Source organism: Antechinus flavipes, chromosome 4, assembly GCF_016432865.1.
Source record: "Antechinus flavipes isolate AdamAnt ecotype Samford, QLD, Australia chromosome 4, AdamAnt_v2, whole genome shotgun sequence".
NCBI classification, from domain to species: Eukaryota; Metazoa; Chordata; class Mammalia; order Dasyuromorphia; family Dasyuridae; genus Antechinus; species Antechinus flavipes.
In genome coordinates, this window is record NC_067401.1 from 399,975,431 (window position 1) to 400,047,519 (window position 72,089).

The window sequence follows — 72,089 nt, forward strand, 5'->3', positions numbered from 1 at the left end:
AGTTATCCTTGAATCCAATCTCAGTCCTTTCTTCCCTGTTATTATGAAGACATCAGGAAAATTTGAAAACAAGGGGGGAAAGTCCTTCTTTAGTCTTTACTCTGGACTGAATCATATTCTTAACAATGAGGTATATCTTTTGGGAGTACCATGGTTCTGTTTTATGCTTTACCTTATGTTAATGATCAGAGAATCATCATGCAAAGCCATTTCTACAAATCCAGCTTGCATAATATTTATATATTCATAGGAAATACCTTGTTGGAAGAAAGCCTTTAAAATAGCATGTTCCTATAAATCAAATGTTCTTTTATAATCAACCAAACATGAATGCAGTGGGATTTTGTGCTCTTCACATCTCTCAACTAGTTGTATTATATGATGAGAAAGCTGTGATATGTGCCGAATATCCCTTGTGAGAATCTGCCTGCCCCATACAAATACCTTCAATTTATGTGTAGATTATTTTCCTGAAAGGGCTTTGGCAAGCCCTCACAACAGAGATGCTAATCCTCCCTGAACACCTTTCCCATATTCAGACTGGAGAAGTTAACGATCTGGGAACACGATAGCTGTGTTTTTGATTTATTTTTTTTTCTCCTGACTTCTCTTCTTTCCTTTGAATAGCCAATAGTGTTCCTCCTAATTTTTTGTATTCTTTTTTTGTTTTTAAGCCCTTAGTTATTCAGCGCCTATTCTCCCTTCCCCTCTGACATCTTAAAAAATTCCATTCTCATACTTACCCTTACTTCTAGTGCCTGCTTGATTATTTCCTATTTATCCAATGCATAGTTTATACTTTATTGTTTGAGTGTTGTATCCTTCATTAGATTGTGAGCCCCATGGGAATAAGGACTGTCTTTCGCCTTTATGTGTATCTGCAGGGCTTAGTATCATACTAATAAATGGTCTTTGACTGATAGTTTATCTAATCCACCTTTGGTGTCCATCTTTCATCCAAGTCTCACCTATGGCTCTAAGAAACTATAATATGTGCAGTGGATCTAGCTTGGTTAAATCATTTTGTCAGATGGATCAAGCTATGTTGAGGGTAATAGATCTTAAATCAATAAAGTAGGTAGATTTCTATACCAACCATATGAAGACTTCCTCAGATGGAATGAATGGATGAGAATGGTTTATTGCAATAGCCAAAAACAGCTGAAGTAGTCCCTATGAGACACTTGGAGCTTCACCAGACATCAAAAATACCACAGTCATCCACTACATCTGGGGCTATGTCCAATTCACTGACTTTTGTTTTTCAGCTGGAAGAGAGAGTGAGTTTGATGACTTTGTGTAATAGTCTCAGTTAAATCCATTTCACATTCAAGTCAAGACATCAGCCTGTGATGTCACTGATCTGCATTGAAAATGGAAAATGGAAGATTATGTTGATATAAATTTATATACATAGGGAAGTAAGCATATAGATCAGTAGTTGTTAGGTTCTTCTGGTCACTTTTTAAATTTGATGTTAACAGATATTAAAATTTTTTTCTCTTGTTTTTGCTATTTTTTCTTCCTTCAAATATCTTATGAATAAATTATCCTAATTGTTTTACCTTCATTACAAATCTCTTCTATATATACTTATATTACTTCATTTTATTCTTCCAGTGGACCAATTAGGCATGTATTATTAATTATTATTACAATTATTCTATTATTATTAATTTTTAAATATTCTGGATCGAGTGCTAGGTCTGAAGTCAGGAAGACTTATCTTTCTGACCTCAGTCTCTTAATAGCTATGTGACTCTGGGCAAGTCACCTAATCCTGTTTGCTTATTTTCTATCTATGTAAATGAATTGTAAAAAGAAATGGCAAACCACTCCAATATTTATAACGAGAAAATTCTAAATAGAATTCACAAAAGGTTGGACACAAATGAAAATGACTGAATAGCAATAAAGATGATTTATTACCTTATTTTGTCTTACTCATACTAAAAATTTTAATTTTGCTTTTAAATTTTTCATAGCCTATGGTATTCAAATTATTATGGGATTTTCTTCTTGTTGCATATAATTGTCATTGGTTGTCTGGATTCTTTCTTCATGTTTACAAACATTTTTTTTTCTCACTGATACTGATATCAGTTACTCCAGAGATGACTGTTAGGAACAAATACTTTATCAATTGTAAAATAATGAAATTGGACTAGATTATTTAAAAGATCCATGCTAGCTGGAAAATACCATAATTTTTTGCGCAAAATAAATTTAGTGAAAATAGATCTGTGAAGTGAAGTACAAATGGTGGGAATTAGATAGGATGAAAATTATAGTATTTTTTAAAAATTTAGATCAGCCCACATTTAAAGAGCTTTTATTATTATTTTTAAAGGATGTCATATAGCCACAGATGATACAAAGTGAAGGTACAATGAAAAAAAATTCAAGTATAATATAATAAGAAAATTGGAGAATAAAGGGAAAATTTAATTCCCCTTGAAAATAAAATGACACCAGTTAGATAAAATCATGAATAATCTATTTAATTTACTTTCAAATGTTTTTCATGTATCATTGTTGCTCAGTGAAGTTTTCTAAAAATAATTTTTTTGTACATCTTGTATCAGTGTCTTTGTCGGTCAGTAAGCATGGCTTCTAAAATCCTTCATAATCAATCACCCAATTACCATTGTTATTTTAGTACTACTTTTCATACAGTTTCCATTTTAGTGAGACTGAACTGCCAATTCCCTCTTCTCCCCCATCCCTATTTACATGAGATTCTATTTCCTCACTCCACAATTGCATTGGTAAAGCAGTAAAGTTATTCCACTTGTTCTCATGTAATGCTGTGCTGAGGATATGGGCAAGGTATACTGGCAGAGATTGCGGCAGAGATTGGAGCAGTCAGAAAAATTGCTGAGAGCATCCCAGAGCTCAAGTAAAGGTGTTGGGTTGAATGTTCTGCCAGAGTACTATCCTGGTTAGGGGGTGGGGGGGAGTGCTTAGTGAGAAAGTTTGGGATTAGCCCTCTCTCTTATTAATTAATAAGTTTTTTGTTTTTGTTTTACTTTGTTAAGCTTCTTGGTATCTTGGTCTTAGAAGGCAGCTTTATATATATGTTTTTTTCCTGTGGCCCAATAATGGCTCATTTGGGGGGAGCTTTTGAGAACGGTTGATGGGTAGAGAAAATTTCTTTTTCTGCATTTTGTTTGTGTGAATCAAAATCTCATAATAAATCATTATTATGAATATTCAGGCATTGTTGTTTGTCTTTTCTCCCTTGCATTTGCACTTGGTAGGGTCTTCATAAATATCTGTGGAATTGAATTACATCTAGATCAAAGACTATAATCTATAGCAAGTTCCAAAGCAAAAATTGGCCATGATAAAATGTTTATCATGTCACTACTTCAAAATTTCATAAAGGTTTAGCTTTTTTAGGATTTGAAATGGTGCCTTGTAGTGGAAGTAGACACTCATTTAAAAAAAAATTAAAGAATTACCATTTATTCCATATTTTTCAGTAAAATCAATAGACAAACTAGTCTATGGTGTGTATTAGGTATATTCCTGTAAAATTGTATAAAAATCAAACTGTAAACTGAATATTGTTTTCACATTTCACTTTCATTTATATGATATTTTTCTGAGATAAATATCTTTATTTCTGGTTAACGTTCAAGTGATAGTATCTTACTATTTTGGTTTCCATGGAAACGTACCCCCAAAGCCTGTTAAACAATTTTCTCTGTAAATAAAAAATTCAATATACAAGGGATAACTTCTATTTATGTTTGCTCATCTAGAGATGCCTGTATTATACTTGAAAAAGGAAAAAAAAAAGTATCTGAATTCAAATTTTGTTTGTGTTCATCCAAGCAAGAAGTTATCTTTGATGTACCTGCTATGTTAAAAGTACCATGATTATCTCTGTAGATAAAAAAAGACTAACACAAAACACTTTGTTTCCTCAGAAATTGGGGAGGGATAGGGCGTGGGGTGTTTAAAGTTGATGTATTGCAGTGTACAATAGGGTTACAGCACACATGCATTTAAATAATTACAAAATATAAGGAAACAGTGGGGAAGGTTAAGTTTAGCCAATCACATATTTGTAGATAAGCCAATTAAAAGTATTGACAAAATAATTCATTGGGGAGTAATAACTGGAAACATAGTAAATTGCTTCAGTTAGGAGGTAATACTTCAAAGTTTTGAAGAAAGCTAGGGATTCTATGATGGATCTGAGGGGAAAAACCCTACACTAAACTGCATTTTCCAGAGGAGAACAATGAGGCACAAATAATAGTACCTAATGAAATCTGGCCTTAGATACTTAACGCTTCCAAGCTGACGCTGGACTTAACCCCAATTGCCCAGCAAAACAAACAAACAAATATATATATATATATATATATATATATATATATATATATATATATATATATATATATATATATGTTAATAGTACCCTGAAGTCTTCTGCTTACTAGGATTAATTTTCTTTTTATGGGACGGTGCATGAGATCCTCAAAGATAATTTTTATAGGCTATCCAACTACTCAGTAATTCTTCTCATGATTTAGTAATGCATGATCTTTTAAAGTAATAACAAGTCACTAATTGTTCTTCTAGGAACTTCTTTCCTACAAAATGAAAAGAAATTCTAGAATTGTTTGCCCCATAAAGTGCTTTGAGGAGCAAATGAAAGACTACATGGAAAGCATTATGTAAATTTCAGTTTTAATTTTTCATATGAATAAGAATACATGATTTATTTGATTTAACCTTAGTTTGCATTTTTCATATATGAAATTTTAAAGCTAGAACTATCCATAGATATGAATTCAAAAATTGACTTTATGATGAAAACTGGAGAAATGAAAGCATTCTGTTTAAATTTTCCCCAATATCGAAATACAAATGTATATGAAATATGTATAATATATGTAGTGTATATAAATATACATATACATGTATGCATATAAGTAAAGATATAGATGATAAATAGATGATAGATAAATAGGTAGAAGACAGATAGATAGATCGATAGATGTCGTATTTCTGTAGTGATGTGTTTGATTTCATTCTTCCAGCTACATCTCTTCATTAAGCATCTGGGGTAACTCTGTGAAACTGAGATGTGCTTTTCACTAATTCTGTCAGTTTGTCCTGAGTCAGGCCTATTTCTCCCTACCATTGATTGGTTCACTGATAGCTAATGTAACATCATTAGATTTTATTTAAAAATGCTTAAAAGATAAAATAAGAGAAAATTACAAACATTTTTTTTTAATTTTCAGGGATAAATGTTCTAAGGTCATATCCATCTTAATCTCTGAGAAAAACGGGCCACTATAATGCAATTTATACATAACATTTTCTTCATGGTTTACTGCAAAATGCAGTATGTCCAAAAGAGTATGTAAGTCCATTTGACTTTATTACTGCTTAACACTTTCAGGCTGAGTTTTGCACAGACTTACACACTAGACTTCTGATAGTTCACTCTTCTGACCTTTGTAAGCTGTGATTATCTGTGATTTCTGTCACATAAAAGAAAGATAAGAAAAGGAAAAAAAAAAAAGAGAGAGAGAGACCCATATTCACAGATAGATCTCAGATGAGGACAGCCCAAGGTTTTGCTTCTTAAAGCATTGTCTCTACTTGTCATCTAGGGGAGGGCATGGGGGAAGGAGAGAAATTGGAAGACAAAGTTTTGCAGAAGCTAATATTGAAGAATTGTCCACGCGTCTGTTTGAAAAATAAAAATTAAAATTAAAAAATCCCTTTCATAAAACTATAGATTACAAGGAGACAACCTAAGAGAAAAAGGACATTTGATAATTAGTGTCTTTTTCATATCTTCCTAAAACACTACAAAAAGTACTATTAGTATTATTATCGTCTTTATCTTTATTAGAATTTATGTCTTTTAAATGTTTTAGATGATTTAAATGTTTTAAATGATTTTAGAGTAATTCGGGTATCAAATTCCAAACATAAGTTCATAGCAAATATTGTTCAGTTTTTTTCAATATGTACATAGATAAGAAAAATGATATGCACAAAAATAAAAACAAAGTATTGAAAATGGGCATAAATAAATGAGAGAATTAGTAAAGGCTTCATGTTGCAATTGATCCTTGAACTGAACCATGAAATGAGATAGAGACTTCAATAGATAAAGGTAAAGAGGGACAGTATTCTAGATGTGGTGCATGGAGATACTGTAGAAAAATATTAAAAGATGGAATGTTGTGTATGGGGAATTTGAAGTAAGCCAATTTGGCTAGAACATTAAGTAAGGGGAAGTAATTAGATTCAATTTGGAAGTATGAATTGAAGACAGATTGTAACCAACTTTAAATTTCAAACTGAGTAGTTTGTAGTTTATTCTAGAGCCACTGAAACTTTCTAAGGAGAGAAGTAAAATGGCAGCTGTTTACAGGATGGATTGGCAAGGGAAGAAACTGGATGCTGGGATGGAAATTACAGAGCTATTCAAGTTGCCAAATGTACTTTCTGTCTTTTTCTCCTACCTCCTCAATCCCCCAAGTGATAATAATTGGCTTACATTATGCAGAGATGACAAGCTAAATTTTGCTATATTTCTGAAGATCAATTTTTGCCCTCATCATAATGTAATAATATTTTCATACTTAAGCAAAATATCATAAAGTATTTTACATAAGCATTATCTTTACTTTTGGTAAAATGACAAATCTATAAAAAGAGTTTTTTAAAAACACATTACAAAATTCAAATAACCCTCATCATCAATTTAAGTCAGTAGTACTAAGCATTTATGAGATGAGTTACAGAAAATTATTAAAAATATTTCACTAGATGTTCCCCTTTCAATATGTTTTACATATGTAGTTCATTTATCATATCTGGTTGATGACATGAAGGTCCTGATTTACTTAAGGGGATATGACACTCCTTGAAACTAGAGCTCCCAGACAGAGTCCTTGTAACTCCAAAACACTAATAGTATTCCAAAATACTAACACAATATATCCAATTTACAAACATGCTGTCTACTATTATTAGAAGGAAGGTTTATTAGAACAAGAGAGCAGTGTTAAAAAGTGTATATTCTGCAATAGGAAATCATACTATCATAAAGACAAACAGTGCTCTACAGATTTTCTATATTCTATAAAAGTACATATTGTATTACACAGAGTATTGAATTTGAAATCAAAAATCCTAGATTCAAATTCTGTCTCTGCAAACTGTTTTTTTAGTAAAACTTTTGGAAACTCTTTTAACTGCCCTGCATCTCACTTTCCTCATCTGTAAAATGAATAGTTTAGACAATATGAATTCTTCTATTTTAAAATCTACAATTGCATGCTCTTCAGCTTTTTTTTTTTTTTTTTTTTTTTTTGCCAGAGGATCTTTTTAACTAGGTCCTTTAAGAATTCCACAAAATCTAATTCTCTGTCTCTACTTGGGTATGGTGTGTTGACTTTTTCATTTGGCATGGCAGCCATGATAACTTTGTCTATTTACTGATGTCCCCTAATTAATGTTATTTGCTGTTCTGTGCTGGCATGGTCATAAATACTGTCCTCTGCTAGTATCTTCAAGAACAGTTAAATTTATTTTAGTCATCCAGACTGTTACTAGCAACTGTATCTATAAATAATAAGAAAATTTCTCTTCTGATTCCCGATATTCATAACCCTTTTGTCTCTGTATAAAAAAGACCCATCCATGAGCAGTGTCATTGTATCTCTTCAGAGAGCATCTCTTTGTTTCCCACAATTCTCCCAAAATCTAGTTTCATTTATGTCTTGGACTCAAGGATACTAAAAAATTTGATTTTATTTAGAGATCCAGTGATAGAAAAATCATCTTACCCAATTGTTCTTTTCATCTCTTGAAATGGGGAACCTTATCCCATAGAACTAGCCCAAACTAGTTCAAGGGAAAAGTGGAAAACAAAAAGCATTATCATTAACTTATTATTTACTCTTTACCAGTGATGGGAATATTCAAATCACATAGGCTTAACTGTAATAATTAATGGTCATCAATTCCTACCCCAGGTAAAGGTACATTAAATTTGATTGAGGAGTAATGCTTTGTAAGCAGTAATGGAAGCTACTTAGTCAAATAAAAGTCAAAGAATGAATCATAAAGATGAAGAATTTATGGATATAAATACTATGGAAATCTACCAGTAGATATCCTAAATCAGCCTGGGAAAGAGTAAAGTCACAGTTCACAATTTTTGATCTGCTTAAGTGTAATAATTTTATTAAGTATCTCATTCTTCTGTGAAACACTCAGATATCCATAATCCCTTATTAGATTAAGTATTTACTTCTGTTTATGGCTAAACATTGCCTCAAAGAACAAGATAGCACCCATCTCAAATAGATTTTTTCCTCCTTAAATTCTTCACTCTACTCAAGATGACCTTTTTTGGATAATCTATGTATATTTGCATTTTACTATGATTGGAAAAACTAGTTCTATTCCATTTTACTTGGTACTTTTCAGAAAATCATAAATCAAAAATTAGAAAGGATTTTAGAGGGAACTAGACTCAGAGAGGTTAAGTAAGTTGGTCAATGTTATATATATATATTGAGAGATAACAGATGATAGACAGTTGAATGGATGAATGGATAACACATTTATTAAATGTTTTCCATGTTCCAAGACAATGTTAAACTTAGAAGATGCAAATATAAACAGGCAAGATAGCTGCTTCCCTTAAGAACCTTATATCCAAATTTGGGAAACATATATATTGGAAGAAGTAGAGGAAATAACTCAACGTCTGGGAGGTAGGGATTTGAAGATAGTGACCAAAGAGCAGACATTAGTATATGAAGAAGGGCAAGAAATCCTGTGGAGGTGTTGAACTGTGTGTGTGTGTGTGTGTGTGAGGGGGGCGGGGGGAGCCCAACTTTCACATTCACAGTAGACCTGGAATTTGGAATGATTCCAGAACTAGCACTCTTCCAATTATACCACTTTTATTTCTGTAGAGTCAGTTTAAAAATACATTTCCCTTGGAAATGTTCCCTGATTAAGCACATGTTGCAAAAACATTAATAGCTCTCTGTACCCAAATTACCTGTACTTTCAGTATTTCATGTTGCTTGAAGTATAGGCTATGCAATTCTGTCCTCCATTCCCATCCATATACTAAATCGTATTTAGCTAGCCCACTTTTTATTATGTTATGGATTTTCTTAGAATCACTGAGTACAACATAACCAATTTTGGGATGCGTACCTCAGTTGTAAGTTTCCTGCCCAGATCAACTGCATACCTTTAACTCATCTGAAATATCTGTTACACTGAGACAACACAAAACATTTATATTTTATTAATTAAATATTCAATTGGGATTAAAGCAATTAGGAAAGAAATACACTAAATGAATCTTCAAAGAGAAATGTAGACTTTTATGGAGTTAATAGGGTCACATGGAGAGAGCATTGATCCTACAAGCAAAGAATCTGGCATTCATAATTTTTTTATCTATGTGGACTGGTGTGATGACAGGCACTATTTTTCTCCTCTTCCTGCTCTTCCTCCTCTTCCTCCTCCTTTTCCTCCTGCTTCTACTCCTCCTCCTCCTCTTCCTCCTCTTCCTCCTCTTCCTCTTCCTCCTTCTCCTCCTCCTCCTCCTCCTCCTCTTCCTTTTCCTCCTCCACTTCTTCCTCCTCCTTCTCTTTCTCCTTCTCCTCCCTGCTCTTCTTGTTCTTCTTTTATTTCTTTAATTAATTGTATTCCCTGCACATAACAGGAACTTAGACCTGAATTCAAATATGGCTCATATATTTACTAGTTTTGACTCTGAGAAAATCAACTATTCTCTCTCGGCCTCATTTTCCAGGACTGAACTATGAAAAGTTATAACAGCCTCTATCTCACGTCTTGTAGTGAGGATCAAGTGAGATAATATTTGTAAAGCATGTAACACAATGCATGATAAATAGTTGATATAATAATATATATTCGCTTTTCTCCCACCCTTCATAGATCTATAATTATAACCTCCCTTAGTGAATAGATAGGAGAAACTCCCAGGGCACAGTTCAGGGAAAACTCTTACTCTTGGGTAAGAAGCAATCAACTTTCCCTCTCACAGCAGATCATCTCCATTTCTCAATTTCCTCTTTTTTTTTCCTTTAAAAATATCAAGCCAGCTTCGTGGATGACTACTTGCATTTCATCTTCTTAGTGAGTAATATCTATGGCACATGTCCTATGCAAAACTATTCTCAAGTGGACCACCTTCTTTCTACAACTATAATATTAATCAGAGACACACAGTTCTTTAGGACTTAGAGAAGAGGGAAAGGAATAAATATATATTAAACACCTATTCTGTGCCTGGCATTATGCTAAAATCTTAAAGAAATATCTGTTTTGTTCTCTTTACTCTAGAAAATAGGTTCTTTATGATACTTTTTGTATACTTCAGGAAAATGAGGCAAAAATCGGTTAGGTGACTTGCTCAGAATCATACAACTAATCTTTGATTACAGAGTTGACTTTAGCTCTTCTTAACTCTGGACCCATTGTTTCACCTACTTGACTATTGTTAATCACTCCCTTCACTCAGATATTATGGAACATAATAGAAATACATTTAAATTCATAGAAAATCTGATCATAGCAAAAACGCATGTTAAATTTTTGTCTATATTTACATATATAAATGTATGCACTCATATATAGATATACATTTTTTTGTTTCAAAAAGGTGTCATTTTGAGATCATGGTTTATATTATTTGATTTACTTCAACATGACTAAACACCTATTGTAGGCACTGGACTTATAAAGAAAAAAAATGTTGTCATCAGAAAATGTTGTGTCTAGGACATCCATATATTTTGAATTAATCGTCTAGACTTTTATTTAATCTGTACATTTGCTCATTTTAGTATCTGTTTCCCCTCCCCATCCCAACAAGTTCATTAAAGCAAAGGTAGATTTAACAAAAACTCCAACATATCTAGTATGTTGCCAAGTACACTTTGGTGACTCAGTGTTTATTGATGAAGAGTGAAGAGGTTGGTAGAATTTGAAGGCTTTTGTCACATAATATGACTAAGATTTGGGAAACATTATTCATCTTGATCCATTGCATATAGATGAGGGTATAAATGGCCATCATCAAGTTTCTACCAGGTGAATAAAGAACAGTAACTAAGGCTTACAAATGGAAAGATCAGTAAAAGAGAAAAGTAAAATCGTAAAACTTGTCTTTTCAAAAAGATCTTGGAAAGGCAAAAAGATAAATAGTACAACTTTTCAAAAGAGTCTAAGAGAGTTGACTTACTATTCAATCAGTGATGGAAAAACTCAGTATGTTCTATATTTGTAATAACAATAACTATACACATGCACACACATATATGTGTGTGTGTAATTGATAGTGCATGAACAGTAATTAGTTCTAGCATGTAATAAGTTAAAGTTGAAAAAGAAATAAAGGTGAAAAAATTATAGCATAAATTCCTTAATTTTTCTTTGCATTTAAAATACATGAAGCTGTGAAAGCTAATTATATGGCATAATACAAGGCACATTGAAAATTAAATATTTCTAAATAAAACATCTTTATGCTTTATTTAAGGAAATATAGATTATAATTATTATATAGTTTTAAAAAATGCTACTCATAGGCCAGCTCTAAGATTATAAGTTGCAAAGAATAACCAAACATGCAATTTAAAAGCAATTTATGCATCCCAGAATTCTTTTCATCGGTGAAATCACAGGTCCAGCCTCTATTCCCTTTCCCTACCCTTATTCAGACAGGAACTAAACGCAGGTCTTATTTACACAAAGACTCTCTCCCATTTCCACTTGCTTCGCCAAACATTATCATTTTTAAACATTTGATATAAAAATGTGGAATATATGCATATATATGAATAAATATACATTTTACAAACCATTGTTAATTTTTTTTTGCAAATCTTGTCCTCTTAGTCTTACTAAATGTATAATTATCATACTTCACATATATATCAAGAATAATTGTTTTTTGAAAGTTATATATTAAAAGGAAGGATTTTTAAATTATATATTTATGAACAAAATACTATATTATATCCCTTTGCTCTGAAAAGTATTCCAAATTATGCTTTTGAATTCATCCATATGACTAATTACTTTTTATTAAATTTATTAATATTAATAGTTAATAGTATAAGAGTCAATTTTAATAACTTGCCTTGATACATGAGTAAAATTAAGATTTTTTTTATAGCCAAATAGCAATATCTGATTTTTCAGCTGGGAATTCATTGAAGGTAAAGGAGCGTGATCTCCTTCGAAGGTTTGTTGTTCTCAAGGGTCTTCCATTTATTAAGTCCAAGTAGATGTCTGATCTCAGAAAGCGTGTATAACTGTCTTGCTCCATAAGTCGATAAACTCTACTTTGAGCAGCATCAAAACTGTGGATGGTGGGTTGGGAGATGCTCTTAAAAATTGTTTCTTTTGTGTGGAAGTCAAGGTTAACCTGCATCAAAGAGAAGAAATTAGTATAAAATAGAACTCCCATAGATCAATTATATAAAAACAACACCACCAACAAACAACAACAAAAAGCAAGGGTGGTTTCTCTCTTTCTTCTTTCTTTAGGTATCTCTTTTGTTCTACATATTCCTATCATAAAATTGGGACCTGTAAAACCTTACATACCAGCATAGCCTTTTCTCAATAGAAGTTCATCTTTCATAGTTATAACCTAACTCACCCAGCCTAAATCTTTATTAATTTACCTACAAATTAAATTGTTCAACAGGAAAAAAAATAAATCTAACCCTCAATTCTAAAGCAAAGGCATTTTTGCTTTAGTGAGTAAAAGAGCATTTTATCCAACTTTTTGCTTTCCTGTGGTTATGGAGCTGACCTTTAAGAGGAAACCCTGATAATGAACTTGAACTAAGGAAATATAACCATCAGTTTCTAAGAAAAGACAACTAGTGACACAGAGGATATGACATGTTTCAGCTACCTATCTTTCTGTGAGGTATAGTGGCCAAATAGTCCCACCAGGTGAAAGAAAATATAAATACACTTATCCTGTTAGGGTTTTCTGATCTCAACTGTATCTTTCCAGACTACTTTTACATTCATCCTAATTGTCTTTAAATTAAGATCTTATGATAGAAAGGACAATCATGTATGTGAGCAAACATGAGACAATAGAGCATTTCCAAATTATCAGTTTCACATGTAATCAGAATGCATTTTAACTGATACTGTATACCTCTTATCTATTTCAAGCTCAACATGCCCACAGAATAGTACTATTTTTCCCTCAAATCCACCACTCTTCTAAACTTTCCTATTCCTTTAGATGTCACATTCATCCTTGCAGCTATCCAACTTCTAACCTCCAAGGCATCCTTAATTCTTCACTCTTTCTCTGCCTACTTACCCAGTCTCTAAGTCTTATTGATGCTTCCTTGTCCCACATCTCTCAGAGTTGTCCTCTGTCTGATCACTCAACCAGTACTAGTTTAATTCATCATCACTTCTCAGCTATATTTTCAAGTAACTCATCTCCTTGCCTCATTTTCCAACTTATTCTCTATATAGCTGACATTGTATATTTCTAAAGCATAGATCTAATTTTCACTTCCTTGCTCAATAAGTTCTAGTGGTTCACAACTACCTCTTGTATCAAATACACATTCTTCTTTTAGGTGACTTAAAACTTTCACAATGTTAGTCCAATATATATTTTTCCCAGATTCATTATACTGTACACTATAAGTCCAGGCCATGTAGCTTTCTTGCCATTCTTCAAAAAATGACATATCTCTTAAGTTTCTGCTTTTGTACACTCTCCAAAATTGGGAATGAATTCCTATCTCACTTCTTCAACACTTGAAATTTCTAGTTTCCTTCCAGGTTCCACTCATAAGCCACTTCTTTTATGACACTTTTCCTGATTATCCCCAGCTGTTTATAATCCTCTTTTATTATATATTACATTTTACATATTGCCCTTATATTTATTTTAAATATATTTATTTATACTTTTAAAATACAACTTTTAAAACTCTCTGAATTTACCATTCATATGAAATTATGACAAATAATAAATGTTTTCTAGCTTACCTATATTTTTAAAGGGGATAGTGGGAAAAAAGTACCAATGACAAAGAACAAAAAAATCTCTTTTCTTTATGAAAGTCAGGATCAAAAGTTTTCTTTCCCCCACTCCAAAGTAAAGGTTCTTATAAATTTCTCTATAACAGAGAATATGAAGCATTTGGATCTTGGTCCTCCATTTTATTTTCTCCTATGCTAAAAATATGGGATAGATGACTATGTTAATTTGGTGAGAAGAATGGATGAAGGTGATCCCTGTTGAACTCTTTAATGCTTTTTACTATGAATATGGTCAGTGCAGGGAGGGTGGCAATTATAATAATAGCTGGCGTTATATCTACTTAAGGGTTTAAAAGCAACTTACAAATATATATGTGTATATATATATATTTCATTTGATCCTCACAACTTTGAAATATAAATGTTATTATCATTTCTCTCCCCTTTACATATGAAGAAAAAAGACAGACAAATTAAATCACTTGACCAAGATCACACAGTATAATTTAAGGGCAGATTTGAACTTAGATCTTCCTAACTTCAGGTTCAGTGTTTAATCTACCACTTCACCTGGTAAGCTTAAGTATGCCTTGTGTGGGGAGAACAGACACAACTATACTAAAAAGCTTTGGCCTTTTCCTTCATCACTATTTTCCACCCTAAACTTCTAATCTCTGACAGGTATGGTTTGAAATATATATAGAACATTATATGCCATTTTATAATATTACATACACAATAGATCCATCCATAAAAATAAATAAGACCTATGTCATTCCCTATGCTAGCTCTTCTAGAAGACATTTCTATATTGGGTGGAAAGCCAAATTCTTAATGTCTAGGACTTCATTAATTATCAATATACAGCTAAGCAGGATCAAAAAAATCAGTAGGTCCTATATCCTGAAAGAATATCAGTACATATTTGTCTATAATTATCACTGGGAGAACCTTGACTCTGAAAGTTTTGGTGGGAAATTTTAAAACTAAGAATGGGAAAATGTAGAATAAATTCTCAAGTTTTATGTATCCTGTCTAAACTATCTGTCCAATCTATTATCTGTTTTATCTCTCTCTCTATAGCTATATCCATCTAGCTCAATTTTTAGATTGATGTAGATGTTGATCCATCCATCCAACTTAAGTTGCTTTTAAACCCTTAAGTAGATATAACGCCAGCTATTATTATAATTGCCACCCTCCCTGCACTGACCATATTCATAGTAAAAAGCATTAAAGAGTTCAACAGGGATCACCTTCACCCATTCTTCTCACCAAATTAACATAGTCATCTATCCCATATGTATATATGTATATGAGTTTCAGGTTAGTTTAAACTCTAGTTATAAAGGAAGATGTATATATGCAATGCATATACATGTATTCGACCTCTTCACATAAATATATATCTATGGCATATTATCATATATTTAAATAGTAGTTTTATTTTAATGAGTTTAAGAAATTCAGAGTTGAAGAAACTCTTTATACTTAAATAGATCAATATCTAAGAGAGTTTACATGGCACAGAATGTTTAAGTATTTATAGACATGTAGATTATATTCATGAGGAAAAAGTTGAGCCTGGGTCTTCTTTTCCCTCAAGAGTGGACTCTGCCATTTTTCTCTTATATATTCACACATAACGAATGTGTGTTTATGTATATATATACATATATATGCATATATATATATATATATTTGGATAAGGACATATAGTATATTTAGTATGTATATATTTCCAAAGTACTTCCTGAAAATATTAACGTATAACCACTATTTATCTAGCATAATTCTGAACTTTTGAGTGTTGTGTATGATGGCCCTAGTCTTTATTTTTTTCTCTGATGCAATTTTTATTCAGTTCTTTCAGATTTTTATCACCTTTGTCCCTCTTTCAATTCTTTTCTGTTTCTCTTTTTTACTATACCTCCTGTGGAGCATCATTTTGTATGAATTTTTCATATATTGCTTGTGCTTTATGGAACAGTTGATGAGGTTCTTGACTTTTCTTGAAATCCTCACAGGCTGCCCAAAATTCAATGTTTTCTTCACTGAATTCAGTTTTAAGGAACCTGGTAAAAGCATCGAATCCATCTACCAATAGAGAAAAAAGAAATAAAAAAAGATGAAGGATATATCTTTGAAAGATTAAAACCACAAGGGTTATACTATTCGACATTAGAGAATGACCACAAATATTGGTAAGATAAATATTTTCTCCAGCCCATTGTGATCAGGAATGGTGTATTCAAAACAACTGTGATTTTTTCACACTAGAGCAAATCCAACAATTCTTTGATAAATTAAATAAAAAGTAAGCCTGCTGAATTTAAATGTAGTCTCTTATTCTTCTCAGTAGCAGTTCTTTAAGATACATTATGTGAAAAAAAATTTTCTTCAGAAAACAATAAAAAATTGATTATCCTAAGCAATGGGGAAAGAAATACAGTTTTTAAGAATGCCTTCTCATATTTTGCTTCAATAATTTCTTTGGGCAAGTTAACAAACTCCCAGAGCTCCAGTTGATTCATAATAGAATGAGGATAGTAATACTTCCTCTCCTTAATATGACTACCTTGAAGATTCATTTTTAAACACTTTTAAAATCAAATATGAATTCACATCCAGCCCTACACACTTACTAGGTGGCCTTTGGTACATTATACAACTTACTTCTATGTAAAATAAACAAAAGAATAACACTTCTTTCCCAAAGATGTTGTGAGGATAAAATGAAAGTGTTTTGTAAACCTTAATTTTATCCATACATATACAAGTTGTCACATTACTTTTAAAACAGTAAAAAGCCTCCCCAATCTGACTCTACTTTTCCAATTTTATTGTGTAGTATTTTTCTTCATTCATTCCATAGTTCAGCAAAACTAACCTTGTTGTTTGATAGCCACAAAATTCTCTTTCACAACTCTGTAACTTGAAGTGGCTACTTCCCCTCCTCCATATTTAGAATAAACTCAGTCCTGGTTTCTCAGATACCCTTCATTTCCTTCAAAACTCAACTAGAGTAATTTTCTATAGTATATTATTTTTTATTCTTCTAGCTTCTAGTACTCTTCTTTCCAAAAATATTTAATATTTATTTTGAATTCATTTTATGTAAATATAAAGGAAAAGAACTTTAAAAGCTTTAAGAACTTTGAAAGAGAATATGTCCAATAATGACTTTGGAAAAGTGGATGAAGACATGAGGTGATCTAGGTGCACCATTAATTATATATTTTCAGATAGTACCAATACAACATTTTTGTTGTATTGGTTTTTTTTTTTTGTTTGTTTGTTTGTTTTTGACTATACTTCTTTATGAGATGGCTTTGAGGGGAAGGAAGAGTAGAGATTTCTCACACTGATAGTAACAAGAAGGAAGAGGAAGAGAAAAGACTAAAAGAAAGAAAAAGAGGAAGCAAAGGAGGCAGAGAAGGAGGAAGAGAAAAAAAGGAGGAAGAGGAGAAGGACAAAAAGAGCCAGAAGAGGGAAAAAAAGCAACATTAAATATTTTAAAATACAATGAAAAAGTGAAAGGAAATTTAGAAAAGGGAACAAAGTGTTTTACTATCACATTAAATTCAATATATATATATATATATGTATATACACATATATACATATATATACACACATATACTTGAACAAGCTCAATAAAATGTATTCAATTGTATTTTTCTAACTTTTATATATGTAAATGTTCATATATTAATAACATGTTTCTATTTAATTGAAAATTAAAAATATTTTATATTCTTATTTATATATTTCTCAATAAAAAGCTAACTTTTTGAGGTTAAGGATTTGAATTTCTCTTTTTATACCAAATAGTGTAGTTCCATGGAGGATATAGTAGATGATTAATAAATGATTTTTGATCAATATAATCCTTGAAAGGTGAATTACTAAGGACTAGATGAGATTATGATTAGTTGTATGTACATAGTTACTTTTTTTGCTGCAGAACTATGTCTTTGGCTCTATTATCTTCAGCATTTTACCAGTGATTTGGAAGAAGGCATCCTAAGTTCATAATATATAATTGCACTCACATTCAGATATCAGAAGGAAGTCCTTCAGTGCTATCTCCTGATTATGTTTGTATGAAAAAAAAATCTGTATTCCCTTATCTGAGCTTTGCATATTTGTAGTTTCTGCTCCCATAATTAGCTATACTGAATATTTTAGATGAAACTTCTTTCTCATTATGGAAAATTAGATTAACCTTATGGGACTAAGTAGTAAGCTACTCAGTTCCTTGGGCTAGAGAAAAAAAATTTACCCAAATTATTTAGTTTCTGAACCACTCAACAAGAATTTAGAAGCAAAACAAACAAGCAACCATAACAAAAACAAAATTATCAATAAGTAACCAAAAAAAAGTGATTAGCATTTGATTCAATACTTCCTTTGTCTATTTTATGTTGAACACAAGATAGTGTGCTGGACTTAGAGTAAAGGAAACCTTACAAATCCCAACTCTGACATTTAATAATTAATCGTGCAATTCTGTGAAAGTCATGGGCCTGAATTTTATGGCCTCTAAGGGCTCTTATAGCTATAAATCTATTATTTTATGTTCAGTTTTTATTATTGGATTCTGGTGTTGAGTACTGTTTTTTTTTTTTTTTTAAAGAGAATGTGATCTCTCAATTGTTATTTTAGGTACGTTATGAATTGAAGTTTTCCCAACTCACCATAAAGCCATAAAACTCAAGACCTAAAGACATTTGTCATAGTTAGTCTCTCTTCTTGTGGTTTTAAACCATTATGATAGTACAAGAATTCCAGATGTGTCTTGTTGATTTTCACCTGCTTTATAATGACTGTGTCACCTTTACAAATCATTTAATCTGCCATGGCTCTACAGGTAGAATTTCCTCTCTTAGAAATTCTTTTTACTAGTGAAAACATAGGTCCTATCCTTAGCCCTATCTTACTAACAGTGACAAAAGGAGAAAATGCAATTTGAAAGCATATTTTTATTTTTATTTTTTCTGCGCTAGAATTCCTTTCATCAACTTCCATTTACTGGATGAACTTTAAATTCCAAGTCTACTTTACTTTTACTTTACTATTGTCAACTGGGTTTCAGTAATCCTTTCAAAACTTTAGGTGAATCTGGGGCCTTACCTGCTGACTTTAGTTAACAAATAAACTACACATCTTTTAACTACTGGTTTGAAGGTCTCTTTAAAAGATTTTTCTTTCTTGTATCTTTGGTTGCAAAAATAGTTGTTTTGTTGTTGTTGCTGTTGTTGTTGAACTCTGGAGTAAATCAGAGAATTAAGCCATATGATTTTGTTACATCACTGAATTGAAAGTGATAGTCACAACCAAACTGAGAGAACCAAGAAATCAGTTAAATTCATTTCTGAGACTAGATCTTTACCAGCCATCTAGTAAACATTCTTTTTTTTTTTTTCATGAAAACTTCATTTATTCTGATTTCTTCTTCCTAGATATACAAAGACCTTAACTGCAGAGGAACCTTCCTTATCAATAGTTTATATTCATATACATTTGTGCATCATAGTAATAGCTAGCATTTATGTAGCACCTACTACTTGCCCAGCACTTTGCTAAATATTTTACAAATAATTATTTCATTTAATCCTCACAACATCTCTGTGAAGTAGGTATTATTATGATCTCCCTTTTAAAGGTAAGAAAACTAAAGCAATTGGAGAAGTGATAAGCCCCAGGTCACACAACTAGTATTTAAGGTCATATTTAAGTGTCTGACTTCAGGTGTCCCATTCTATATATTGTGTCACTTAGCTAGTTGATATGTATATGGATATGGATGTCTGCATGTATAACTTATGTGAATATGTGCATATATATGCGCATGTATATGTATGTAAGATGCATGTATAGCATAAAGATACATATATAAATGTATATATTATTTATATGATACACAGTAATTTGTCATAAGCATTATAAAAGGCTGTATAAGAAACAAAATATAAAACTATGATGCAATAAATAATGGGTAGCAAACAAAGCTAATTCAAATATAAACTCAATAGGAGACAATATTGTCATATGACTGGACAAAATGACAATGAGAAGTAATGGCATTTAGAAAACTCCCCCAAGCCCTTCAGATAAGGATCCTACAAACCATTTGGAAGAATATGAGCAAGAAATTCATAAGATGAGGTATTGAGGAACTACTATTCATGACCATAGAGTGAATTCACAGACCAGTGAAATAGGTTCTGTGGGTTTTTTTTATCTTTTATTTTTTATCTTTTTATCTGCCAAGGGCATGCTTTGGATAGTTGTTACAGCACACAAAGACCATAGAAAATTATCAGTTTATAGAACTAAAGTAGTGAGCTTTTGGCTCATCATCTTCTGTGGGTTATTATGCTAATGATTTTACAATCATTATATATAAGACCCAGAGCCTGATGGTCCCCACCCTGTTCTAAAATAGCAAACATGTCCAAAATAAAGAAAATGATATTTTCACTATCCTCAAAACTAAATCAGACAGTATCCTTAGTATTCTGTTCTTCAAAAGATTATTTTTGGGGACTTTTAAATTATAGGACATTCAGAAAAGCATGAGCAAAATGGTGAAAGTTCTTGAAAACTTTTAATAAGCCCATTCAACAAAAATTAATCAAGTGTACATTATGCACAGAGAACACTATGCATAGGCAAAATTTAATTTCAGATCAAGCACTTGTATAGCCATCAACCTGTTATTTAGAAATATTTAATAGAGATTTTTATGGGACATTGCTGTTTAGAACTACTTTATATCTAGAATACTCTGGAATATGGTAAATGCATTAAACAAAACCTAGCTGCTCACTGAAATAGAGCTTCCTTCTAAATATTACTAAGCACTTTATAAATAAGTGGTCATTTATATTCGAGTTGAATGAAGAGCATTCCCTTTTTGGACCCATTTCTGCCTTTTAATTTTCTCTCCTGTTTTTGATGATTATTTCTCAAAGTAATATTTATTTAGTATTTTATATACCTGTATATATTTCTACATATATATTTATGTATATGTATGTAAAATGTAAGTATATACACATATATCAATATATAGGTGTATCCATATATATGCATATATATGTCTATATATATATATATGTATTTCCTAGTGAGTATTAAGCTCTGAGATCAAAGGATAATAACTTTTCAGTTAGACAGATAAGAATTCAAAGCAAGACACAAAATTATTTTCAAGTGAGTCTGATCTCTGATTTTGATTTTTTAAAATTGCAATTCAAGGGGACAAATGTCCTTAACCAGTAAGATGGGAAAGTCTTACGGAACTTTTCTCAGAGAACTACTAAAGAATTGTCCTTGTCCCTCTCTGTAGCTGTTAAAATCCATCCAGAAGTGAAATTCACACTTTTAAATTACCATGCTGATCTCTGCAGTGGATTTGAGTATACCTTATCCCCAGCTTAGGTCTAATATGAAAATAGGAAACTGTGAGACTATCTCCTGTTGTGCAGGGTTAATACATTGGAGAAGGCTGCAATATATTTTTAGGAAGGATGAAACTATGATTTTAAGTTAGCTTATTCATATAACACAATTATTAACCAGCTCTTAAGAAAGGTAAATTTTTCACCAAATGAACTAACAAATAAAAGCCAAAGGGATCTGTTCATCACTACTAAATGAAACTAACTCACTTTGTCAATAGGACAGCATCCAATTATAATACATGGAAAACACTGCCATATAAATGGTCTCTACGCTATTATGGCTTTCAGAAAATATTCTTTTACTCTAGAGAGAAATAACAGTTAGGAGGGACTACTTGTAATTATAGAAAGATCTTCAAATTTTATTTATAGGAAGCAAATAAAGATTAAAAACTGTCTCTTAGGCAGATTATCAATAAAAAAATATGCTCTCAATTGAAACAACTTTGATGGATGAGACAATACAAGTATTATTAATGCAATAGTGTGGGTGAGGGAGGGAATGCCAAAGTATAATTTCATTGGTGCCAGTAAGGAAAATCCCTGTACTAAATTCAGATCCACAGCTACTGTGCAGTGATTCATCATACAGAATAGTTTGAGCATGTTAATAATCAAATAACTTGACCTAGGCTCACACAATCAGCATGTATTAGAAGTAACATTAAATAGAACTCATGTCTTTTTGACTTCTGTTTCTCTACCCTATATGTCAAGCTTCACTAGTCCCTAATATCTAGACTAATGGTCTAGATTTTATATTTTATATAAATTATATAATTTTTTATATAAATGGTCAGTCTGTACTAATTGAATTGAATCATTTTTTGAGGCATTATATAAATACAACAAATCATATGAATTTTAAAAGTGTCACTTGAATAATCTTTTAACAATAAAATTGGCCGCTTAAAGAGAATTCTGTTATTTCAGATTGTAGTCATATTGGACTTTTTAAAAAATAAACTCAGCTGAGTAAGGTCCTTTAGGTATATAAGTCACCTCCCCTTCCCAAGATATCTACTCCCCACTGCCCCAAGTTGTGTTAGGCAAAGTTGGCTGGTGCATTGAGTTTTGTACTATGATGGAATCCTCATTACCCTGAGGCAGTAACTAAATGGTACTTTGGAGGTCTGCAAAAATTAATGCAGCTGCCAGAAGAGCTTGCCATAACCCAAAACTAGTTTTCATCTTGGGAAAAGCTCAATGTGTCATACAAACATAAAATACATACAATTTTATGTTCCTAAATTGAAATTTGGGCATCTGTTGTTTCAATTTCTGATGCCAAGGAAACAAGAGAGTCAGGAGACTTTGGTGTAGCTCAGTCCGGTCACTAATCACTAGATTACAGTGTTGTTTATTCTAAAATTTGAATCAAGACTTTTGGCCCTGCCATGAAGTAGAACAGCTCCTTCTGACCCAACAATCCCTTTGTGTACACCATTTATGGTTTCACCAACCTAAACTTTAATTTTTAATCTCACAGATAGATGTGCAGTATATTGTTTACCATGAAAAAGGCCAATTCAAGATCATTGTTTTCCTGGAACATTGAAGTTCTATATCTTAGAGAAAATAGGAAACTAGAAATGAGGAAATGCAATGTATAAAAGGCAGAAGGTTAAAAGTTTAAGAAACATTCATCTTCTGTAAGAGAGGAACATGAGCTTCCTTTCCTAAGCAATACCAGTTTTAAAGAAAGATGGGTGATAATTTCCAACATATCAAGTGATTTTTGTTTTCATTTTCCATTCTTATGTAAGAACAGCTTACACATTCTGCTCATGTTCTTTCTACATTGGTAGAAAAATCAGCTGTAGCTTATATACAATTCAAGAGAGGAAATAGAAGGAAAAAGAAAAGGGAATCTTCTACAATGAAAGGGAACTGAACAAGAACACTGAGCTTAAAATCTTGGTTTTCTCACTTAATGGTATTTTATTAAACTATTATTATTATTTGTAACTTTAGAGAAATCACTTAAATTTCCCGAAGTTATTTCTTCATTTGCAAAGAAAAGGATATGGAGTGGGGGAAGGATACTATTAATTGTACAACTTAATTGAAATCTTTGTAAAATTTAATTTTCTTCATAAAGTGCTACATAATTATGAGTTATTATTCTTTCAGCAAGTCAATAAAATGCCTTAGGTCTGTAGGTCAAATTCAGATAGAAAGCATACATAAAAATCCTAGAAGACCACATATTAACATTATTTATATTCTATTCTATTTTTATTTATTTTGTTAAATATTTCTCAATTATATTTTAATCTGGTTCAGTCTATACTCTAGAATGTTGTGAGTAATGTTTGACACTTCATTAGAATAGTTTTTTTTTTTTCCCCTGAGGCAACTGGGGTTAAATGACTTGTCCAGGGTCATACAGCTAGGAAATATTAAGTATCCTAGACCACATTTGAACTCAGGTCCTCCTGAATTCAAGGTTGGTGCTCTATCCCCTGTATGACCTAGCTGCCTCTAGAATAACTTTTTTAGATTACTTTCACCTTCACATAATGCAAATGTATGTAACACAGCTAAAGTCCTACTCTGATGGCTCTAACAAGGTTCTTAAGTGGTTTCCTCATAAAACACAATCTCTATAAATTCTATAATATGGAAATGACAATAACTCAGTTCAAGATGGAATAAAGCCTAAATTTACTTTCATTTATATCTACAATGAAGCTAATAATAATACGTGGATTGTCTACCTCAAAGATTTCTTTGGAAGAAAAACTGGTTTCAAAGGATAATGGGATCACTAAGCAAGACGGGAACTTCATTAAAAATCTTGTATATGTTCATATACTTCATTTTGCAAATAAGAAAACTGAGGTCTACTAAGATTAAATGCATTTCTAGCTGCCTTTTGAATATCCAGAACTGGATATTGCATGGAAATCTCAAAATCAACGTGTATTAAAACATAATTCATTTTCCTTCCCTCTCTGCCCCCCAGCCACATTCTCATATACCCTTTGTTTTTCAGAATTTCTCAATCAATAATAAACATTTCTTTTTTTTTTAACTTAAAATTGTTTATTTTAAATAGATTTTTATTGATATCTTTGACTCATATATAACTTAGATCCACCCTCCCAAAGTCATTTTCTTTTTTTTTTAATTTTTATTTAATAATTACTTTATATTGACAGAATCCATGCCAGGGTAATTTTTTTTTACAACATTATCCCTTGCACTCGTTTCTGTTCCGATTTTTTTTCCTCCCTCCCTCCACCCCCTCCCCTAGATGGCAAGCAGTCCTTTATATGTTGGATATGTTGCAGTATATCCTAGATACAATGTATGTTTGCAGAACTGAACAGTTCTCTTGTTGCATAGGGAGAATTGGATTCAGAAGGTATAAATAACCAGGGAAGATAAACAAAAATGCAGATAGTTTACATTCGTTTCCCAGTGTTCTTTCTTTGGGTGTAGCTGCTTTTGTTCGTCATTTATAAACATTTCTTATATAGTTGCTTTCACTGTTAAGGGTACTACCCCCTTCATAGTCATTTAGCCAATAGGTCAACAATCTTGGAATCATCAATAACTACTTACTCTTTCCCCATTCATTGCCAGTTCTGATTATTTCTACTTTTATAGCATTTTAAAATTCCTTTCATATAACTACAGTCTTAATTCAGGTTCACTTCTGGCCTGGATTATTACAATTGCTTTCCAACAGCTCAAGTTTAATTACCTCAAATCTCTCCCTACTTCAATCCATCCTTACTGAGCTTCCTGTGGAATTTTTTTTCTAAAGCTTATGTTTGATCTTGTCTTCTTTTTGCTCAATGAGCACCATGATGAAATAAAAATTCCTCTATTAGACATTTTCATCCTCCATAATTTGGGTCCTTCTTACCCTTCTTGCTCCCCTATATATTCCTCTCTGTGCCTTCTATGATCCAGCGACACAGATTTACTTCTATTTCTTTGAAAATGTTCTAAGTTCCATATCCAGGACTTTGCACAACCTGTCTCTCATTTTGGGAATGATTTCCCTCATCATTTCTGCCTCTTTGTTTTCCTAGTGTTCTTTTATGAAGCAGTTTAAATCTCACCTTCTGAAGGAAATCTTCCCTATCTTCCCTCTTCTCCTAATAGCTTCTTCTAGATTACCTTCACCTGTTCTATTTGTAGTTGAAAGATCCCTAACTATTTATATGCTACACACAAAATACACTCACAAACACTACACATTATTAGTTACAGGATGTAATCGTTGATTTTGCCTTTGTCTTCTCAGTGTTCCACATGGTGCCTGATAAATTCATGGTAGATGGTGGGTAAACTATATACAGTGCTGGAGCTGGAGTTAGGAACATTTGATATTGAGTTCACAAATGGCCTCAGACACTGTGTGACTCTGAATAAATTATTTAACCCTATTTGCCTTAGTTTTTCCACCTATAAGATGGGACTACAGAAAGAAATGGCAAATTACTTTGGTATCTTTGCCAAGAAAACTCCAAATATGGTCACTAAGAATCAGACATGACTGAAAAATGATTGAACTGCAACTGGTCAGAGCATACTTAATAAATGCCTATTGACTGTTAAATTTGTCTGAGTTTATAAAGGCAGAAAGTGATAGAAAGAAAATTTAAGACCAGGTTGCCTAATTTCAGAGCTAGGACTCTTAGAAATGAGCATGTTTTCACCTTGGGGGATGAAAGGGCTCCTGATGTCTCAACTTCCTTTATCAATGAACATTTTAAACGTGACCTACATTCAAATCCATTTCTGGCCTATACCATATGTTCCATGGAGTTGCCTAATTATATAGAGGTCAAATTGTTGTGGGTTTTTTTTTTCAGGTTCACAAGCTAATGATGTCAAAGGTGGAATATGAATCTATATTTTCTACTAGAATTTGAACCTATATTTTCTACTAGCTCTATATTTAGTCAATCATTTAACAAGAGTTTTTTAAGCACTTGCTATGTGCCAGCCAATATCTTAAAAACTGTGAAACAAAGGCAAAAACATGATCTCAAAGGGTTCATATTCCAGTGGGGGGAAAACAACATGCCAACACAAATATATCTATTATATATATATATACATATATGCATGTATATATGTATATATAAACAACACAGATAATCTTAGAAGGAAGGTACTAGCTTTTTCTCAGACAGAAATGGCACCAGGAAAAACATATTGCAGAATTTCTGAGGTGCTGACATTATAAACAAAATGAAATATTTAGGTTACATATTGAAGGTACATTAAAATTCCAATTTTGCATGATCCCATTTCAGTTCCTGATCATTAGCTTCTTTGCCAAAAAGAGGAAGGGAAAGGAAGTGATTTTCAGTTTGCTTTTAAAAATAAGTTTTGTAGGAGAATAAATTAAAACTAATTATAACAAAAAATACTATTTTACATTACGTAGACCTTTGTATATTGGATCTAAATTTTTCTGTCAGCCAAAAAATACTCAAATAAATTGATAACTTCAGCAGTTTGAATATTATAACAATGTAGATCTCAAGTCTTGCATGCTCAGTGCTAGTGACCTCCTTTTGAAATTACCTGTATTTTATCCTGTGTATATTTTGTATGTACATAGTTATTTGTATGTCGTCTCTTCACTAGATTGTGAACTTCTCGCAAACATAGATTTTTTATTCTTTGTTTGCATCCCCAGTGTTTAGCAAAATGCTTGTCATATAGTGAATATTCAATAAATATTTGTTGACCATTCAGTATGATTCTTACCTATGTCTTTCTGTTTATCTACCCAATGTGCTGGTGATGTTTAAATGATTTGTTCTTTTGATATTTAATTTTTATTTCAGTACAATTCTTGGACTGTTCACCAACCTTGGTCTCCTAATGTGAGCAACTGATTTTTTTTTAGTCATAAAGTTTCCTCATTACAACTTTTGCTCTCATTTCTCCTTTAAATCATTTTGAAATGACTCAGACAAGCTTTCTGCTGTCTTCTGAATGATACTTATTTGTAATTTGTTTTTGATATTTTCATGTCCCATGACATTTAAATACAATAGGATCATTTGAAAAAAGCTTTGGATATAGTTAGGAAGATTCAGATTCCAAGCCTACCCAAGGCATTTACTGGCTGTGTGAACTTGGGAAAGTTAGAATTTACAAAATGATAGACTTGGACTAGATCTTCCCTGATGTCTCTTCCAGTTCTAATTCCATGGTTTTTTGCTATTACTGATTCTAGTGGTGGTATTTTGTAAAATTTTGTAAAGATAAATAGTGTGAGTCTGAATCTTGACTCATTTACTAACCACAACTACTTGAGTCCCTTAAAATTTCTAGATCTCAGTTTCTTTGCCTATAAAATAAAGAGTAGACGTATAAAAAAGGAGGAAATAGGATTATATTAGGAATATATATATATAGTTTACTTCCTAGGGTTGTTATAAGGCAAGTACTATTGGTAAATAGATAGATGACAAATAGATATATGTACAGATATTGATATAAATTCATAGCTATAGGAAACCTGTAAGTGCTACATGTATATAAACTGCTGATAGTCATTTTTTATCCTCTAACTCTTTCTACTCAAAGAAATGATCAGATTTAGTGACCTATGTAAAAAGGGATTGCAAATCATCAATATTTTATTTTCAAACTGCTGACTTAGAATAGCTTGAAAACAAAGATTAATCTTGTTAACTTGTTCCCTTTCTAAATATTTTTAACATTTTCAGTACTTCCCTCTTTTCTTGTTATTATATAGACTTTCCTATATTTATATCATCCCCACCCCAATTTACCATCAGCCAGCATTTCCTTGCTCATCATTTTAAAACTCCTATCTTTCAGGTTCCATCCTTAGGTAATAATCTCTATTTCTTCTAAATTGAACTTTAAATCATTTTACCTTTTTAAATGAGGATTGAAGTGTGAGAATAGTTAATACACTGCAGATTTTGAAAACCCTTGCTTTATTTTTATTAACACAGTTTCACAAACTCCAATTAATTTCATTATATGATCTTATATGATTAAGATTACTCACTAAAATCCTGGTGCAGTTTTAGAAATTTCCTGCATTATCATTTTGGAAATCTATTTCACAAAGGGAATTGCCTCATTTTTCAAGGCAGAACAGTTTTTAATTATTATTACCTTTTTTCATATTGGTAGAGAAGGGATGACATCAATATTGTTATCAACATAATACACTTTCAAATGGAAGAGAACACCTTAAAAGTAATAAATCAATACTTCATTTCAACACTCAATAGTATTCTTTTTTATTATTACAGTAGATTAAAAACTCATAGTGCTCTAAATGACTCATCAAACTTAATTTAAATAACTGCTATATCTGTTTAATTACACACATACTTTGCATCATTTTCCATTATGGACTAATAGTTTTTACTTAGGAAATATATTACTAACCTTTATGGGAAAGCAGTTTATCAAAGGATTCACCCCATTTCACTGCTTCTTCAGGGGAGACACTGTTCAAGAAATGAAATACTTTTTGATGAAATGCATTAGTAGTCAAATTCTCCTGACATGCTGTTTGCTAGAGGGCCCTCTCTTGTTTCAGAAGGTGTGTGATTACTTTGTAATAGAAGCTCTCTTTCCACTGGAGTCTTCAAAAATTTTGTCTTAATTTCTTTTGATGCTTTTTTTTGGCAAAATAATGCAATCTTTTAAATAAAAAAAATTATATAATTTTTTTTCAAAAGTTGTTTCATTACTTGAATCTTTAAAGAGCAATTAAGCAATATTTTTGCTATGGCAAGTTGGGTAGTATTCTAACTCATTCGAAGTGGTTCCCCCATTATATTGATTCTTTATAAGTTTGATTTTTTTTTTATAATTACGTAAGGAGGAAGCTTGTCTAGTATACTCTCAAAAGAATGACAAATTATTACAGATATCTTTCTTTTCTTATTTTAAATTTAATATTATTTAAATATTTTGAATTTCTTACTAAAATATATCAAAAGATTATGAGGTATTAGAGAGTTAGGTGCATTATTTTTATCTAATAAACACGATAATAGTATAGTGGTTATAATTTTATGAAATAACACACTTCTTTTTTAGTTTTACTTTAAAAACTAAAGAATAGTAAGTTCTCTTCAGGAAAAGTCTCCATATTTTCATAAAAGTTTTAGTAAAATTTAAAGTTAGCAAGATATATATATATGTCATAACTATATGTCATAACTACCTAAGGCTACAAACCAAAACCAAAATGTTCAAGCACATGAAGATAGAAGATATATTTTTTAGTTATCTTACAAAGGTCAAAATTCAAATTACAATGTACTTTTAAAGATTTACATGTCAACTTTTAAAAATATATGTAATATTTCCAAAAAAACCCTTTATTTTCTTTCATTTTACTTTTTTGGTTGCACTTAAAAAATATATTTATTGCTTTTTGAAATGATCCTTTTCCACCTTATTCTTCTTCCTCCCAAAAAATTGTTCAATTTGCAAAATTAAAAAAAAAATCATAAATACTTAATTTTAAATCTTAAAAAAATAATGTATATTGAATATCAATTTAAGTTCAAAATCACCTTTAGAATAGATTTAAAAAGAAACATACTCACCTTGTCCCTTTGGCCAGATTTTCAGAACTACCACCAAGGTTGACATTTTCATGAAATTCAGGTTTCTGCAGGAGAAGGCTTAGTCTATTTCTCTTTTCTTTATTTCTGTAATAGAATATAAACTGCTTTGAAAATGAATAATAATTGTAAAACTTCATTTTCTATTTAATGATACACATAAGGATCATTTACTCCTCCATTTATGATATTTTTAATCCATATATAAAGATAAGTATTTCTCAGGTGATATAATTTTAAACACTGAAGACCATGCTCGTTTGCATTCTTGACAAAATTAAGGGAAATAAACTATAAAACAATGATAATAATAAAAATAACAAGTAGTAAAATCCACTTGACAAGGAAGAATAACATCTTTTCACTTGATAAATAATTAAGAGAGGAGACTATGACCCTATCCCCTATTAGTGTTTATACTGTAAATTTTATGGGATCATGTAAAGTTTTCTTCTGGAGCACTTCATGTGCCACTTAATTTTCCCATATTTTAAGAAAATTATTAGTATTTCCTTCACATAGGCATATTTTCATACTATTTTCTACCTCAATACCATAATTAGTATAATTAGCTTTACATTTCAAGGAATAATATTTCAACATATTCTAAATTCCTATTTACTAGTTATCCAAAAACATACTTTACCTGTTTTTTATGTCTTTGTTTAATGCTTCTTTCCCTATTGCATGAATCACCTTGTAGAAATTTTTTTCCTTTGAGTCTGACATACTTAGTTGAGAAAAGAAAACCAATGGTTTTTCCATTTTATTTCTACAAAGTTAAAAGACTTCTTATTTCGATCCTGAAACAGTTTGCTTGAAGCATCCGAATCCTTCATTGTTACACATGGAGATCATAAAACTTTTTTACCCTCCAATGTTCTAAAAAGAAGCAAAAGTAAGAGACAGTACTCAGTACTTCTCCTTTAAACATGAAGCACTAAGAAATTGAAATCCAATTTTGCTCTGGGTTGTTTAAGGAAATGATATTACGCATTTACAAAGTGGTTATTGGCCACTAAGATAAAAGAGTACAGTTACCACAGAGTAACTTCTGCTTGGTATTTTCACAATCAATATGAGCCTTTGAGCCCAAACTGACATAGTCATTTCCGACAGGAACTAATTTTTTTCATATAATACTGTTAATTTTTCAAGTATGAATTTATAGCACAATCTTGAATTAAGTGGTAAAAGATAAATTTTAGATTTTTAATATTTTTTCTGTTCTTAAACACATACATGTACTATGCTTACAAAGTGCCAAACTTGAAATCTTGGGATATTGAAGTATCATATATTATTTTTAATTTGAATATTGAAAAAAAGATGAAAAATTTAAAAGTAGCAAATTATATAATAGTTCTAAAAGGAATCTCAGGAAATATCTTATCTGACTCCTCAATTGCCAGGTGGGGAAATTGAAACTGCAAGAGAAAAAATACTGACCAAAGTCATATTTCTCAATAAAGCTGGTGCTCTTAGAAATAGAACCTGATACTATAAACTGATTTAAATAGGCGTTTGGGGGCAATTGATTTTTCTTCCCAAGAAGCTCCTCTCCAGATATTTTAATAAAATTTAAGCATAGTTAGTTGGTTAAACCTTATACAATTAAAAAAAATCTTGTTGTATGTCATGAATATCCAAGGAAAACCTCAATATTTAAAAAGACATCAGAAAATGATCCTTTGTGAAATTTCCTAGTTTATATCAATTTGATGAAAATTAATTAAAATATGACTTGTGTATAATTGAAAAAATAACGACTAATGCTGAAGATAAAGACACAATCGTATGAAAATAAATTATAAATTTGTATATTTCCTGGTGTGCTATTGGGCTGTTGTTGCTATTGTTCTGTTTTTTAGGGTTTTTTTGTGTTTTGTTTTTTTGGGGGGGGGGGGGGGCATGAAGTCATGTGAGCTAAAAGATCCAAACTATATAGATAAGAGAAAAGATTGGGACTTGGTAAAGTCCTGTTCTGTATCTGTCATTTTCCCAGCTGAAATAGAGTAGGGCACTAAAATGGACTCAAGAACATTTTTTTTTTTTGTAGCCTCTGCCATGAACACAAGAAAAAGGAGTGCCAAAACAAACAACCATTAATGAAAGAGAAGGATTCAGAACAAGATCTTCTCTGTATGTTTCACAGGTTTGTTTTGTTTAGTCAGTCAACCTTTAATCTTGGCAAAGCTTTTACAACCCTCCAACAGCACCCCATCTATGTCCCTGAATGAAGACTAGGAGATAAAACTGTAGCTTTAGTATTTCATTCGTGATCAGAACTGAAGATCCCTGAAAGATATTGCTCCCTTTTTAGGAATAAATTAGATCTGATTCACAAAAGTCTTTCCCAGTTGCACACAGGAAGTCATTAACTAAACAATTATAGCTAAAGCTTGAAGATGACTTTTTCCCCCAACCCTACTGCTCCCCAAATCAAAAATCTATGAGGTTAAAAGGTTTTTATGGAAGAGTCATCGTGATAACATTTATGCATTTCCTGTTCTTTGTCTAAAGAAAAGTGAGTGTTCTTGCAAAATGCTGTGTTTGCAATAGAGGAAACAAACATTATTTATCAAAAAAAGGAGTATTCATGGGTTCATTAGCAGTAATATTTTCTAATTAATTTATTAACATAATTTGTGAAGAAAGTTGACAAAATATTCAGTGGCAAAAACTATACCCTTCTATCCATCTCACCAAATAGAATTCCTTTTTTTTTTTTCCTTCTTCTTTTTAAAAAATTTCTTCTAAATCTATTACACACTTTTCTAGGAAGGTTCCATTCTGGCACCTAGCGGCAATATTTACTGTTCTGTTGCAGATATATATATATATATATATATATATATATATATATATATATATATATATATGTATATATATATATATATAATATGTATATCTTTGCTGTGCATTTGGACATATAATAATGTCTTAATTAATTTAAAAAATTAACATATTTTCTTTTGCAATGCAAAAAATACACAAAGTCTATTTAATCCAAAAAAATTATATACTTCCACAATTTAATTGAACGTTCTTATTTTCCTTTTTTTGTTTGATAAGTTATTTAGCTTTTAAATGATTTTTAAAAATTTTATCAAATCAAAGTAGAGTTTGAACAGTTAAGGACAAATATGATATGTGGAGTTTTTATGGATATTTAAACATGTCTTATAAGCTCTTTTGGAAGCAGCCAGTAGCTCAGAGGAGAGAATATTAGGCTCTGGAATCAAGAATAACTGAATTCAAATCCAGCTTCAGGTACTTCTTAGCTGTGTTTTCCTGGGAAAATTATTTTTTTAGTTTATTTATTTTTTAATATACATTTGTTTTATGAATTGTTTGCAAGAGAAAAATCAGAGCAAAAGGAAAAAAAAAATGGGAGAGATTAAAAAAAAAAAAAACAGGAAAAAAAAGAAGTGAACAAAGCATGTGATGATTTATATTCATTCTCCTTAATTCTTTTTCTGGGTGCAGATTCATTTTCTGTCCAAAGTCTCTTGGGCTTGCTTTGGATCCCTGAGCCACTGAGAAGAGCCAAGCGTTTCATAGTTGATCATCTCACATTTTTGCTGTTACTGTGTACAATTTAGTCCTGATTCTGCTTGTTTTGCTCAGCCCAGTTCATGTAAATCTTTCCAGGACTTTCTAAAATCAGCTTGTTCATCATTTTTTAATAGAACAGTAATATTCCATTACCTTCATATACCACAACTTGTTCAGCCATTCCCCTATTGATGGGCATTCATTCCTTTTCCAATTCTTTGCTACCACAAAGGAGCTGCTACAAATATTTTTGTACATGTTGGTGCTTTTCCCTCCTTTATGAGTTCCTTGTGATATAGACCTAGCAATCAATGGCACTGCTGATGAAAGGATGTGCAGTTTTATAGTCCTTTGGACATAGTCCCAAATTGCTCTCCAGAATGGTTGGATCCTTTCAGTCCCAAATTGCTCTCCAGAATGGTTGGATCATTTCACAACTCCACTAACAATGCATTAGTTCAATTCTGATGGACGTGGCCCTCTTCAACAATGAGATGAACCAATCAGTTCCAATGGAGCAGTAATGAATTGAACCAGCTCCACCCAGCAAAAGAACTCTAGGAGAAGACTAAGAACCATTACATTGAATTCCCAATCCCTACATTTTTGCCTGCCTGCAGTTTTGATTTCCTTCACAGGATAATTGTACACTATTTCAAAGTCCGACTTTTTGTACAGCAAAATAACTGTTAGGACATGTATACTTATATTGTATTTAATTTACACTTTAACATACTTAACATGTATTGGTCAATCTGCCAATTGGGGGAGGGGGTGGGGGGAAGGAGGGGAAAAATTGGAACAAAAAGTTTGGCAATTGTCAATGCTGAAGAATTACCCATGCATATAACTTGTAAATAAAAAGCTATAATAATAAAAAAACAAAAACAAAAACAAAAACAAAAAACCAATGCATTAGTGTCTCAGTTTTCTTACATCCCCTCCAACGTTTATCATTATCTTTTTCTATTATTTTAGCCAATTTGAGAGATATGAGGTGGTATTTTAGTTGTTTAATTTGCATTTCTCTAATCAAGAGTGATTTAGAGCCCTGGGCAAGTTCTTAATCTCTGATTACTTAACAAAATGTATCCACTGGAGGAGGAAAGGCCAAATTTGTCCAATGTTTTTATCCCAAAAAAGAGGTCCCAAAGGATCAGATATAACTAAAATGATTTAACAACAAGAAGTTTCTTGAGAGATGGTTTCATGTTCTGTCTTTGCATCTCCAGCATGTAATCCAAAGTTTTCACACATAGCAAGAATTTAGTTAAACACTTATTGCTTGATCAGTGGTAGTGAGACAATAACAACTTTGTACTTCTTTCTATTTCTTTATTTTTGTTTCAGGAGATAACAATTGCCTTTCTAATGCCTTAACTCATTTACATCTCAATTCTTGTCTTTACTAGTTTTCTGTTCTTTCTTTTATTTTTTAGTTGCCCATGTTTTTGCAACGTAGAAATCTGTACACTAGCTAGACAATTCCTACATTGCATAACTCACCAGGTCACTGTTCTATCAATCATCATCAGGTCAGATGATCTGGAATTGATGGCTAGATTTTAGTAGGACTCAGAAATTGTATGGGGAAAATTATGTCTTTGTTTCAATATAACTGATTTATTTTTTTCATCATTTAAAATCGTTTCTCTGAGAGTGGCCTTTCCCAGGCTACCAAAGGGAATCTCTCTCTCTCTCTCTCTCTTTCTCTCTCTCTCTCTCTCTCTCTCTCTCTCCCCCTCTGTCTGTCTTTTTCTCTGTCTCTCTGCCTCTCTGTCTCTGTCTCTGTCTCTCTGTCTCTGTCTCTTTCTTTCTCTCTTTCTCTCTCTATCTCTCTCTCTTTCTCTCTCTGTCTATCTCTCTCTCTTTCTCTTTCTTTCTCTCTTTCTCTTTCTTTTTCTCCCCCTTCTCTCTGAGAATTCCTTTCACCATAAATCATACTTCCAGACCAAAAAAGGAAAAAAAAAGGAATTTAAGAACTAGTCTGAGAATTGAATGATGAAGCAAACTCTAGAATAATTAGAACTTCAATTTATATTGACTAGATTAAAATAACTACTCAGCAATGCATTCAGACATGAGTAGAAGGGTAATCCATTTTTTGTGTCAATATGTGATATGTTGATAGATAATGCATATCTGTCAACTGAGGCAGCAGCCCTAAATCCCACTTACTTGTATTTCTTAATGATTTTTGAAGGTAGTTCCATTAGGTTACAGTTTAATGATGGAGACTTCAGATATTACTAGCAAGGCTAAATAGGAGCAAGTTTACAGCATAATGCAAATAAGCTATACATTCAGTAGTTATTCATTTTGTGATTTTGACATATGATAAATACCTCAAAGTACTTTAAAGGACCCACCAACACAGCTGTTTAATGATTTAATATGCTCTCAATGCAGTTGTCTTCATTTTATTTCTCCACAGTAAGGTAAACTCATTCTTCATTCAGTTTTAGTAAGATACTTAATAAAGTATTGCTAGTATTAGTAGAATGTCAATAACAACAAAAGAACCATCAATTTTTATAATATGTTAACATTTGCAAAATGTGGTAAATATATTATCTTGCTTGATGCTCTGGACCCTGAGACATACTTAGCCCCATTTTATAGATGAGAACACTGAGGCTAAGAAAAGTGAATTGAGACTTGCTTTTCTGCTCTGTTTGTTCCATTTGGCCATATAGGGCAACACCAGAATAATGGATAGAAGTTGCAAAGAGAAAAAAATTATGTTTCATGTCAGATGAAGAAAATTTTTTTTAACAAATAAAGCTGTCCAAAAAATAGTTTGGGGAGATAATAGGATTTCCTTCATTTAACATATTTTTTAAAATTTATTTATTTTTTAATATACCTTGTTTTATAAATCATGTTGGGAGAGAAAAATCAGAGCAAAAGAGAAAAATCGTGGGAGAGAAAAAAGAAGTGAGCATAGGATGCGTTTATTTACATTCAATCTCCATATTTCTGGACACAGATGGGATTTTCTGTCCAAATTCTATTGGGATTACCTTGGATCACTGAAGCACTGAGAAGAACTAGATCTTTCACAGTTAATCATCACACATTTTTTGCTGTAATTGTGTACAATATATTCTTGATTTTACTTATTTCACTCAGCACCAGTTCATCTAAATTTTTTCCAGGCTTTTCTAAGGTTCAACTTGTTCATCATTTTTTATAGAATGATAATATCCCATTACTTTTATATACCTCCACTTCTTCAGCCATTCCCCAACTGATAGGCATCTACTCATTTTCCAGTTTTTTGCTATCATAAAAAGAGCTGCTACAAACATTTTTTGCACATGTGGGCTTTTTCCCCCTCCTTTATGATTTCCTTGTGATATAGACTCAGTAATGGCACTGCTGGGTCAAAGGATATGCATAATTTTATAGCTCTTTGGGCATAGTTCCAGATTGCTCTCCTGAATGGTTGGATCATTTCACAAATCCACTAACAATTCATTAGTGTTTTATTTGACATCTTAATCCAAAGTTTTGATGAACATTTTTTTTTTTTTTTTTGTAATGAGGAGTCCTTTTGGGTATTGGATGGAATAGATATCCTGGTGAAATTCTCAAGATTCTAAAACTGTGGAGTGATTTTTATCACTAAATAATTTTTAATTGCATTACTCTGTATTTTAGAAGCACATATTTTATTGTGCAATTCTTTAAAAATAAAGCCAATCAATTTCCTGGTCATTTATCCTTTTCTTAACTTAGAAAGCAAAAATTGGCCAGGTATCTTACACTTAAGACACATTTAAATTCGTTGAAGAAATCTAAATTACTTGAGTGCTTATTTTCTGTGCAAAATAGTTTTAATAAATATCACTTTTAATTTTTAAGGTACATTTAAAAACTAATAAATCTAATAAATGCTGCTTTTCTTTTTCTGTTTTTAAGACCCTGTTGGTAAATGGAACAGACAGTTAAATGTTTACACAGGAACTTTAGCAAAACAAAAGAACAATAATATATGTTTAAGGTTTATTTTGTCAATAAGATATAACAGGAGCAGTAAGTTTCAGTTGTCTAATTGATCCTCTGTTATGATCATTGATTCTGGTCTACTAAGAACCTGAGCTGCACAGATCATCTGGTAGATTTCTTTAAAGTTGGTGGGCACATGAAAAGTATCAGCCTAGTATCCCCTCTCCCATCCTACACATCACATGCACACACATTGTATCACTTCTATAACATTTCTTCCAAGCTTCTTAGATCCTTAAAGTTTATTTATTATATAAAAGTTACTAAGAATACACTTTGTGAATTAAATTAATTTACAATAAAATGTGAATTGTATGGAATTGTAGATGTTGGACTTTTTATTGTATGCAGTAAAGGTAAAAATTAAGGAATTCTATAAATATTTGTAAAGAAGAGTACTACCTTTAAAAAGAAAAGAAAAAGACATTTAAGTATGAAACAGTCTATTTTTTCCATTTTTAATTCAGTTCAACAAATGATAGTTATGATTATCAGTAAATATGGATTATTTTCTTGCTCTATGTAAGAAATCATCCTAGGATACAAATACTATCTTTGTAGAGGATGAACAAGTGTACCTGTGACTTAAACATAGAATAATGTAACATGGATATAACCAGAGAAATGCTAAAGTACTTGATTGATTTGATTAGTATAGAGATAGTACATATTGCTAACTTTAACAGCAAATGCCTTATTTGAAAGAATAGCATTATCACTGAGATAATATATAGCTGATTTACTCCCATTTTTCCTCTGAGTTATCTGATTACTGTACACATATAATGGAAGTGGAGTGATGGGTAGTTTTACCTTCAGAAACTCATCACTTAGAATTCCTGATATAGGTTTCACTTTGATGTTTTAAGATCATTTTTCTCACCAGGTAAATTATAATATAATACATAATGTCAGCTGCTTGAAAACTTTATAGAACATTTTTTTTTGTTTGATGAAATCTAAGAGCACACATCAGACACTAATTGGGCAAATTACAAGTATACTATCTTTCATTCAAAGCACCATGTTCCACTATATTTACTCCAACCTTTAAATAATCTAAAATAATGTTGATTAATATAGCTGACATATGGTATAGTTTTTCTTTTTTATGTTTTGCTTAATCTATTTTGGTTTTTCTTTTTCTGAGATCATTGATTATTAAACCTATTTTTTCTAATAAATTTTACTTTTAATAATAATTATTGTATTTGTGTATATCTTATTTCCTATCCTTACTGACACCTCTGCTTTACCTCTACCTACTATCTTGCCTCTCTATTAATTACACTAGCCCCCAGAATCTCTTTGTAAACCTCTTCTTTCACTCTTATTCTTCTTCTATATCCAACTGCCATTAATCTACACACACTTCCCTTCAACTATACCCCCCATTCTTATTATTTAGTGAATTTATATTTATATGTATTGTTTCCTCTTTAACCTATTCCTGATATAAGTAAAATTGGAGAACTTCTAGCCATCCTCCCCATCTAATTTCTGTTTCATCATCTCTTGCACTTTATTTATATTACTTCTTTTCCTTTTTCCTACGTGATTTTGCTATTTACAATCCCATCATTCTCAACTCTACCTGAATCTTTCTTTTGAACTACTCAATTACTAATGACAATCTTAGACATATGTTTTTCATTTTCATATGTAAAACACATGGTATTTTTGCCTGCAATCCTAGTTCTTCTGTTCTTTGACATATAGTATTCCAAGACTTGCAATCTTTTAATGTAGCTTGTGTTAGGTCTTGTGTGATTCTAATTGTGGATCCACCAATATTTGAATTTTTTTTCTTTGTTCTGGCAATATTTTGTTTTTTGATGTGCAGATTTGGGGATTTGACTATGATGTTTCCATAAGTTTTCCTTATAGGATCCCTTTGAGGTGGTGGTGAGTGGATTTTTTTTTCCTATTTCTACCTTCCCCTCTTGCTCTAACATTTCAAGACAATTTTATGTATTTATTTATTTATTTTGCAGAGGCAATTGGCCTTAAGTGACTTGCCCAGGATCACACAGCTAGTAACAACACAATTTTATTTTATTATTTCTTGAATTTTTGTAGCCAGATTTTTAAAAAAGTACTTTACTGGTAGCTCACTTATTCTTATGTTTTCTCTTCTTGATCTATTCTCTAGATAAATTGCCTTTTTATGAGGTGTTTCATATTCTCTTCTATTTTTTTCATTTTTTATATTTTGTTTTCTTACTTCTTGGTTTCATAATTGTTTCCCCTTGCCCAATTCTAATTTCCAAAGCTTCATGAAAGCATGTCAATATCTTGATTACACTGACTTTTTGAAAACAGACAACTCTCTAATTATGGAAATAGATGTGACTGTGCTCTTTCTTTCCTACCATTTTTCTACCTATTGACATTGTTGTACCTACAAAATCTGAAGGACTCATACACAGAAGGACTCCAAAATTCTTATCCCAACTCAAGGTTGTCCTTTTGGGTAAAAGTTCTAATATCACAACGGCTTTACTCCCAATCATGACTTTTTATTTCTTTCATTTTCTGTTGTGATCTAGTTCAGATGGATCTGAATCGGCCCCACGTTGGGCGCCAAAATGTGGTGATCTTCTTCCCAAATGCAGCCAGGTGATAAAAGTTCAGATCTTTTATTATCTCCAATATAGCCCGGTTAGCTTAGAGGCCTATCTCTCTGCTTGGTTCCCAGAGCTCTCTCTAAATGTTGCCAAATCCAAAGGTCTGGTCCTTCAGCCTCTGCCTCTGCTTTCTTCAGCCTCCAGCCAACTCCACTCTTCATGTCATTCCGGTGAAATCTGATCGAGAGCCTCTGTCTGTTTCTTTTATACAAGAGGGAGGAATTGTGGGTTTTCTCCCATAGTGCTCTCTGGCCCTAAGAGCTTTAAGGGAGGTGTGAATTCCCAAAGTTACAAAGTTTACTTTGTGAAGCTGGCATACTTGTGAACTCCAATGAGTAAAGGTGCAAACACAAGCCTTGTATTAATTAGTTCTACTTAGTACCTTGTTTCAGGTTCTACCCAAAACATCTTCTTGTAAGATTAGATCAACTCTAATTAGTTAGCAGTTTGTAAGGATTCCAACAATTTTCAGCATTGTTACCATTCTCTTTTCCAACTCTTGATTTTGGAATTGCAATCAAATCAATGCTACAATTACTTCTGGAAAGATAATTGTCAATTGATTACTCTGATGTGGTTCCATTCAATATTCCTTTAGCCTTCCTAAGATTAAAAAAAAAAAAAATCCTTCCTGGACACATCTTCAATATGTTAACTCTTATTGAAATTACAACCTCTTTTACATGAATAAATGGCCCTTTTTACTCTATTTTTTTTACATTTCTTCCTTAATTTACAGGTATATAATGGGGCTCACATGGATTCTTGGTTCTTTATTTTAACTCCTATCCAATTGCTGAGTCTGGTAACCAAAACTTGATTACATCAGGTCTTCAGGAATACACCTAAAAAATGAAGAATGATTTTTTTCTTGTTCCATTTTTCTCAAGCTCCCACCAGTACACTTCTCTTCAGTATTAATCAGTTGAAAATTTACTCAGCCATCCTCAAATATCTTTTGGAAAGTGATATTTACTAAGGTGTTATAGAAAGAACTGTCAGTACAAAACCTCTCCTGACATTGGGTCACAAGTACATACAGTCAAGTCACTAAGCATTTGTTAAATGTTTATTACATGCTGACACTATAGTAAGTGCTGGAAATACTAATATAAACAAAAATAAAAATATCATTTCTATTTTCAAACATTTTTTATTCTAAGATATATATATATATATATATATATAAAATCTGAAAAGGAGAATGGAAAGGAGAAAGGAAGGGTAAAATGGAATATATCTGGGTGGGGATGTGATAAAGAAAGTCAGGGGAGTCAAGAGTACATCTGTAGTGTAATGAAGACATGATAATCCCTTTAAAATAGAGATTCTGAGAGAAAGCAGCTAAACAGAGGGAAAGCCTAAAATGACAGAAAGTGAGAGTACAAAAGCAGAATCAGTTTCAAGCATGAAGAGCCTTGTAGATAAAATTTAGAGTGTATCCTGAAAGGAATAAATGGACACATACAGAATAAAGGAAAAAATGGCTTCAAGTACAGAGAGCTCATGGTGCAAAAGGGGAATTCACAGTTCCTGGTTATTATAAGCATCACAAATGTTCATCCATATTTGTTCTTGGCTTCTGATACAGACACCACCACCAAGTGATCCAAGGTTGAAATTTAGGACACTGATTGCAAGATAGCAAGTTCAACATTTTCTGAATACTTTGAAACTAGAAACCAAAATTTAAGCAAAGCAGGGATGTATTTGAGATACTTACCACCCAAGTCTTTCCTATCCTGCTTTCCACAAGCATTAAGCTAGCATTCTATTTTCTTTCAAATGTCTAGAATTCCATTATGGATAATAAAGTAGCAAAGTGATGCAGTGGACAAAGTTCTGACCCTAGAATCAAGGAATTGAATTTTCCTGAATTCAAATCTGGCCTCAGACTCTTACTAGCTGTGTTAAGTCACTGATTAAGTCATTTAATTTTGTTTTTGCCTTATTTTCTTCAGCTGTAAAAGAAGCTGGAAAAGGAAATGGCACACCACTCTAATTTTTTTCTAAGAAAACCCCAAATGAGGTCACAAAGAATCAGACACAACTAAAAAATGATTAAACACTTTCTAGCTAACTCTGTGTTTCTATTAAAAAAACTCCAGAGTATATAATGAAATCTTCCAGCCAAATAAGGCATGGGCTTCTGGTCTCACATCATTAAATTTTACCAAATAGCTTTCAAATTTTTTTTGTTAAAGTACAAAACTCATTATTAACATTCAATTAATTAGACATTTGATATTCTACTTCACTTACCTGATAGGCTTGAAGAAATTAATTAAATCAATAAACCCACCATTATAAGGGAATTATAGATTTAGAATTTTAAAGAACCTTCAAGGTCATGTACTTCAATCCCCTCATTTTATAAGCAATAAAACTAAAGCCCAGAGAGGTTAAGTAATTCAGTCAAAATCACATAGAGTAAGTAGCTAAATCTATATTTGAACTCAGTTCTCAGACTCTCATAAAAATACTCAATACCCCATTATATCATGTCATCTCCAATTCACTTATAAGATTGAATAGTAGGTTTTTTATATGAAAAATTTGATTTGTAATTAATAAAATACAATTGATTTTATTTACATTCCAATTTTCCTTTGATCAAAGTGTTATTTCTGCATTTGACTCTGTACATAAGTCTGTAACCATAACCAGGAAGTCAATACTGTTTGCTCTGTCTAATTAAATGAAAACAAAAGTATTCAAAATTGAGAAAGAAATTATCTTACTTGAGCCAATAATGCTGTCAGACACAGATATTCTAACTTCCTATCAAAACTTAAACTCCAAACTACTCAAATTATATCTTACCTCAGAGTTGGAAATGAAGAAATTATAGTTTCTTTTCTTTTTTCTTTTTTTCCCTTCTTCCTTCTCCTCTTCCTCCCTCTTCTCTTTCTCATTTTCCTCATCTTCCTCTTCTTTCTCTTCTTTCTCTTCCTCCTCCTCCTTTTTGACATACTCCTATTCAGAGAATTCTGGAACATGCATGTCTTTAACCCACAATTAAAATTAGAGTTGGGAGAGATTCAGCAAAGCATTTTTTCACATGTTGAAAAGTCGTAGAGAAATTCCTATATAGGTTATATTTTCTATTTAGTATAGGAGTTTTGTATCATCATAAAAATATATATAGATAGATAGATAGATATAAATTATAGAATCTCTACTTTAGTCAATTTTCATGAATCATGACCCATACAATTATTGTACATTTTTAATTCACAATCTCATCAAATTAATTTTTGATTAAAAAAACTTTTTTTGAAACTGGACTCATTTTCAATTCCTTGATTTCATCACTCAAGATATATTTATGTTGTTAATAATCCAAGCTACATTATATTTAATGTTATAATATTTCATAATGATGATTTAACATAATAGTAGGAACTTACATTGTACTGTTTGTCCTTCAGGAAATGTTTCAGCATATGTGGACATCATCCAAAAAACCTGAAGGTTAATAAAAAGGAATATATTTATTGTATTATTCTCATTCTTTGGTTTTTCTTCCACAGCTACCTACAAAGCCAAGTCTTCATTATTGCCATTGATTATATCTCTTTGGTGTATTATCAGAATCTTGTGATTATTTTCTCCACCTCCTAACCTTATTGTTAACCTTGTGTAATTCAGTTATGTAAATACCTCTATTGAAGAGTGAACAAAGTAACAGACAAGTTCCTAGGCTCAACATTTCAAATATTCTTATTTCTTTGAAGTTCTTGTCAAGGTCTTTTAAACTTAGAGAATGTTTATAGGAGAAGAGACAACTAAACCAATGGCTCCAACGAAGCTTTGGATGATCGGGGAATTTCAATTATTCATGTTATCGCTTTCCCTATCATTATGAATGATTGAAAGTCGACTGTAATGCAAGAAGGAAAGTGGAAGTTATAAATTTGAGTCAACTTAAAAAACCCCTGCAGTTTATCTTACTCATTTCATTCAAAAAGGCTTCAAGGGAATGCCATCTTTGTGCTAAATTAAGGTCTGGGACACACTTATTTGAAAGTAGTTTTTAAAAAGTTTTACTGAGATAATGCATTTTAAAATGATTTTCAGATTTATATCCTGGAGTTGAGACATTGGAAGATTTCTGTAAACTAAGCTGATGAAATGAATGTGATATGTTTTCATCTCACAAATACAGCTATTTATTCTGGTTTGAAGTTATTCTAAGCCACCAATTACAGAAGTGACAGGGACAATTTGTAATGCCATGCTAATTAAAGTTTCATTAAAGGATGAGGAGATGCAAGATCAAAAAAGAGGCAAATATTGGAGTATTACAATAGCTGCAGCTGATCAGGACACAGAGCATTTGCAGATTAGATGGTGTATAAATTTTAGTTTATGTGCCTATTATGACCACAGTCAACTAAAAACAGACAGATATAATGTGGAACTTAGCTTGCAGCTTGTTTGGCAGCATATTTTTCAGTGCTCACAAAGTCTCACTGCCATTAAGAATATGTGTATTTGGAGACTAATATTCCACTTTTATTTTCAAAGGCTGAATATTTTATTGAGAACTAAATATTTCTCTGAGTCTTGCATAAATTATCATTGGGTTTGTCTGGCGGCTGGTGGTTAGGTCACTTTATTAGCATGCAATCTAACTGATAAAAAATATTTTAAAGTCTAGACTGCAAAAGTTTTAAGTTATTTATAGAAGTTATATAAGTTCAGTATATGCCTTTTGGTTCAGAGTTCAGCTCTTTAAAAAGGTTTTACTGAAATAGAAAGGATTTGAGCTAGCAATAAGAAATGTCTTCTTTTAAGAAAAAATGGATTATAAGAGGGCTTGCAAATAGTAAGGTGTGCTTCTGGGGTAAATCATGAGCTTTGTGAATTTCAAAATTAGAATTTTATTTACTCCTTTTTATATTTGTTTGATATTTTATTTTTCTCAGTTATATGTAAAATAAATTTTAATATTTGTTTTTAAAATTTTGAGTTCCAGATTCTCTCCCTTCCTCCCCACCCCAATTAAAAAGATACATGTTATGCAAAACATTTCCATAAAAGTCAAGTGTCCAAGGAAAATATAGATTATCTTTGCAAAAAAAGAAAAAAATAAAGTATTCTTTAATCTGTATTCAGACATCATCAGGTCTTTTTTTCTGAGTATGGATAGCATTTTTCACAATAAGTCCTATAAGGAAATCTTGGATTACTGTATTACTGAGAATAGCACTCATTCATAGCTGATCATCCCACAATATTGCTATTACTTTATACACAGTATATTTGATTTGGCACAAGCTCATGGAGGACTTTCCGTTTTGTTTTGTTTTTTCCTGAGATCAGTCTGTTCATTCTTTCTAATAATGATAGATTATATCATAGCTATATCATAGATAGATAATAGCATTCCATTATAATCATATTACACTATTTATTCAGCCATTCCCCAATTGATGGACATCCCCTTAATTTCCATCTCTTTGCCCTGAGAAAAAGGCTGCTATAAATATTTTTGTACACATAGGTTCTTTTCCCTTTAAAAAATTCTTCTTTGGGATTCATGCCAAATAGTCATATAGTAAGGTTAAAGGATATGCATAATTGTATAGTCTTTTGGGCATAGTTTCCAAACTGCTCAACAGAATGGCTGAATCAATTCACAATTCCACCAATTAATGCCTCATTTTCCTCATATTCCCTCCAACAATTGGCATTTCTCCCTCTGTCCCATTAACCAATCTAATAAGTGTGTATGACCTAGTGAATCAGAATTATTTTTATTTGCATTTCTCCAATCATTAGTGAGTTGGAACTTTATTTTTAAAATATGGCTATAAAAAGTGTGATTAGTTCATCTGAAAACTGTCCATATTTATTGATCATTTATCAATTGGAGAATGGCTCTTTTTAAAAAAAAATATATTTGTCTCAATTATCAATATGTTACTGGATCTGGGCCTGTGCTGCTCTCCCACCCTGGTGCAACAGATCTTTTCTGCTGACCTTCTAAGTTGTCTTCAGCTAAAAAATTGTTTTACTCCATCTTTGTTTGGGTTCTGATGTTCTAAAATTCATTTAGAATCATTGGTGAAAGATATTTGGAGGAATTTGGGGAAAAGCTAAGGAAATACTTTCCTTTACTCTGCCATCCTGGTTCCACCTCCAAAATTAGAATTTTCAACTGAAATCCTCTTGTACAGATGGAATAAGAAGAATAGAATAAATATTATCTTCATGTCCTTCCCAATCATATTTTCCATATCTTGGAAATTACAAAGTATTTTGTTGCTAAATAATATTTATTTTAGATTTCTCAGAAGTTTTTTCTGACCAAAAAATTTATCTTTTACATAAGGACCTACAACTTGAACATAGCCTAAATTTATGGAGTTAAGATTGGGTTAAACATAAAAATTGTATGAAATTGGATTCTTTGTCTTAGCAAAAGATGGTTTCTGATTAAATGAATTGTGAATGAATTAATGAAAAAATGATAAAGTGCTTTCTATGTGGCAAGAGCTGTAGCAAATATTAGGGTCCCAAAAAAAATGAAGATATTTCCTATTTAAAAGAGTTCACTCTCTAATTTGGGAGAAAATATATATCTAAGGGTGTTAGTAAGGCAAATGGAGATGAGGAAGTCTTAAAGATGTTTTAGTAAGATGAATAAGAAGATTCAGGGGTCCTTTGGATTGTGACAACCAATCATATAGCACTTTCTGTGGGACTGTAGGTCAGAGAAAGGCAGCATATTGTTAGACCCCAAATACCCTAGGATATGACTTGAAGAGCCAGATGCAAGGCTATGGAAATCTTTCTTCTTATTAGAAGAATTTGTGGTTACTAACTTCCATTCATGTACCCATCTGAAGAAATGGAAATGGTACAGAGGGTCAGCCTTCAGACAGAAGGAGACAAAGAAAACAAGGCATTGTAAAGAATATTTCTGGAGAAGGTAACCCAGCAGTATTCACTTCATCAGAGCTTCTGGTATTAGATGGATTCTGAGTAGCCTGGAGAAGCGGAAAGGAAAGAAAATAGGAAGTTATCATAGAAGATAGATATATTTGCTCTATTTTGGTTAGAAATCACAAATTAAAATATCACAAAAGCCCTCACAGGACATCATGAAATGGAGATGAAATCACGGTATATTTCACATATAAATTAATTATTTCTGAATATGTCTAATAATATTTGATGACTGCAAGCATTCTGCTTGTTCTTTTCAATCACAAACCACATCATTATGTTGGATAAGAGTATTATGAAGAGGCAGTAGTTTTAGTGCCAAATTCTGGGTATGTTCTCATTTATTTCTAGTCACTACAGACCCACCTAAGAAATAATCTATAGTTAAAACATTCTTCCTTTTCCTACACCATAATATCAGTTACGAGGCTTAATATTGGTTTCATGTCAACATTTTTGTGGAGTAAATGAAGGAGTAATTGTGTTGAAAAATGGGCTAACAAGGAATCACTTTTCAAGAATTTTGGGGGGGAAAAAACTTGCTTTAGTCCAGCAGATTTTACTTGCCTTACTCACACTTTAAGTCATTTTCATGTTAAAGACCTTCAGTAGAAGAAGATTTAGAAAGTCAACTTCTTTAGTCACCAGAGATAATTTATTTTCCCTCTGATAACTAAAAATAGATAGGCAGATTTTCCCCATTGTCTTCTGTTGAATATTGTATTTTTGGTTCTCCTCCCTTCTACTTATTATTACTGTCTTCTAATTCCCAGTTCCTCTTTCTCCTCTTCTTTTTAAAAATTCTTTCTTCTCCCAGGGCTTGTATTATACTATACATTTGGGGAAGGGAGGAAGAGGCTATGGTGTCATTATTGTCATTGATTTAATATTTCTATAGCACTTTACAAATATCTCAATTTTATTTACACAATAATCATATAATTATTAATATTTTTTCTCTTATTATCCTTGTATCCTCCTATACTATTATTACCATTCTCATTTTATAGCTAGTAATGTTTGAGGCTATATTTTTACTTAGAGTTTCCTGACTTCACTTCTGGTACTCTGTCCACTGTGCCACTTTGCTACCAACTTCATAAATGGTACAAAACATATCTCATACCCTTATAAAATTTACAATTGAAGGCTATTAAGTTATATTAGAAGGATTGAAAGATATAAGGGAAAGTGATATTTCTGAGAGAATGTATCATTTAAAAAGTTTTAAAAGACATAATTTCTGGATAATTTAATCACATTATTAATATTGCTAGCATTTTAATAAAAGGATGGACATTTGACTTTCTCACTCTTAGACAACATATAATCATGATGGTGAGGCTTACAGATTTTATGTACTTTGAAAAGTTGATGTTCCCTAGGATAGCAAGCAATTCAGATTAGTTAGTAATTAATGAGATAATGAACATTGCAATGAAGATCTAGACTTGAACTTTGATTATGTCATTTATTCTTAAATTAATCCCAGCCTTGTATAATCCATTAAAAAAATTTATCCCCACCCAAACCTGAGCAGAACACAAAGTTCTGTCCGATCTGGTGGGATCTGGTAAGAGAGAATGGTTAGCTCAAACTTTAGAGACTGAAGTCTTAAAATGAAGACCTAAAAAAAGGGGGAAATCTGAATCTCTTAAAAGATTTGTTATTATTAATCATTTCTCTCAGGATCATATATTGAAGGGACTTTAATCAGAGCTCAGAATGTCTGTCTAATCCTGTATTCAGGGGAATCTTTAAGAAAAGAATGCTAAGGATTTATAGAATATCACTTAAAGAAAGAGATTAAAAACTGGATTGGATTGTAGGGATAATTTACACAATCCCCTCACTTTTCTGATGAAGAAAGTGTGTTTTAGGGACTTGATGTGTTCTTTCTCTATAGTACTTGATAAGAATATAAATACCCTTTCATTTTGCTGTTTGAGACTAGCTGTGATGACCATTGAATTTCTGCATTGAAATTCTTGCTTTTGAATGAAAATCTTTCTATCCATTTTCAAAATCTTATCCTAAAACTTATTTGGCTGCTTTTCTAATCCTACATGCAAGGACTTTGGCAGGGCTAAGAGATTGCTTCTTGCATTTCCTGTTGGTATTATTGAGCATTCGGGCTCATAACAGTGAAGAGCTACTTAGAGTGAAGCTAATTTATTTACATTGGAAATTTACACACAAATCTATGAGGATCAAGCTGTGCCTGATTACTGAAATTTATTCATTTATGATACACCAGTTATCTAGTATATTTTTATTTCTCTTATAGGCTGTAGCTAAGACGGCTGCTGTTGGTCTCCTGGGAAAACAAAGTTTACTACATAATTAAAGAGTTATTACTTAGGAAGAAAATCCATCGTTCATGAGTTCTCACAATGTCTTTGTAGGGATACTATTATCTTCATTATCATTTTTATTGAGCAATTGTCAAGGGCCAACTGAGCACTTGTACACAGACTGACAAGAAAGTAGCAGAAATCCCAATTCACAATGAGGTCATTGAAAGAAAGGAAATTGTTGTCCAAGTTTACCAGCACGATTACAGCAGGACAAGAAGCAAGAGTGTGCTAAGTTGCGGGATGATGAATTGCCAACATATTGGAATCCCAGGGTTCTCAGCATACTCTGTTCCACCTGCCTCAGGAGAAAGACCAAAGAAACACTGAAAAAAGGATGGCCATCTAAGTAAAGGCATTTCTTTTCAGAGTCTGAGGGCAACTAATCAGAATACCTATAAAATTGGTGAAATTTGTTTTAGGAAAGGACTCAAATAATAGAAAACTTTCTATTATTTAAATAGCACACACATATAAAGAGAAAACAACACAAAATATGGATTGCCAAGTCAGAGTAATGTGACTTTCAATGATTTATTGTACTGAGGTATATGCATTCACTGGATATCGTTTCATGGATAGCTCCCCATGGAAATGGCATTATATGAACACAGCAATCTTCTTCCACAAAGCAAAAGAAAAAAAAAAAAAAAACCCTCCAATTTGTAAAACATTACAACCATGCTTCTACCATAACATTCCCAGACTAGATTTTATTAATCATTTGCTATTATTTGGCAGAAGCAGGAAATGTGACTGATGACCCCTGACTTTCAATTATATTTATTTGTCAGTGGTAGGTAAATTGAAGCTTCAAATTCAACAGACATTTAACACGCTGCAGGGGCACTTCAGCCCTCAGCATGTGGATGCTCAGCTTGACAGTGGAAGGCACTGTGAGAACAATGGTACTGATTTCCTGCCAGTCTCTTTGAGTCATTCAGGCTTTCATTATCTTCCTACCCTCCCCATTTGACTTCTTTCCAGGGGTTCAAAATCCTAACACGGCCAACATGGTCATCTGAACTTTTTCTTGATCAAATAATGTTTTAAAATTGCATGTTATGTCTACAGATGGTATCAGGTCTATTTGTATGAAGACTATTTTTCCTCATTTATTGATTCACCAAAAATTCATTGGGTCAATTGTGTACAAGGTGATATTCTATGGGCTGAGCCAAATATAATGATATAAGTCCTTTTTTGTGTGTTTCTTGAAGCTTTCATTCATTAGCACTACTTCCTGCAGAGAAATCCCTCTGGAATACTTGTTCCATCTACTGAGACAAGATATGTCCATAACAATAATCTGAAGTTGAGATCATACTCAAAATAAGGGTTAGAAAAAAAGACTAAGAAATAGGGGTGGAGCCTAAAAGGCAGAGAAAAGTCAGGGACTTGTCTGAGCTCTCCCAAATTCCCTTCTGAATAATTTTAAATAACCACTCAAAACTAATTCAGGATTGCCAGTTCCCACAAATGTATGGGATAAAATAATTTTCTAGCTTAAGAAGATTTAGAAGGATGGCAAGAAAGGTTTGTCACATGAGAGTTTAAAGAAAATGCAGTTCAGCTTCTGCACAAGCTAGGTGAGCACCAGCTTTGGGGGGTAACTGAATCAGCAGCTGTAGTGGTAGCTTCTGTACCTCTCAGTCCACAGAAGGTAAGAGAATCAGACAAATGAACAGAAGGAAAATATAGAACTCCATTTACTGGCATGAAGTGCAGGACTTTGTAAAATACAAATGGAAAGTGTCCACAAATCATGTCCTCAAAGAGATCCAAATTAAAAACTCCCAGGAATATTACATCCAAATTCCAAAGCCTCCAGGTAAAGGAAAAATATTGCAGACAGTCAAAAATTTTTTGAATATTTATAGAGTTGCAGTCAAAATCACACAAGATTTAGAAGTTCCTACATTAAAGGATTAGAGAGTTTGGATTATGGGTTTTTTTTGGGGGGATGGCAAAGGATGTAAGATTACAACCAAGAATCACTTACTCTGCAAAACAGTATAATTTTGCAGAGGGAAAAATTGATATTTAATGAAATAGTGGATTTTTAAGCACTGCTGATGAAAATACCAGAGTTGAAAAGTAAATTTGACTTTCAAATACAAGATTCAAGGGGAACATAAAAAGATAAGCATAAAAGAGAAATAATAAGGGATTCAGTTAAGTTAAACTCTTTAAATTCCTATGTAAAGGAAGATGCTATTTGTAACTCCTAAGAACTTTCTCACTTTTAGGCAGGTAGAAGTATGCATACACAGAGGGCATGAGTGTTAGTTGAATATGATGGGATAGTATCTAAAAAAACAAAATAATGCCTTTAAAGTTACAATTTTCTCCATCACAGTTTTGATATATTGTAGGTGGGCATAAGAAATTAAATGGGGGGGAGAGGAAAGGAAAATTTGGAACAAAAGATTTTGCAAGAGTCAATGTTGGAAAATTATCCATGCATATGTTTTATAAATAAAAAGCTTTAATAAAAATAAATAGAAATTAAATGGGAATTTTGGAGGGGAATTTTATGGGAGCTGCAGATGATACATGAAGGCCAGTAGGCAACACAGAAAAAAAGTTCAGGAATTCCAAAATGCATAAAATCTGTGTATAGTAGTATATAATATCAACATATTTTATCTTTTAATATCATAATAATTGAGATTTTTTTTCTCTCATATGAAAGGAGGGCCAAAATTTTTATACAGATTTCTCAGCTTATGAGGGTGTTGTGCCTTTAACCCTCATGATGTGGAAGTGATAACTTTAAAATTAAAGAGTGATAAAGTGCAGAAGGTTAACTGGAATAGAATGGGTTTAATTACCTCACATTAAAAAAGTGTTAAAAAGATTTTACAGTGAAATAAGATGGGGTAATAGAAGGGCTGCTTGAATCTTATTCTCCTTAGAAGAATAAGAAGAAATAGCATAAACATCCAGTGATGCATAGAAATGTATCTTATCCTACAGAAAAGTATAAGGGGAAGAAAATAATAGAAGGGAGAAAGGGCTAATAGAAAGGAGGATGGATAGAGGGAAGGTATTTAGAACAAAACACTTTTGAAGATGGACAAAGTAGAATGAGAGAGCAAAAGAGTGTTAGCATAAATGGGGGAAAAACAAAAAAGAAAGAAATGCACAATAATTGCTATGAAAAAAGAATTTATAGTAAATTTTTCTGATAAAGGCCTCATTTCTTGAACATATAGAAAACTGAGTAAAATTTATGTAAAATATGACATTTTCCCAAATTATAAATATCAAAGGATATGAGCAGGCAGTTTTCAGATGAAATAATCAAAGCTTTTTACAGTCACATAAAAGTGATCTGAATCACTATTGATTAGAAAAAAATGCAAATAAAAAACAACTCTGCGGTACCACTCTATACCTATCAGATTGAGTAATGATAGAAAAGGAAAAATGACAAGTGTTAAAAGAGATAGGGGAAAATCGAACCTGTTGGTGGAGTTGTGAACTGACTTCAAACATTCTGCCCAACAATGTGTAACTATGCATAAAAAGATGTAAAATCATGCACACCCTTTGACCCAGCATATCCCAAATAGATTTAAAAAATTAAAATAATATTAAAAAAATGACCATCAATTGGGGAAGTGTTAAATGAATTGTAGTGTACTTTATCTCACAGTAGTCTTTACAGGTTTTTCTGAAAGAATTCTGCTCATAATTTTTTTATAGCATAGTGGTATTCCATCTTTTTTCTTTTAAAATTCTTTCCTTTTTTCCAATTCAAGTTTTTTTATTTTTTATTTTTGAAGATATTTTATTTGCAAAACATATACATATATAACTTTCAACATTCTCCCCAGGAATACCTTGTATTGCTTTTTGTTTTCCTTTTCTTCTTTCCCACTCCCTCCCCTAAATGGCAAGTAATCCAATATATTAAGATGTACAATTCTTCTAAATATATTTCCACAATTATCATGTTGCACAAGAAAAATCAGATCAAAAAGAAAAAAAAAATTAGAAAACAAAAAGCAAGCAAACAACAACAAAAAAGTGAAAATATTATTTTGTGTTCCACACTCAATCCCCTTTCTCTGGGTATAGGTGGCTCTCTCTATGACAAGACCATTACAACTGGCTTGACTCACTTTGCTGGTGAAAAGAGTGACACCTCTCAGATTTGATCATTTCATAATCTTGCTGTTGCTGTGTACAATGTTCTCTTGATTCTACTCACTCAGCATCAGTTCATGTAAGTCTCTCCAAGCCTTTCTGAAATCATCCTGCTGATCATTTCTTACAGAACAATAATATTCCATAACATTCATGTGTCGTAACTTATTCAGCCATTCTCCAACTGACGGACATCCACTCAGTCTCCAGTTTTATGGGTCCTTTTTCCGTTTTTATGATCTCTTTGGATACAGAAATTGTTGTGACACTGCTGGATCAAAGGGTGTACACAGTGTGATAGCCTTTTGGACATGGAACTCAAAGTTTTAAAAAAGAATGTTAAAATAGAATGTTTGCTTTAAACTGAGAATTGATAAAATACTAAATAAATTTTAAAAAAGGAAAAGCACCAATATGCACAAAAATAGTTATAGCAGTTCTTTCTATGGTGGAAAAGTACTGGAAATTGTAGTGATACCCATAAATTAGGGAATGGATGAAGGTGTTATGTATGATTGTGATGAAATATTATTATAACATGAGAAATGAGGAGCAGAATGTTTTTACCAAAAAACTGGAAAATTTTACATGAACTGATACAAAATGAAATGAGCAGAACAAAGACAACATTGCACATGGGAATAGTAAACTTGCACAATGATTAAATGTGAATGATTTAGATATTCTCAACAATGCAATGATCCAAGACAATTCCAATGGATTTATGATGAAAAACAGCTGTCCATCTTGAGAGAAGAACTGATAGAATCTGAATACAGATCAAAGCATATTTTCTAAAATTTAATTTTCTTTTTTGTATTGTTTTGTTTTTGTTGGGTCTGTGTTTTTTTTCCCACTACATGAGTAATATAAAAATGTTTTCCAAAACTGAATAAGTATAACTTACATCAAATTTCTTGTTTTCTCAATTTGGAGAGATTTACAATTCAAATTTTTTAAAGTCAGTTTTAAAATTATTTTATATGTAATTGGGGGAAATATAAAATTAAAAAGAAAATAAAAGATAAAGCATATTCTATTGATTGAACTGTGTGGTAAGGCCTATTATGATTTAACTGGTATAATGTATGCTTGAATGAGGAAACTATCTTTGATAATACAAGCCGGAATTTTTTTGGAAAAATACTGTCTTTGAGAGTTGCTTTAAAGCTCTGTGATGTTAAAAAGCCTTTTAAAGGTACATATATCTAGTTTTGTAGGAGAGACATGTGTTGAAGTAAAAGTCTTTCTGCTCAGGATGCCAGCTCTCTATCTTCTACACAGTATTTTCAGGACAATTGGCATTTTAAATTAATACAACCTACCATTTTGTTTTTTAAAAAAAGTTAGTAATTTGTCCTTTGACTTATTTTTATCATAAAAGTTTCTTTATTTGAATTAGAGCTTTACTCCTCCAAACTTGATCTGAATGTCTAAAATGATTAAATGGGGAAATGGATTCCAAAAAAAAAAAAAAAATCTTCCTCATTTGTAATGTTTTTATGAACAATTTGTTGCATACCTAGAAATAATCCTTTAAATATTAAATATTTCCTTTGCCACTTGAGATTTATTGGGCTATATGCTAAATGAAATTAAGTAACAAAGAATTAGCCTTTCATTTGCTAATAATAATCTCCCCACATTAGGATTTCCTTTCATATTTCTTCAACAAACAAATATTTATTACATTTTTTTATGTCAGGTTCTGTACTAGGGTCTGGATATACTGAGTTTGCATTTTACAAACCAGTCAAGCTCAGTTAATCAGTATGGATTTAGTTAACACCTAGAAAGTGGTGGGCATTGTGCAAATTGGAAGACAAAGAGAAAAAAGTGAATTATTTCTCTCAAGAAGCTTTCATTCCAGTAGAAGCAATAAGCATATGTATAGCAATAGATAAAAATAGATATGTAAAAATGGCAGCTGGTGGACTAATCAAACCAATTTAAAATAATTTATTTTTGTTAGGTAAGAATACAAATTGAGTGAACAGAAATAACTTCTGAGGAAGGCTTAGATACCTTCTTGCATCAGAAATATTTCAATTAAGTGCAAAAGGACATCAGTTCCTATGAAGGAGAGATTCGCTGACAGTATGAGGAACTTGAATTAATCAGGAGCTGGTTCGAAACAGAGATGGAGATATTGAGGTTCTGACAGCAGAGAGAATACAGGAACAACCAATGTAAAGAGAAACCAGAACTGAACTAGGGCAGAGAGAAAAAAGATTGAACGGGCTTTTTGGAGTAGAAAAATGATGTCTTCAGTTGTACCCACTTCCTCAAGAACTTACAGAGGTTCCAAGAAAAGAACTGCTGTTTCCTCAACTTCCCTTCCTGGGGTCTGTCCATTAGCTGTCACTGTAATATAATCTGTTACCTCTTTACCCAAATATTTCCGGTAACCTGAATTGTGCCTTAACCACAAAGAAACCAAGAGTTAGCTAGAAATATAATACGAATGTAAATCTAGGGAAAGAGATAAATCTTTGCCCAAAACTAAGAATATTCCTAACTCAGGACTTTATAAGATGGTGACTATACTTCTAACAAGTGTTTAATTACAACTTCCTACAGTAGGAGAGGGAAGAAACAGGTGGAACTGAAGGTCTATTAAATTGCCTCAAGCTGAAAATTAGCTAATTATTTTAAGAGGGTGTTCTGTATGCAAAAATCATTCAAGGCAGAGAGGCATTAGCATTATGGGAGCTCAGGAATGGCCAAATAGAAATGGCAGGATTTGAGGTGAATATTGGAGAAAATGAAATTTAAAGAAATAGAAGTGATAAGGGATTGCATCAAAGGGAAGGGAAGCAGCTAGTGAAAAGCCATGGAAATGAAAAACAAATTGAAAGAGTAGAGGAGGTGCATAGAATGGAAAGATTATTCCAGTACTTAAATTATTAAGTAAATCAATAAATTCTATAATAAAATGCTTCTCATGAAAGAGCTGTACCTTGGCTGAAAAGATAACTTCAATTAAAACAAGATTTTGCCATTTGGTAATTAAAACATGAAAAATCACAATGCCCTAGAATTTGAATTCTGTTACTTATTTCACAAAAAAAGAAAAAAAATAGGAGCAACCTAGGTAATTTTATGAGTTGCATACATTTGTTTGTTTTTAAAATTTTATTTGTAAGCCCTTCTTCAGTAGTCTTCTACAAACACACACACAGATTATGAACATAATTATAATTTTTGAAGGAATAGAATCTTGGGGAGAATTGCATTTTAGCTGTCATGTAGAGTGCTGACTGTCATGACCAGCAGGAGACTGCATGAAGTATAGCAGGAATGGACTAAAAGAACATGTTTCCTGAGAGACTGAGGGAATTTACTGTCATCTTTAAGACAGAATGAAGAGAGATTTCCTGAAAGAATTAAGTTAAATGCTTGTACTGTGGAGGAGAAGACATCCTAAAGAGAATTCTTGAGATACTAAGACTGTCATTTTGAAAAAAGCTGAAGGGTGGGATTGTGTTTTTCACCGTTTTTCAGCAGTTCTGGGTAATGGTGATAGATGATTCTGACTATAATGTTTTTTGCTGTATACACTAATGAATTATTGTAATATGCATTTGCATTATATATTACACTATTCACAAGTTATACAGACAGAAACACTGATTTTTTTTTATTTAAAGATAAACAAATACAAACTCAGAGATCATTGATTGGTCAAGGAGTTTTTGATTTTTTTATAAACTTAAAATATAATGTAAAAACATATATTTTTGTTATGTCAGTATATGAGATATAAAAATCAATAAGAAAATAAGTCAATACCAATTATGTTATACCAATTATACTTGGAAAATCTAGGAGATATTGTCCATATCATTTTGGAGTTAATCTGAAAATTTTTTCCTTATAGAATATTTCTCTCTTCAGTCTCAAAGAATACTAAATGTCAAGGACTCCAAAATGCTGATGATGAATAGACTATTAATTTGCCTGTTTATGATTTTCTCTTCATAGTAATTACATGTAATAATTTTCACTTTCTATTACTGCATATTAGACATGTTTAATTATTATTGGTTTATTAGATACAATGTTTAGGTTATAACCTTTGAAAAACTGGAAAACAGCATCTTTAGTATATACTTCAAAGTGGCAGATGTTGATGTAGATAAAGATCTCTTTAGGAAAATGAAATCCTAAGTGTGAGAACAAGAATATTAGATGATTATTATAAAATGCTGAACAAGTGTTGGAGATATGTAAAGTGATAATTAACAGGAGAAGACAAGGAGAAACTACTCAATCAACATTTTTTGAATTATCAGATTTCATATATCACTGAAAAATTTTTAATGTAGTCAAAAGAGAGCATAATATCTGGAAAATGATTACCAAGTTACCCTCTGGGGAACAGGAAGTAATTTTAAAAACTTAAAAGTATCCTGAGAGTTCAAACTCTGCATTGGTAAATGACTGGTTCTGACTATGATTTCTTGAGGGGCTCAAGACATGCTGTTCACTTCACTCTCAAAAGCATCTTTATTTCTGCCTCTACTTTTCCCTATTTTTCGTTTTTCATTTTCCTTTATTAGAATTTACAATATTTTCTATATGGATTGTTTCCATTTTTTTGTAATTGTATTTACTTAGCATTACTACCTAACATATTTACTATATAGAAAAATTTTAATATTCTCTTTTTCTCTCTTCTCTTCAACGAAAATTTTCAATACTAGTACTTTGCAAAATCATGTGATCCATTTTTTTTCTCTCTCTTCCTCCTTCCCTCTTCCCTAGATGGCAAGCAATTTACTTTAGGTTAAACATATGCAATTCTTTTAAATGTATTTCCATATTTGTCATGCTGCACAGAGAAATCAGCTCAAAAGGGGAAAAAACAAAACAAGCAAAGAAGCAACATCAAAAAAAAAGATAAAAGTACTATGCTTTGTTCCACATTCAGTCTTCATAGTTCTCTCTTAGGATGCAAAATGCTCTTTCCATCATAAGTCTATTGGAATTGCCTCAAATACTTCATTGAAGAAAACAACTTCTTAAAAAATACAATTTGCCAAATGAAAAAAGAGGTATAAAAACTAACTGAAATAAATAATTTCTTAAAAATCATAATTTCAGATATGGAAGATAATGATTCTATGAGACATCAGAAGTCAGTCAAAGAAAATTTTTAAAAATGAAAAAAGAAGAAAAAACAAAACTCGAAATCTTATAAAAATGAATGAAAACTATCTACATGGAACAGGGAAAAATAATATATTATCAAGTTGAGAGAAAGAGTTTTTAAAAGCTGGAGAGGCATTATACATTTTGTTTGAGCAATGTGACTTCATTTCCTGGGTTTAGTAAAATCATTGAGCACAAAGAAGAATCACCTTACAAATTTATAATAAATAGATAGCTTACTGGTAAGATAGGTAGAAAAAGAAATAATATAATCTGGGTGAAATAAAACACAAATTGACCCAAATGTGTAGGGGAAAATAAAGATGGTATAAGCTAAAAGGCACATCTAGCAAATGCCATATCAAAAAATAAATATTTAAATATTTCATATATCATATGCATTTACTAGCAATATGTATGTGCATGTGTGTGCATTTGAGTAATGTATTGAGAGTGAGATGAGTAGCTCAATCCAGAAAAAAAATAACTTTATATTTGAGCAACTTCAAAACAACTTTCAGGCTACGAGATATGGGAGAGCAACAAGAACTAAGACCATATTGTGCTAGTATACTTCAATATGTGAAGCTTCTTTCTTTGGATGGTTCCTCCTAAAGCCTCCATTTAAAGAGAGCTTTTACTCCAGCTTTTTAAGCTGTGCTCCCTTCTCTGTTATGATCTTTGCACATGCATTTTTCTTTTCCACTTTTCCTTTCCAGCTCTCTGAAGAGAGCTATATAGTTTTCATTACTTCTGTACATTTGTGGCTCCCAGTAAATATTGCCTCAAGCACCATTCTTTGGAATTTGTATCCTAGGCTCTTGTGGTCATTTCTTCTCTTATTGCAGGCCATGGTTCATTGGCTATGGATACAGCATCATTCTTCAATCTGTTTTTAGTTTTTCGTTTTCAGCAAGACAGAGGGCAAGTTCAGTGGTTCACAATGTCGCTATTGAGACTAATGAAAACTCAAGAGATAGAGTTTCTGGGTGAATGAAGTGAGCTTGAAAGCTGTCTCACAAGATGGAGACTGTGTTGTAAAGAATGAGTGAAGGCTGGCAGTGCCCTAGGACCAGGTTTCTCTATCCAGAAATCACCTGGTTTGTATTACAAGGAGTGGGACCTTTTCTTTGTGAGACTAAGTTGGGACCTCCTTGTCAATTAAGTTGGGGGCCTCCTAAATAAAATAATTCAGTAATCCTAAAGATGGGATTGGGTTGAATGTTTTTTCCTCATTTATTACTTAGAATGTGAGGTCATTTGTGCTGGCTAATCAGAGCAAAGATCAAGCCTGTAGAGACTGTTAGCCCAGGACCTTCTATAATTCTTGTGTGTTAACTGGGTCTTGCCTCTCCTTGCCTATCTGCTTAGATGGGGAAGGAGATGCCATTTCTCACCAGATTGTAATAAAATCCCTTTCTGTTTTTGCCTAGAGAAATCTCCTTAATTTATTTGATTTATTTGAGCCAGTGGTCTTGTTCACACAGTTTATGGGGGCTCCTCCAGGATCATGTGGCCTGGTTAGTGGATGAGGTCTGGAGAAGTAGCAGGATGGCATCCTGCCTTACTTTAGGCAGCCTGTGTACTTCCAGGACCTTTTCCTGCTTCCAAGGTCAAATGTCCCAATGAGTAGAGACTCAAGCCAAAATGAAAGAATGAAAATCAGTAAATTAGTGCATTCTGTGGCAAATCCCAAGTGGCAGGATTTGGACATGGTGTCAGGTAACTTTTGAGCACAGAACACCCAACGAGTGAGTACTTACCTGTGAAACCCTTCAGTCAACCTTGAGTCAAGAGCTCTCTGGAGGGATTTTGTTACTTGGCCTTTTGGGACACCCTTAAGTATACAGACTTTGGAGGGGTGATAGGTCTTTTAGGAAACCCTTGAGTTCAGAGAGTCTGGAGGGGTGCTCTGAAAAGTCTTGTCAAATATTCAAAATGGGAGGGCTCAGCCAAAAGCCTCCCAGAGCAGAAAATGATTACTCTGTATGGGAGGATGCTCCCAAGGCTAATTGACTATGTCCAGATCTGTGTCTAAAATAGATTTCTGTATGTCTGTGTGATTTCTGTGTGTGTCTGCTTTGAATTCTATGTTCTGTGTTAAAAGCTGAGTGAGAGGTAAGGAGTCAGTCTCTATTGCTGGTTTGGAAACATCAGGCTGAGTTGGAAAGATAAGATCTTTAACTGTATATAGAAAGGTTAATGAGAAAGTGTAAGTATGTATGAATGAGAGAGCATAGATTGAAAGGGATTATAAAGTTTGAGAACTTTTGGGAAAAATTAAAAAGCAGTATGCTACCACTTTTAAAAAATTATTAATTAAATGAAAAATGACATTTCTGTGGATCCAGAACTGGTCAGTTTGCGTCTGAAGAAATAATTGTTATAGAATTGTTATAAATATATATATATCAGATTCTGGGATTTTTAAGAATAATTTTTGTTACTTGGCCCTATCAGCTAAATTGAGTTGGTCTATTGTGTTTTTTAAGTAGGCCTAATTTACACAATTAAAAATCTTCTGAGGGAAACTGCCAAGCAAAAGACAAATTACTCCCTCTTTGGGTTTTCTAAGCTTTTCAGGGTTGTGGAATCTATCTTAGCTTGGGGAGGTGTCTCTGGCTGACCTGAATTCTTCTGGGTTTTGAATTGGTGCCTCCAACATCTTTGACCTGGGCCCCCTTCCCAGCATTTCTGGCACAGAGAGGTCCATAGATCTGTAGCTGGATACCTAAATTCAAATTTCTCTGACCTTTCTCCCCCTGGGTCTTACAGTCTGTCAATTTTTTAAAGTCTTGTGGTTGGATTTGAAAGGGCAGTTTTCTGCTACCTTAAGTTTTGGGATTGTGTTTAAACTGGAATTATGATTTTGAAATTATAGGGATAAATACTATTAACTCTAAAAGTATGAACTTGTTTATTTTGGTATAAGAATTTAGAAATATATGCATTGATGTTGAAGTATTGTTACTAGAAATTTATATCTGTATTTGATTTGATTTTTAGGTAAAAATTTTGCAAATTTTTTTACAAAATTTGTCTCTAGGAACTTACCTAAAGAAATCACATGTTTGTATCTCTTAATTAGATGAAATATATTTAAGCTTCTATGTTGCTCACTACGTTGTATATTGGGTAATTTGTAAAACTTGTATGAGCTGTGCTTTAACATTTTGTCCATCCAACTAGATATGTGGCATAAATTTTGTAAAAATTGATCCAAGGCTATTTATAACATTAATTTTAAGTTTTATAAAATCAAGGACATTTGGCATATAGGGATGTGTGTAAATGAAGAACAACTTGTATCTGAAAGGTGTGTCACATGTCTAAAAATAAATAAGAAATATTGAGGAGGTAACCTGAGAGATGGAGCCTGGTTCCAGGATATTTAGGTTAGGCTTTAATGAAATGACGCTAATGGGGAAACTGAGATATAGGGAGATGGGTGGAAGCTTTCTCCTGAGCTCTGTTGCTAAGACCGAATAGTGGAATAACATTGGAACAACTCGTACCGAAGTATGGATAAATAGAGATAATTAATTCTGATAAAGAAACATATTTTACTTTTAAGATTTATAAGAAATAATTGGGAAGGATTGTAAATTGAATGGCAATTGCATATACCTGGGCATCTGCCCTCATGAGGGAAAGTGGAAAGAATGAATCAGATTATTAAGAAACTGATTAGTAAATTAACATTAGAGACTAGATTGCCTTGGACCAAATGTTTGCCTATTGCTTTATTAAAGAATTAGAACTGTCCCCAGAAGTGACCTGGGACTCTCCTCATATGAGATTGGTTTATTCTATTTGGGAGGAGAAAGAAAAAGACCCTCTTTTGAAACAAAGGTTAAGTTTTTAAGTTATATTATTATATGCTAGCTGTCTTCTCAGGTTTTTTAGCCCTTAGGAAACAAAGATTGCTGACCCTGGCAACATCTTTGGAGTTTGCAGTTTGCAGGAGAGTGATTGCTTACTTATCCTGGAAGAAGCAGAGTGGGAAGGACATTACCAGACTTGATAGATGACTGAGACTGCAGTCTGAAAGCTGAAGAATTCTAGGCTTACAGGATCCACAGAGGATCTTCAAGAATAAATGGCCTATTAAGGACAATTTATATTTAATCTCTAAAATTGACTTTGCAATAAGAATGTTTTGGTGGGAGTTGGGAATGTTTGTGCCTAGAGGAATTTTAACAGTATACCTGTTACTTACATTTTTAAAAAAATTAAGTTTAGAGTGTTTCCTCAACTCTAATGTTTTATGTGCAATCTGGATATATTCTACATTCTTTATGAGTTTTAATTAGCTGTATTGTGTTATCTTAAAGTTGTACCCATTATTTAAAGGGACTCTGAGTTTTTGCCTTTGTCCCTTTGAACATGTTTCTATTATGGGCAATATGTAATTTAGAATTTAATATATGTATTGGACATTTTAAAAGCAAAATGATCTGTTTGACGTTGAACTTAGATCCATCTACTTAGATATGAAAGATAAGCTGTGAACTTTCTAAGATGAATGTCTTCCTCTTATCAATGTAAGGTCATAGTCAATATTTTTTTAGGATATATGATCCTTGAGAGCTACATTCATCTGAAGCCTTCATTAATGAGATTTGCTATTGGAGATAAAATCCCTTGAGACAGTAGCTGATATTATTTGGAGTTTTAAATTCAGATAGGACTGTCTGATAAAATTTCATCAAGCGAGTGATCCACTATCTGAAAGGAATATGCCACAAGATACTGAGAAGAAATTGTTACAAGTGTAAATTAGTATCTGGGAACAAATTAGAAGGACAATCTTGGTTTCTGCTTAAGGTAGGAGCCTTCTGACTCAGTTTCCCAATGGTGTTCTTTAGGATAAGAACTCACCTGATTATTTCTGAGTCTAGCTTAAGGTATAATTGTTAAAATTAGGACAGTTACCTAAAGAAAAACTGAGTTAAGAATGTTTTATCCTATACCCTGTATGTGCACTCAGGTCAAGGCCTGAAGGACTTGTTTTGATGGTATCATGTCCCTGCTTTTTTTTCTTATAGCAAGTTTTTGTAATCAGAACAAATGATTAGTAGAAGCCATGAGCACCATTTTTAAAAAATGTGGTCATTATATCCTGAAGTAATTAAGTGACTATTGATTTAATCATCCATCTGTTGCTAGGTGCATATGTTTGTCTATTTATTTTAACATCGCTGTTGTTGTTGACTTTTGTGGTAGGCATCTTTATTTGTGAAAGGTTACCTACTCCAATAATGGGGGACATAACTACTTGGGATGATAGGTGGTCCTGCTAACTGAGCCCAAGAAGAAACCTCCAATCAAGAAGGAGATGTCTGTGGAAGGCTTTCCTCATAGCACTTGGTGGGGCTCTCCTATTCCTGATCTGTATTATCCAAGATGATTAGAATGAAGGGCAAGAAATGGAGGAAATTGTCTGGGTGATTTCATAATTAATATTCCCAAGAGAAAAAAATTATGTTTCCCGGAGAAAATACTGACTATTGCATTGGAAAAAAGATATAACCATCTTTTATGGTTATATAAAACCATATATATTGTCTTGGTTTGGAGGAGCCTGTTGGAGACAGGCTTTATGGTTTCTCCTGATAGCCCTCAAGGAGTTATGTCTCCCCTGTATGATGTAAATTATTACTAATGTGGTTCAGAAAACTCTGTGCAAAATCATCAAGATAGAAGGTACAGTCATGGGATTAGTGCGATTGATGGTGCTCAAGAGACAAGTATGGGAACTGGAGCCTGGGAGGATAGGTCAGATTCCAAAGATGAAGTCAATCAGGGAGTTAAAGACATGTATAAACTTTGGTGTGAGAAGCTTTTAACTGATGAAAGAGAGGAGGGATCTGAATGAAGTGAACTGTGAAAGCTGTCTCACAAAATGGAGACTGTGTTGTAAAGACTGAGTGAAGGCCGACTGTGCCCCAGGGCCAAGTTTCTCTCTCCAGAGATCACCTAGTTTACAAGGTGTGAGACCTTTTCCTTGTGAGACTAAGTTGGGGCCACCCTGGCATTGAAACTCCCAAATAAGATAATTTAGTCATCCTAAAGATGGGATTGGGTTGAAAGTTTTCCTCATTTATAACTTAGAATGTGAAATCATTTGTCCTGGTTAATCAGGTCAAAGATCCAGCCTATAGGGACTGTTAGCCCAGGCCTGTATATAATTCTTGTCTGTTAATTAGGCCTTGCCTCTCCTTGCCTATCTGCTTAAGGTGTGGAAGCAGATGCCCTTTCTTGCAAGATGGTAATAAAATTTCTTTTTGCTTTTGCCTTGAGAAATCTCCTTAATTTATTTGATTTATTTGAGCTGGTGGTCTTGTCCCACACATGGGTAATAATTAATCAGTTTATTAATTAGTCCTAGCAGCAAACAATAAATTAATGGTTGATGGTTTCTCCTAGTTATCAAAGACCGTAAGGGAGATGCTGACATCCCTTTTATCCCTTCTATAAGGGACCTCTTCTAAGTAATAATCACACCTAATTGGTGGATTTCGGTGGAGATGAACTAAAAGTCTTTAGCTTCTGCTAAGAACATGATTTGATCATGAGATTCCCTAACCTTGAGGCATCTGAGCAGGGGAAGCTTACCACTGACTAGTTTTCTCCTTCATGAGCTGGGTTACCCCAAAATCTAATGGAAGACATCAAGGATAGAAAGGTTTCTTTCTGGACAAATGCCAGTCCAGACTGGATTCTGGTTGTACTCTAAACAGAAATTAAGTATCCCAATTGGGTGGTATCCCACCTAAAGTTAAGTAACTTGTACTTTAAGGACTAAGAGCAATCCCATCATTCAGCCAACTCTATCCAAAATTTTTCAGTCTATGACAAATGTAATTTTTTGCTGATGTCACTTTTTCCATTTCATTTTACCTTCTGTTTTGCTCGGGTCTCATTAAATAATTTTGGTATTCTCCTTTCCCAGGGAACTTAATATCACTAGTCCTGAATGCTTTAGAATTTCTGTTGTGTTTGAATATATTATAGTTAAAATTTCATTTCTGTACCAAGATGTCTCCTGAACTATAACTCAATTGATCTTTCATCTCATACAGATCTTTCTTCATATATTTAAAATAATCATCCTTCCCAATAGCATCTTGGCTCTAGATGAATTTAACATTCTGATATCTTTTCTCTCTAAGTATCTTATTAGTATGAAATATTCAGAATGAATCTACTGGATCCCTTCCCTATTTTCCTTTATTTTCTACCCTTTGAGGTATCTATTAGATGGTTTTATTCAAATGAATTTTGGTTTCCTTCAATGAAATTCAGCAAGATATGATGAGACTAGGGAGTGCCAAATATTCTTCAGCATAATTGTATGAAAAAGGAAGAATACAATTTGAAAAAGTTTGGAATTTGAAGTTATGATACCCCAAATAGCATCTTTGTTTTGACATTTAAGACCTGCTCATGCCTAAGTGAAGGGGCAGACCAATTCTCTGAGAGCTTCCATAGCTGTGGATCATAGCATCTGAAGGAGATGCAGGGCAGCCCTTTGCTCACACAGGTGTTGTGGACTGGGAATGAGATAAATTGAAGGCAGAGGGAAGAGGAGAGAGGTCAGGTGATGCAACGGCCTCTCAGTCTCCTTGTATCATCACCATCATCATCATCATCATCATCCACATCATCCACTCATGGGAAGAGATCCATTCTACAGGTCTGAGTTAGACCTCCAGCAGTCACTGGTAGGTGACTCCCGTATCAAAACACTGAGTGACCTTGTGTAAGTTATTTAATCACTTTGATTTTCAATTTCTTCCTCTGTCAGAGTAACTCAATTAAAGTGTTCTAAAGCTCCTTATGAATCTAAATTTATTATTCCATGGTTATGCAGTACTATATACTTTAAACTAATCTTTTTCTTCTGTGTATTTTTTCTTTTTGCATTTCTGCATTTCTGTCTCTCTCTCTGTCTCTGTCTCTGTCTCTCTTTCTCAATACATTTTGCTTTCTTTGCCTATCTTCCAGACCTAATTCTATCTCAGTAAGGAATTCTCTGAAAATAGATTCCCCCCTACATTTTCATTAATGTAGATTTAGATTTACAAATATTACTTACTCTTTAACATTATCATGTTGTTCCTGGTGCTGAGAAGTTCAGTGCTTTTGTTCAGGGCTACATAGATAATATGTATCAGAGACAGATTCAAGGAAAATAAAAGGCATTATATGTATGTGGGTGTGTGTGTGCGCATATGCATATATACATATACACATATGCACACACATATATACACACAAACACATGTATGTATATACATAGTCATTATACATATGTACACATATATGTATCAATCTATCTATAACATATATATTTATAATTTATCCTTTTTCTTAAATATTATTATAAATAAAAAGTTTAATAACTATATTAATTTAATGATTTCAATATTTCTGAAGTATTAGTATTTTTTTTATCCAAGAGGCATAAACTTTGTTTGAAAATCAATTTTAAAATTTTATTTTATTTTTAGTTTATGGAATAAAACAATTTCCATAACATGGTACAATAAAATATGATTTCACATAAAACTGAAATTCCCTTGTATAACTTGATAATCTTTTTAATATACAGTCAAGTTATTGTGTAAGTTTTTTCTTTATTTTTCCTTTTTTTGCCCTTTCCTTCTTCTGAGCCTAGAAATGGACACCATTAGACAGAAATAGGGGTGTGTTTGTGTGTGTGTGTGTGTGTGTGTGTGTGTGTTTAAATTTTTTCTACACATACTTCTATTTGTCAGTTCTTTTTCTGATGGTAGTAAAGCAAAAATGTTACATAGACCATTCACAAAAATTTTTTTTTTGATTCATCAATGACCTGTTTCTTTCCCTTATTAGGAATAAAATTCTCATTCAAAAAGCACATTGAATAATGGCTGAGGATAGTGGGACTGTCATTCTGACAGAAATGACTAATTGGCTTATCAGGTAGTTCTGTTTCATATTCCTATAATACTTCTTAAATTTTGCAATTTCAATCCCTAATTACAATTCTGTTCATTTTGAGTTACTATTGATGGAATATTAATAAAATTAATTGTATTCTGTAGACATTCTGTACACTAGAGTTTTTCTAAAATATTATAATTGGAAACATGGCTCTGTATTTGTTAGGCCCCACTGGTATCCATCAAAGGAAACTATAATGGTTCTAATTAAACTCTGCCCAACTCCATTCAAAATGTTTCATCATCTTCTCATCAATATTCTCACTTATAGATTCATTACATAACAACCCCCCTCTCATACACATACTGAAATTGTCATAGCTTATTGGCTGTGAATAGATAACATTACATATTGCAAACATGATTTATGTTGTTCAATTTCTAATAACCTAATTGAAAGTGCTTGATAAGAGTGGCAAGTAAACCATATTGTTTTGAGGGTATTTGATTCAATTCCTCAATGACATCTGTAACAATTTCTAATCGTAACTCTCAGGGAATTTTGAGGGAACATGAAACACTAATATACTTTCAAAAGCAAATGGTGAAAATATAGAAGTTGTTGTTATTGTCATGGTGGTGCTGTTTTTTAATAAAAACAAACAAACAAACAAACTTATTTTTCCAAATATCTGCAGGTTCTGTCAAGCTTAGTGGATCAATAAATGTAGTGCTGGTTTTGAGATCAGGAACACTTAAATGCAAAACCAGCCTCAGAAACTTAATAGGTATATGTGACATTAGGCAAGTCATTAATTTATTTTTGCTTCAGTTTCCTCATTGGAAATGAGTAAAAAATTTCATACCTTATGAGGATAAAATGGGGTGATATTTTAAAGCTTAGAGTGCTATGTAAATAGCTGATATTAATAGTTATTGCTATTATTAATTTTGTCATTATTATTGTTGTTGTTTTCACACAGAGGTTGCCACAATGGAATAGTTCTTAAATATTACTTTATTTAAAATACATGGAAGTCAGAGGAATGCAACAAACATAGAAACAGCTTGTTACAGTTGTAAACTCTTAATGATATGAGAGATTAGTTTAAACATGCTATTTTTATGACAATAAAAGCTGTAAAGCTAAAAGTTAAAATACATGTTTTCAATGAATTTTCCTATGAATTAAGTTCACATCTCATAGAAATTTTTTCCACAATCTATCAAAATTCCATGAATATTCATGACACATTTACTCCTACTGAAAATCCTAATTGTAGCAACAATTTTATAATATGATTATGATAAAAGAACAACATAACATCATTTTATTTGTCATCAGAGAAAACTTATGTTTGTTTCATCAAGGAATTCTAAAGTGAATATAATTTTATTTAGAACTTAAGAGAAAGAATTGTACTAGTGAAAGCTTGGGGTTTTTGTTTTTGTTTTTGTTAGTATACTTTTTATAGTATCTCAATCATAATCATGAAAAATTAGGCTGCAAAACTATGAATACATTACATCATTATGTATTTATTTTTATGGTCAAAATGGGTATATTGAAGAAGAAAATAATGTTTCAGAGGTTGTATTGCCCGTTGGAAAAAATAATTTATTAATAGCTAGGCGACTCCATTAGGATTTCGGTCAGTCAATGAGCATTTACTAATCAACTACCTATTATGTTCTGTCTAATATACTCAGTCCTCCAGATACAAGAAAAGGGCAAAGAGTATTCCTGCCATAAAGGAGCTATCTAAAGTCAATGAACTCAATGTCTGGTGAGACTAGAATTATGTGACTTTAGAAGAAAGAAAGCCTGAGTCTGTAGCTTGCTTTTCCCATATAATTCTAATATGAATTATAATAATACACAAAATGCAGATTATGACTAAATGTTCTGAAGTTTAAATAAGTTTCACTTATCTGAATAAGTGCTGTATGCTGGGAAGAATGAAAAATGGTCACAGAGAATGAAAGAAATGATTTGAAAGAAACAGGCAGAAAATGCAAGAGACAAAAGATTCAGAGAACAATAACTTGTGACCAAACAAGAATGTTGAGAACAAGATGCTCAATTGGGCAATGAGGAGGAGCATACCTGTGAGAGTTCTGCTATGTAGGGAACACTGGATTGCCTCCTTTTAGTATTGGTCAGATATAAAAGGAATATTAGCTGTACATACCAACCAACAAAGAAAAGGACTGAAAAAGTGGAGTATGTGTAAGAAAGGAGTGAAATGAATGAGGTCTAGTGAAAACTGAATTCTAGTGTGGACACAATTGGGACATATTGAGGGGGTGGGGAAATGAAGGAAAAATATAGTGAAGCTGTATTATCCTGAGCAAGTCACTTGATTACTCTGCATGGGAGCATCCTCAGTGGCAAATTGGTTGGATTATATAACCTTCTGAAAATATTTTCACATTGAAATATTTGATCTGGTGAAATGTATTTAATTACTGCATTGCTTGTATAACCTTAAGTATTTTATTAATCTTTTATGGAAGAAAATAGTATTTGTAGGACTTAGCTAAATTATAGAGCCATGATATTTCAGAGTTAAGAAGGTTGCATAATTATTCTGACTTATACACTTGATAAATAGAGATTAAACTTTTGTTGGAAAATCACCAATGGGTGGGGATCCACTATCTCACAAAGTAATCTATGTCACTTGGAGACAGCTATAACTATTGCATTTCTTTTCCTCACATCAAACCTAAATATAACTCTGCAACATTTATCCATTGCTCTTAATTATGTCTTTAGAGGCCAAATAGAACAAATAAACTCCCTTTTTTATGACAAATTTTCAAATAATCAAAGATAATTTTAATACACACATACACACACACATGCAGAGACAGAGATAGAGATCTTCAAATAATCAAGAGTAATTATAAAACTTAAAACCTTGATTTATATTTTACTGAGAAAACTGAGACCCTGAGAATTTCCTTTTATAAGTTCTTTCTTCCTGAACTCACATATCCCAGATACCTTCTGGCACAGTCTCTACCTTTATCTTTTTTATACATGATGAGGTAGCTCTTCACTTTGTGAAGGTAAATCTCTTTATATTTACATCTGATCCCATTCAAGCCCATTTTTAACAGCAGATTACTGTGTCTATTTTCCTTACTCTCTCACTTAACTCCCTTCTAATTCTCTATTGCCTAAAAGGAAGTCTATTTCTCTCCCATTATCAAAAAGAAAAACAAATAAACAAACCAAAAAACCCCTCATTTGACCTAGCAACTGTTTGCTGACTGTCAAACCATGTCCCTCCTACCTATTTTGATCTCACTCCTTTACAAAGCTGTCTACAGTCAGCATCTCTGCTTCCTTTCTTCTCATTGTCCTATTAATTCTCTTGAGTGTAGCTTCCAACCTCATCATTTGGCCAATACCGCACTCTACAAAAATACTAACAATCTCTCAGTGGTTAGCTCTAACGGTCTTTTCTTAATTCTCTTCTTGATCTCTCTGTAGCCATGGGCAATTTAAATCATCCTTTTCTTCATATACCCTTCTCTTTAGGTGCTCTCTGGACAATTCCTGCCAAGCTATAAAAGCTTTCAGCAGAAACCTAATTACTAGCAATTTATTCAAGAGCTAAGTGCAAAAAGCCTCTTAGACATCTGATCACCAATGATCATCTTTTATTATTGTAAGAAAATTCACATGTCAATAAAATCATGAATTTTAAAAAATATTACAGAATGTATAAGGAGAAAAGAGCATAGGACTGTGGGGAAGAAAAAAAAAAAAACATTGCATACATTTATCTCAGAAGATAAAATTAGAAATGGGTTTTTGTCCTCTTTCACTTTGGTTGTAAAATAGGGGATATGGGAGGTATCTTGTTTAAAAAGAGAATTTGAGCTCTTAATAGTACTGGTAACAGACTAGCCTGAGGGTTAATCTGTAGAAATAGAACAATGACAAAAGAAGAGTCTGATGAATGAGCTACCAAATCCTTTTAATTCAAGGACAAAGAGAAGGCATTGCTAGTAGTAATAGCAAGATATATTATAGACATAGTTCAACAAGTAATTTGAATATAATGTGCAATTAAAAAAGTGTTTCTGGTAAAAAGACTAATGAAACCAGTTCTTTCTATGAAAAGTAGAATAGTGTGTACTATTTGCATAGATGAAGTTAAGAAAGTTAATATTAATA

At 32.3% G+C, this 72,089-nt stretch overlaps 1 protein-coding gene across 1 annotated transcript; it reads right to left on the minus strand.

Annotated features, from left to right (window-relative positions):
• Positions 1-10,831: 10,831 nt before the first annotated feature.
• Positions 10,832-31,063, minus strand: RGS18 (regulator of G protein signaling 18). Its single transcript, XM_051998757.1, has 5 exons — positions 30,798-31,063; positions 30,134-30,238; positions 28,959-29,020; positions 16,007-16,173; positions 10,832-12,472 (listed from the first exon to the last, which is right to left on the minus strand). Exons 1-5 carry the CDS (start codon positions 30,914-30,916, stop codon positions 12,215-12,217), a joined length of 711 nt encoding a protein of 236 aa, XP_051854717.1. The 5' UTR covers positions 30,917-31,063; the 3' UTR covers positions 10,832-12,214.
• Between the last annotated feature and the right edge of the window lie 41,026 nt (positions 31,064-72,089).

Bases quoted from the DNA above. Each gene is read 5' to 3' on its own strand.
- RGS18 (XM_051998757.1), bottom strand. From the start codon at position 30,916: ATGGAAAAACCATTGGTTTTCTTTTCTCAACTAAGTATGTCAGACTCA. The intron at 30,239-30,797 runs GTAAAGTATGTT...ATTCTATTACAG, and splicing joins AACAAAGACATAAAAAACAG to AAATAAAGAAAAGAGAAATA. The intron at 16,174-28,958 runs GTTAGTAATATA...CTCTATTGGTAG, and splicing joins TAAACTGCTTTCCCATAAAG to ATGGATTCGATGCTTTTACC.